At 40.2% G+C, this 55,495-nt stretch overlaps 2 protein-coding genes across 2 annotated transcripts; one reads left to right on the plus strand and one right to left on the minus strand.

Annotated features, from left to right (window-relative positions):
- Positions 1 to 5,617: 5,617 nt before the first annotated feature.
- On the plus strand, positions 5,618 to 22,275 carry cracr2aa (calcium release activated channel regulator 2Aa). The gene is made up of 18 exons (XM_051381500.1): positions 5,618 to 5,763; positions 8,924 to 9,319; positions 11,336 to 11,447; positions 11,549 to 11,738; positions 12,842 to 12,988; positions 13,319 to 13,409; positions 13,519 to 13,614; positions 14,657 to 14,844; positions 15,340 to 15,411; positions 15,983 to 16,028; positions 16,174 to 16,253; positions 16,431 to 16,773; positions 17,353 to 17,485; positions 18,551 to 18,632; positions 19,036 to 19,150; positions 19,493 to 19,594; positions 20,014 to 20,090; positions 20,861 to 22,275. Exons 2-18 carry the CDS (start codon positions 9,110 to 9,112, stop codon positions 20,946 to 20,948), a joined length of 2,172 nt encoding a protein of 723 aa, XP_051237460.1. The 5' UTR covers positions 5,618 to 5,763; positions 8,924 to 9,109; the 3' UTR covers positions 20,949 to 22,275.
- An 81-nt stretch (positions 22,276 to 22,356) lies between these two features.
- Positions 22,357 to 47,415, minus strand: LOC127352809 (protein arginine N-methyltransferase 8-B). Its single transcript, XM_051381501.1, has 10 exons — positions 46,638 to 47,415; positions 42,170 to 42,421; positions 40,568 to 40,723; positions 35,362 to 35,425; positions 34,339 to 34,481; positions 33,413 to 33,500; positions 31,996 to 32,111; positions 27,674 to 27,824; positions 24,982 to 25,103; positions 22,357 to 24,451 (listed from the first exon to the last, which is right to left on the minus strand). The coding sequence occupies exons 1-10, from the start codon at positions 46,704 to 46,706 to the stop codon at positions 24,368 to 24,370; spliced, it is 1,245 nt and encodes a 414-aa protein (XP_051237461.1). The 5' UTR covers positions 46,707 to 47,415; the 3' UTR covers positions 22,357 to 24,367.
- Positions 47,416 to 55,495: the final 8,080 nt, after the last annotated feature.

Below are 55,495 nucleotides of genomic sequence, written 5' to 3' on the forward strand. Positions count from 1 at the left end.
CCTTGCATATTGCTCTGTATAACACTGATACTGGCTAGTTTAAAACATTTAGGTATCACTGGAGAGACTTGCTATTCTAAGGTCAAAGGTTGAGGTTAGGTTGATTGGTACTGTTAGATGTTAAAATGGTGCAAGACATAGAATTCAGTTTTATTACCAGACACACATAAATTCAACAGCCAGTATACTTGTAAAATGGTGTTTAATTGCTTTATTACAACACTGTATTCAGATTATGTTATAAACTGTGGTGTGTTGCCAGCTACAGTAGTTCTACCAGAGCATGTTTCATTTCACTTACCAACCCACTGTCTGTTTTATTTTATCAGTCACTTGAACTAATAAACTGTGGGGGGACCTGTCAGATTTCCATTTTACAAAGGAAAACCTCTGTCATCCAACTGTCTGGCCCAAAACCATCACCTTTCCATTCACACCTGGTCTATGGACCAAGGATGAGGTGAAAATTGTTGGAAATATACTGGAAATAAGTGCAGATGAGTCAGTGAAGACTGGATAATTGATTTCATGAGGTGAAACCAGCTTGATGAGAGAATAAACACTACCACCAACCTTTCTTTGTTTTTCTTTACTACATTTCTACTGAAAATGTATGCTATTCTGACAATTTGGAAAAAATGTGACGCTTGGTATCCATTCTGTATGTAATATACTGTATAACCAAAAAGCATAAAGCATAACTAACAACAGAAATAGCAATCCAGCTCTTTCTCTGCGGAAAAAATCAAATGTATTATTGCTCAGGAAGGGTGTATTCCTAAACTTTGACTTTTTACTACATGACAAATTGAGATGCAGTGTTATTCTGGTCTCTTCTCTGGTCAGACAGCAAAAAAAAAAAAATTGTTTGGTCCACCTTAACAACAATTTTAAGACATTCTATCCTAAAACTGAGCTATGGCATGATTGAAATAACAGCCGCAATTCATTTCTGCATGCAGCATTTATCTTGAAGCTGTGTATGCCAGAAAATTGGCTTTTCTTCCCCCCTCTGAGTACAGAATTTGACTCCTGTGGGTTGTAAAGAGGGGACTTGTGAACGCCTGAGCCAAATAAAAGATAAAAAGATAATGTTTTCACTTGCACAGGTTATGGAAGTGGCAGAAAGTAAAGCAGCTGGGACACATGTTTCAAACACCACATTTGGTAAGTAACTGGGGAAATGATTCTGCATGGCTCAAGTGTCCTTTTATGAAATGAAATATATTATATTGTAGGTCTAAAAGTCAGTTTGCTCCTTCAGATTACAGTTCATCAGACTAGAATCAGCGTTGTTGGCTAAAAGATATTATCAACAAAGAAAAAAAAGTCAGAAGATTATGAGGTTAAATACTTTGAATATATTCACCATCTTGTTAAGAGTTAAATGAGAAGGTAAATACTACTCATATCTGTGCACTAAATATGATGTTAGTGCTAGCAGGTGGTTAGTTTAGCTTAGCATAAAGACTGGAAGGGAATAAGCCTGCCTCTGTCAAGATTTAATTATTTTTTTTAAATTTTACCAATTAATATTTGACTGTATATGTTGTTTGTTTAATTTGTACAAACAAGTATCCATTCCTTCCTCTGGCTCACAGTCTGTATGCTATGCAGATATGACTCTCTGAAGTCTAACTCTCGGAAAAAAAGCAAACAAGTATATTTCCCAAAATGTCACACTATAAGGGTTATATAAGCATTATTTTATCACTTCTTTACTTCTTTGCTTTACTGTTGAAGCTCCTTCTAGTGATGCATTCTGAAGGCGAACTGCAAAGACAGTGAGAGTCTGTCGAGGTATACAAGCGCAGTGAGTTAATTGGAAAGGCAGTGTGGTCAGTGTGAACACATAAAGGGACCCATGAAACAATGGGAAACACATGTTCCCATATTCCCTTGGGAAGGGGCCTATGGCAAGTGGTACTTACATGCAATCATGTCTAATGGCATGAATTCATTTTGTAACGGGGGGAGGGAAATCCCTGATGCAAAGGTGCTGTACAGTAAGGCTGAGCACATGTATTCAACACTGGTGACCCTAACAGCTATGCTATTCAATTTGAATTAATATGTTTATGATAATGGAGTCCACAGGGGCTGAATGGGATGGATGTGTGACACAAAAAAATGGCAGCATTGGAAGCTTTCCATTATGTCACACATCAGGCTAAATATTCTGGCCCTCACTGTATCAGCAGCCATCCTGTAAATGGAGCGTGTAATAGCTTGTCTTGCACAATAAGACTTTGTGTGATAAGAAGCGATAGCAACAGCATGCTTGCTTTGCATGCACACTACCCCATGCTTCCAGCTTGGCAACAGGCAGGGGCCAGGTTGTCATGTGAGTGCTCACCAACCACTACCACATCCTTGGAAAATAAGTCCGATTGGTCAGGTCTTTCATCACTGTAATGTAAAAATACTTAGAAACAGCAGAAGAGGGAGAACATGAGGGATGGGGTTGTTTGTGACAGAAGTATGCCACTTGTGGTATTTTACTGTAACAGCAAATTAACCATAGCTCCCAGACAACATCTTAAAAACAAATCAACATTTTCCACTTCATATTTACTCTCCCAGTAAACCAATGTAGGAAACAATTGCATTTCTTTCTAAAAATAATTTCTTTCCACGTGAGATACAATGAATCAACAGAACATTGCAGACTTTTCTTTCTTTTGCAGAAATGTGCAGATCATAGCATGGAAGAACTTAGATTATCCTTTCATAAAATAATTTCTACTACTTAGCAGAAATAAATTAACCATGACACATTCTATCTCCATATCCAGAGCTCATTAGTGGAAAGATTTGGGCTTTAAATGAAATCTGCAGGTGCTGAGCTGGATTCTTTCACAGCATTAACCTACTTTAGAGTGCCACCTAGAGGGTGAAGTGGGAAAGTGAAACCTCAGCAGAGGCTCCAGTTCAGGTATATTATAAAGTAGAGAATGCAGAAAAGGCTATTTCATTAAATTGTTGTTCCTGATGCATGTACAAATATAAGGTTATATACTAAAAAAGACATTTGAAAAAGGGACAACTATGCTTAAGTCCTCTTGAGGCTGTGGCTGAACAATTGCCAGTGAATCTTAAGAAAAGGGGCACTGAAGTGAAATGAAGCGTGAGTGCCAGTTGGGAACCTCTAGGTGAAAATAAGAGCACACACACTGTATCACAGCTGTCAGAAATGGTCTAAATTTGGAGGCCTTGTAGGTGACAACAACCCTTCAAAGTAGGTCTGACCTACATGAAAGTTTTCAATTGTTTACCCAGACTGCAGAGGCGCAATGACAAAAGATCAAGTACTATTCATAAAGTTTTACAGTCTTTCTGCTGCGGTTCAAAAATGTGAATGAGTTCTTCAGTTTTCCCTGGCACAAAATCCGACACTGAAAGCACAAAAGAGCACGTATAGACAACCGAAACCCAAAGCCACAAAGATAAACAGTGATACAGCAAAGGCCATGGCTTTGAATGGAAGAATCGTCCGCATGCATAGCCACATCCCCGGCCACTGGCATATCTCTGATCATAGCCACATAGCGTGGTATCTGAGGCACTGAAAGACCACTAAAGCAGTGCCACAGATGACTCCAACCCCCCAACCACACGCTCCCGTACTCTGAAATGCAGAGCAGAACGAACCTCTCCAAGTGTGATGTCAGTCCTTCCAAGGTCTTAAACCAGAGCAGTGTGGTGACACTGGCTGCATACCCTCTCTGTGTCTCTCCCTCTCTTCTCCGTTCTGGTTCTCCTCTCCGCTGCTTGAAACGGCTCCCAGAGGTCCCGTAGTAGTGGATCTCTGCTCGACTTTAGAGTGTGGCTGTAGTTTCCTATCCCCATGTGAGCTTCATGGATGAAGGGCTTGTAATAACTGTATCCCTCATAAGAAAACCTGAGGATACAATCAATAGAGTTCTGTAAAGCACATAATACACAGTCTTTTGTGTTTTTTATGTTGTGTACATATGATGAAAAGTGTGTAAATATCACAAGTATAGAATTTAAAACCAGTGAGATCAAATAAAGAATTATCACAACCATTTTCTTGCTTGTTGTCTGCTTTCACTCATGCAAGAAATAGATGCTGTTCCAGAGATCATTACTTAGTGTCTCCAAGTGTAAACACATCTGGCTCTGAAATCTCATCTGGAGCATTGCCTTGCGTGCATCTGTTTGCTGCAAATCAGCCTTTCAAAAACAACTTGAAGAGGAGACAGTCAAAGCTCAAGGGTCCTCATCTCCGCCACACATGTGGAACATCCATGAAGTTTCAGTCCGTGCAGTGGGAAACTGCAGTAGACGTGGCCTGGGAGAGTTTTTACACCTGCTTGGCTGCCGTGCAATGGAGAAGACATATTTTTATGGTACATTATTAGAAGTCCCCCCCTGTAGATTACACCCACTCGTTATAAGGCTGGGTCCAAGCTCATCTGTACCATTTATTAGACTGTATCCGTCCAGACCAACAGTATAAAACCTGCTACAGTATGTTGGAAGGTCAATGAGTATAATATTAACTTTAAAAGCAGCTGATGTAACTTAAGTTTTCTGGATTATAGTGGAAAAACTGGTGTTAAAATGCTATTCATTTAGTTTCAATGAATCCAAAACAGGTCCTATACTGCCCTCATCTGAGGATCACTGGTATTACAACTGCATGTCAATTTAATGTCCTCTAATGGGATGTCTTACATTATTAGGGACCAAGCAGTAACACTGCCAAGGCCCTATTGAAACTGCTTGGGCTATTATTATTATTATTATTATTATTATTATTATTATTATTATTATTATTATTCTATTATTATTATTATGATCTTAATACCAAATGGATCACATTTTTTGAGGCCTTCACATGCTCGAAAACTCAAGAAACTTTGCACAAAACTTGTTGGCAGTATTTTTATACTTCACCTGTGCACTTTTAGTTGAGTAATTGTTTTAATGCAGGGTTTGTACTTGTAGTGGAGCATTATCATTGCAGACATTTTTGTCATGTCATAGCAGAAATATCACAAATGTATGTAATGTTACTTTATCTAAGCAAACCATCTAAATACTTCTTCCACCAGTGCTTGGAAGAAGTAAGCAAACAAAGCGACTTTAAGAGAGGCTTATAAATGTTTTTGTGTGTGTGTGTGTGTGTGTGTGTGTGTGTGTGTGTGTGTTTTACCCTGCTCAGCTGGTTCTATTCTGTGTTTTGCATAACCACACTATCCCAAATAACTTTCCTACATAATGTGCCAGTATACAGTATTAGTAGAGTACAATATCACACTACAGTGTCCAATACTGTGGATCCTTCATGTGATTTCATTTAAATTAAAGTGTTTCTATGGTGAAATTATATTTGGTTATTTCCTCTCTAATAACAAAGAGAATATAGAAATATAGAAATGAATAGATAACCCGTGCTTTTGAGAAAACAGTGAACGTTACATTCAATGTGTCACTCAAATAACTCCACATGTGTCTGTATGAAAGAAAAGTGCGCGACTGACGCAGATAAAGAAAGAGAAAGGAAAGAGAGTCTCACCGCGGACGGACTTCCTTGTTAGTGTTGCTATGGTTACCGACGATGACTTCGTCGGAGTCCCTCCCTCCTTTTTCAAGTTTTGCCCCGTCAGTGCTCAGTCACATTCTTCCACTCACACCAGCTCACTTGTAAACAGTGAAGTTCACGAAAAGAAAAAAGGGCTGATACAGACCGAGTCAATGAATTCCTCCAACCTGCGTGTCACTTTTCACTCACCGGTACGTTAACTTAACTTAACGTTTGTTTCCCAGCTGTCCGTTAACTGTCCCACACCAGGACGCAATTTAGCTTAACGTTAATGACTCTGACATTGTGCTCTTTGTTGTTTGCTGTTAGTCTAAAGTTAACCACATCTTCTGGAAGGTGTGGGGGAAGTCCTCTTTTGCTAACCTATTCGTAGCTTATGTGAAAAGCTTTATTTACTACAGTGCCAAACTGTATTTTTGTGTCACAGGAAGTTTCACAATAAAAGAAAATGTTCCTATAAGGAAGGAAGTGAACGGTTTTTTTTTTATTTTTTATCTTTGTTACACGTGTTTTGTGAAACTGGAACCTGTTGTGTGTACCTTAGCTGACTACTGTGTTGCTTATCACAAGCCTCTTTTGTTGGCATTATGTTTAACTACATATTGCAAGCGTGTGTTCGCTTAGTTTTAATGTTAAAAAAGCCTACTCGACAGGTGTAACTGGTATTAACAGGTCAAATTCCAGTTCTTGAGTGACAGATGATTGATTGTTGTTAAAGGTGGAGGTGTCCTCTCTCTCCAGGAAGTGAAGGAAATTTTAATTTAGTGACTTAAAATAGTTTCAGCGCTTCAGACAGCAATACTATTTTGGGTAATCCTAAATACCCTTTTAAACACCACCTCTCACCAGATTTGATGCAATGCATTGGCTGTTTCTTACTTCTTAAACTGTTATCGCAGCCCATGAGTGATTTGAGGATAACCAGTGCAGAAGAACTTCATTTAAAAAGTGCAACAGCAGGAACACAAAACAGGGCTTTTTCATTAAAAGTTAATTCAAGACACTTGTGCCTAAGCAGCTCCCTCTTTTACTTGGTAGTTTTTATTATTATATTTCACTTTCAGGGATTAGGAAAAAAAGCAGAATGCTGTAAAACCTCCCCATGTTTCTCTTTGTCAACAGCTTTATCATCATCATTTTAACTGGGCGCATCTAAGCACAATGTCAATATTCTTGGAAATGAATCACGCAATACGGCCTCGTGAGTTATTACAGCTACATTTTGCTCATTAGTTTCAGTCATATTAGTCAGGGACATGATAAATGAACTTTATATTTAACTGCAGTGCCTCTTATAGTCCTGTGCCAGGCTACATAATGTCATAGAAGAGTTGACATAGTTGATTGTAGCTTGTTTAATTTTTGTTGTTGGTAGTGACGCAGCGAAGAGTAAAGTTTTTTTTTAAGTTCTCAAAAAGAAACAAAAGAAGCTTCTTTTACAGAAACCTGTTGCGGTCACGACCATAGACCGCAAACTAAATTAATCTCTGTAGTCCTGACCACAGCGTCAGTGTCTACTTAAAATGCAGCTTATGAGCACTGTGTGACCTTTGTATGCAGCTAGACAAGAGATACTCATGTCTATTGAACACATCTCATTTGCACTTATCCTGTTGTATGTAGTGACTATTTAGGACTGTATGTGCATTCTCATCTGTTAGCCTGATCAAAAACAGATGGGCTGTTCCATTGCTTTGTATGCTTTTTAGTTCATTTGTGTGGCTTTGCTTTTGGATTCAGGTTGAATTTATTTTGGTTGGCTTGTAGTAAGTGCCGTAGCTCTAACAGCTGTTACGTGTCAAACCCTAAAAACAGATAAGGTAACTGTATGCAAAGCGGTAAGCTCCAGCATTTAAAAGTCAGATCTTAGGAAAATGACAAATTGTTTATTTTTCAGTACAAATATCATTTTATTCCATGAACTTATAATTGATTGCATTTTAGTGAAGTTAGACCAAGAACATTTAGTGTTAAATCATGTGTCAGACGCAGTCATTGGACAAAATGTCTTTTCCGTCTGAGTGTTTTTCTTGTCTGATATCCTTCTACTGTAGGTCACCTGTCTCAACACACTTACCAAGGTTTGACAAAGGAACCATAAACTTTCCTATGTTTTTTGGCCAACAAGATAGTCTGTAAAGACAAGACAATATTATCTATGATCTTGTGCCTCACGAAAAAAAAACACTACATCATTCTTTCCAAACAGCAATTCACCTTAGTTCCTTTTCTTATTTCCTCTCTCATGCTTCAGCTCTGTCTGCTGCTCACTGTTGGTTGGTGACTTTCCTCGTGAGGTTTGTCATGCTTGCAATATGTTTCGCAATGTTAAGGCTCAAAGATATTTTATAAAGGTCAAGCCACTGTGTAGAAATTAAACACTTATTTTCACATACATCTCTGAAAACTAAATTAATAAGTCGTTTCTTTACCCATTTCATGACCGTAAATCAACTTTAGGTACATTTTATTAATGAAAAAGGCTTTAGTTAACTTTATGAACTAAAAATATAGATTATCATTGTACCAGTACTGGAGTTAGAGGGCCCTGGTGTGTGTGTGTGTGTGTGTGTGTGTAGTGCCCTGTGTATTACACCCTGTACCCTGTACTGTCCCTCTACCTGCCTACATGCATGTCTATTTTTTTCCTGTCTGTTTGTCTTATACCAGTCCCACATATATCTACATTTGCGTGGGTCAACACACACGCCGTCTGATGCTCTTGTTCACGAATCACATGAGCCAACTCATAACAGCCTGTGCAGGGCAGTCTTCCAAACCAATGCACATAGAACTGCAGTCTGCATGAAACCCACCGCTCAGCGAGTTACATCAGTCGATATTTCCAGGCAGACAAGACCCCTCCCCGTCATACCACAACTTTCTTTTCAGTTCTGGGTTTACTTGTCAGATGACATTAGTCTTAGACAGGGCCATTGTCCCTGAAGTAAAAAAAAGAGGAGCAGCCACTGTTTTAGGTGTACGGCACACAGTAGGCCATGTTTAACTTTGCGCAACTATATTTAAATCAGACTGATAATGCGTGTGAGAGAATAGCAGAAAGAAAGAGAGAGAACATTTCTGGACAAGTTTACATACATAAAAAATGAATTAAATGTAATTTGTTAATCAAATGTGTTATTGCGTTATCAATGTGCTGCAGACAACAATGATATATTCTTTATTCAAGTCTTTTTGATTTATTAGGTTCAAACAAGCCCTCCCTTTTATAGACTTTAGAACATGTTTTTGATGCAGTACATAAATTTAGTATGATATTTGTAACTATTTTCATCGGGCAATGGGCTGTACTTATTTAAACCGAAGACTCTCCTCCTGTCTCTCTCCTAGGTTTCATCGACTTATTAAAGAGGTGGTTGCTAAGAGATGACAATCGCTGACATTGGTGAGAGCCTCTGATGTAGAGCAGCCTGAAGCTCGACTTCTCCAGGATCCTCTCTCTCCACACCTCTGTCTGTACCTGGCTCATGTGAAGGACGCGGGAAACGCTCTCATATCCACAGATTCACGTATACCATGGCAGCTTTTACCACTCCTTGTGACACCACTAATACCACGACCACCATGGTGGCCCAAACCACATGGCAAAGGCAAGGGAGCACCGAAGAGGCGGGTAAACGTGAGAATGGGGACGTGGGACAAAACACCATCCTGGAGAAAACCCACGAGTTCTTCCAGATGTGTGACATCGAGAACAAGGGCTTCATCAGCCGACGTGATATGCAGGTGAGGTTGCTGATACAAGGGTGACTGCACTGACTGAGCTTTTAAAGTAGTATGAAGACTAACTCTTGTTGTGGTGCTGGGCGGTGGACCAGATGAAATGATACACCGCTTTTAATTTCCCATATGATGTGAATTTTTCATATATTGCCATAGCTGAAACAACTGCTGTAACTCATTTGTTTCTTGTGCAATAGAACGTTTTAAAAATAACTCTTTGAATACTTTGAGTATTTTATGTCAGTTTATAGTGTTCATGCAAGTATTTTAAAATATTTTGTTGTGAAAAGGAAGGAATGTTGACATTGTTAGCACATCTTTTTTATTCTCAAGTTCAGTTTTTACTGCAGTTGGAACGATAAAAATGTTTTGCATTCTGCAACTGTTTCATACTTTTGGATTATGTGGGGCCAAGGAAACCCTACAGTAATCAAAGCCTTTGGTATGTACGTCAGTAGTCCTGACAGTGGAATCAGCCATTACAAACCCATATAAAGGCTCTGCCAAGCAAAACAAAATAAATACAGTGATATACAGTAAATCTGATACAGATACAATACACATTTTTGATCATACTGCCCACCACTACTTTGTTGCATGAAAGCCATACAAGTAAAATAATTAATTTAATTTAATCTTAAAATAGAAAATGTATTCCTACTAACTACTTGTAGGTACACCTAATTGACAAAATATTAGTGCTATTTGGGCCAAATTTAATCATTCACAGTCTACAGGGCATCACATTTTCATCATTTTTAGAGATAACAACTCTTCATTCATCCAAAATTAGCCTAAAATTCAAGGACGGTCTATGGTCTCATTAACGATGCTGAATAGGACACAGATAGGACGTGTGCACCTTATTCAAAGCGGCATAAAAGAGACTGAGACACAGAGAGCCGTGCAGAAGCTTTGTCATGCAACTCCTCCACTCACATTATTGTGCAGATTCACTTGCCCCTCAGATATTCACCCCTGCCATGGCTAATCCTTTGATGAAGCACTTGTAGGGCTCTCGCCCTGAGGAGCATAAATACATAGAGTGGAAGCTTTGATCCGGTGTTTATGATAATGGATTGGAAATTAGATGGTGAGCTGTACAACGGTCCGGTCCTTCACACTTCCATTTATATGACCATCTGTGCTGAAGACAGAATCTGTGGTTAAAAGCAGCACTTGGTACTGGTAGATGTATTTATTTTAGACTTTCCATACATCTGTCGTCGGTTGTAGCTAATCTAACAAGCTAAATGAGAAGTACTGCTTACATTTATGTGCACTCTTGAGTTTTCACAGCTTAAAAGTACATTCAGTGACACCATGACCACCTACACGCTTAGCTTTACAATTCTACTGTTTGCTGACATATGGGATATGTTCTGTCCAGATAACACACTTTACAAGAACAGCTGACAATCTTACACATATGCTTTCCCTCGCCCTCCCCTGGATTGTATGGGTGGCCTCGGTCAACATTAGCAGCAGTGTAAACACAGCATAAAAACCAAGCTGGTTTCAGAGGCGTGGCTGTGTTGGCTTTTTTGTAAATGGTCCAGCAGTTACTGTCCTGGTTAGAGGTTTTTTTTTTTCAGGTTCTCACTCTGTCATGTCCCACTCTTCTTCTTCTCAAATAACATTTCAGTCTACTTGAAATATTCTGTTAAAGGGCTCTTGACAATCTTGCTTGAGCCAACATCTGTTCCAGTGGAGCTGCCCAGTGGTCAAACATTGAAGTATACAGCTGCTCTGGAAATGTTAATGTGTTTAACTGTGTGAGTGTGAAGATAATGCATGTCCATTAAACAAGAAGCTCACATTAGGGATACTTTGGTCTATTTTTGACTGGTAAAAATATCTCAGAAAGAAACGTTAATTGTTCCATTGCACATGGTAACCACTGCACAAATGACTGTCCTTTTAAGTCTAAAGTAGCAGTTGCACTAGCTACAGTACAGCTAATGTCCTTGAGGCTTTGTTCTTTGCAATTGCAGCTGTGTTTTGTGTCTTGTTAAATAGAGGCTGAATGGCGGGCTCCCTCTCAGTGCGGAGGAGTTGGAGAACGTATTTGATACCCTTGATTCCGATGGCAATGGATACCTTACCCTAGAAGAGTTCTCCTCCGGCTTCAGTACGTTTGCAGTCTGTTTCTACTCAAAACATTGCTACTACCATCACCAGTAGGTTTGCTCTGATGTCTCAGTTGTGCACTTAAGCTCTTGTTTTTTCTAGGTAAGTTTTTATTTGGCCCGGAGATTTCTGTAGAGGAAGACATGGGGGAGAAAAACTCCTGTAAAAGCCCAACAGAGGTCCTGTACCAAACCCAGTGGGAGGAGAGCCTGACAAAAAGAGATGAGGATGAAGAGGAGAAACACTTTTGCATGCTTATGGAGAGCCTGGGCGCCAAAAGTGTCTTTGAAGAGTGAGTACTTGCGTGCGCATATGTGTTTGTGCGTGTGCTTGTGATTACAGCATGTGTTGTTAGGTATGCTTCATATCATTGCACCCAACCCCTCCTTTAAGTCTACACTATATTCTCAGTAACTTGGCCTGAGACTATAATCAGCTGTGCAAACTAAACGAGAGTTGGAAGTTTCCACTTTCAAGCAAAGCCTGTGCTCCCCCTCTGAGCAGTCCTCTCAGTGCTATAGTGTGACTGCTTAGCTATTCAATAGGATTGTGTTTTAAACATAGAAATGCAGTGTGCAGATGGCTGAAAATGGGCTGTGTAATGCCAGACAGATGTTTTAAGTACACTGATTGAATGACACAGTCATAAGTACCACAACCTTTTCTTTATATGGATGCATGTATCTAGAACAACGCAGCAGTCGGTCAGAGCACAGTGGCAATTCTACAAATACAATATTCACTGGTCATTAGTAACTCTAGTTGATGTCTGTTTACACATTGCTTTGTTAGCCCGTGAGATATCTAATGACAGGATAAATGCATGACTAGACCCACCTTTAACAAACAACTCCAACTCAATAAAATTAAACAGTAGTGGAGGTGGATGCCACATTTACACGTCCTATTGGCTTCCGCCTACGTGGATATCTTGACATTTTAGATCAGATCAGTTTGTGCGGCACTAACTGATATTGATGTTGGCTGGAGTTTAAGGATATGTATTTGTAACTCGTGAAAAGTTTTACAGGGATTTGTTTGACTACCTTATCATGGAAGGCACTTTACATTGTTTCTTCTGGGAACATTTTTCCATCATCATACAGTTTTGGTTCTCTCACAACTGATTTTAATTCAAATTTCAATACTGAAAAAATTGTTTGTATTCAGTGTTTTGATTTAGCTGCCTTGTAGTAGCAGACCTTGGAACACACAAAAGTGTTCGTACAAGAAGTTATGTCAAATGTGTGTTTTTCTTCGCTCTAATAATAAGTGCATTTTTCAAGACCTTTTAAAAAGACTAGTGAATTTCTTCAGGATGAAGACCATGTCGTTAAAGACACTGACTTTGATGCTGCACTTGCTTACACCTGCTTCTCCATTCTGTCCCATCAGTCCTGCTGAGGTGCGCAGTCTGTGGGCCCAGTTGCGACGTGATGAGCCACACCTTTTATCCAATTTTGAGGACTTCCTGGCCAGAGTGACATCCCAGATCAGAGAGGCCAACCAGGAGAAGAGGGAGATGGAGAGCGCTCTCAAAAGGTCTTTGTCGTAGAAGGTTCAGGGGCTATTAAGGGTTTACTACATTTTGAGGTCTCCACTAAGGAGCATTTGGCTGAGCTGTGAAGTGGCTCCCTAATTAGTGTGTGCTCATCATTTAAAGAAGCTGTCTCTATTCAGTCTCTGTTCTGCTTTGAATGCACTGCTCTGCTCTTAATTGATGACGTTCAGAGACCTATTGTTTCTTAAGGAATATCAGCTATGCTATACTTTATATGAGTTAAAGTGTATTGATCTAGGCAGTTATTTCATATACATGGTGTGTACATACTTTGCATAGCACATGATCACATCTGAACTTTGTTCACACAGGAAAGCAGCAACACACGATGATGAGATCCAGCGTCTTTATGAAGAAATGGAGCAGCAAATAAAAAGTGAAAAAGACAGGATTGTGCTGCAGGTACAAACATATTATTGATGTCAAACACGTTTTTCTCTATGTTGCTGATTCTATCAAACAACGTACATCTTCTCCCTCATCGCCTCCCTCTTTCATCCCTGCACTAAAGGACTATGAGCGGTTTCTATCTCGCAGTCAAGACATGGAGCTGCAGCTGTCCAGTAAGGAGAAGGAGCTGGAACAGCTCTTTCAGAAACAGAGAAGGGTGAGTAAGAGGTAGCAACAAGATTTTCCCCCAGAATGCACTGCACCATTCAGAGTCTATGAGAAAGGCACTCACACCCTCACTTCACTTATCCCACTGATAAATTCAGCTGTCAGAGCAGCAACACATCTGACACATTAAACAACATGTCCGATAACAGAATGTTGTAAAAAACAGAGAGGTATGTGAAAACATACTCAGTCCCACAGTTCATCTATCTTGAAAGAGGAGATTTGCATAGCAACATTAACCTTACTTTAACACTGAGTTATATTGAGTTGTTGATTTGTTTGTTTTATCGAATTCAATCTAATCAGCACAGTTCCACACAAACAACAGCAGCTTGTGTTGATAAATGCCATTAGATGTTAATAGGTTCTGTCACACCCCCATTTACAGACTTGCACTTGGGCTTTCAAGGCTAATTAGTGAACTGAAATTAATTCTGGTCACGCCAACAAGGACTTTTCTTCCCTTCACAGCTCCTTAGCACTTCTAATTAATATGTCAGCTGTTTACCAGGTTTCCTGTCTGTGGAGTATAATCTTCATACAGTCCATATTGTTGTATACAGTCTGGCACAGCTTTAAATTAAGAACATTTAGTATGGCTGTGCTCGCTACTATAGCTGTTTGTTAGAAAATAATTCAGTCAGCTGTTTGCAGGTATTGTTTATCCACATGCATTTCTAGAGCTGAGAGCACAATTGCTGGAAAAGGTTGTGTGAATGTGTACCACTAGGCGTCACCAGAGTCAGACATTTTTTATCTTCCTACACACAGAGACTTTAAATGAATATATTAGTTAGTCGAGTGTTACAGCTTGTATTTATGTTGATGTGATCAGAGAGGGACTTTCAACATACTACATGTAAATAGCATTGGCTGGCTGATTATTAATCCAATACTACTAACTTAAAGGTCAGTACTACCTCAATAAATGGGCTCTGTGTGAAGCACCGTGACACACATTTCATCCAAACCAAAAAGATCTCTGTTCAATTCAATTCTTTTTTTATTATTATCTACGGGTCTGTCTCCAGTTGGACCGTCAGTGCAAGGACCTTCACAATGAACAACACGAGACCAAGGTGGAGAACGTGAAGCTGAAGCAGACGAATGACGAGTTAGCTCGGGAGCTGGAGCACACCAGCCAGGAGCTGATCTTGGCACAGGAGCAGCTGAGTGTGCTGCAGGAGCAGTCCACACGGCTTCATGAGGAGAAGGAGATGTGAGTTGTAGCTACTCTTACTTACTTAGGCTTCTTTATAACTCCAGCCCTGATTATTTGGCCTCTCATTTTTTATTTTTTATGGCTCATTGGTCAGGATAAGATTGCATGTTTTTGCTGCAAACAAATGGAGGCAGCGGATACTGTATACACAATTTATGTAATAATTAGGCCAATTGACTCCCACAAATTTTGATGTCCCTGTCATTAAGCTGTAAAACTATTGGGATCATTTACATGGTAATGTTGACGGACACAGAAGAGCTGCTGTAACCCACAGTTATTTTTGTGTATATTGTACCTTAAGCTGATTCCACTGTTCTCTTATATATGTTCAACTGCATTCTATTCTGAGTTTTATGTTTCAAAGAGAGTAAACAAGAAAATACAATGTATCTGTTCTATAGTTTTTAATAAAGTGTTACCACAGCACATTGTGTGTCTGTTTGGTCACAGAGTAATTTGTAATAAAGCAAGCACTGTTGTTTAACACAGGGAAATATACCGACTGACTGAGGGACTGCATCGAGAGCGAGCAAGCCTCCTCAAACAGCTGGACCTTTTGAGGTATGGATCTAGAGGTACAGCTGTACTGGCTCCACATGAGAAAGAATAACTACAATACAGAAATGTGACATGGATATTTATCTTTTGATTTTATATCACTGAGCAGAGTCAGTACTGCTAGTGTAAAAAAAAAAAAGTGTACAAATTTATAGTTTTTTTTCTCTATTTTTCTTGTTGTTGTTTCACTCAAGTGAAAATAAAATGTACCACTGCCGCTCATTGTTTTAGCGTAGGTTTGTCACAAATAACAAAACAGCCTTGCTCTGCCAAAACTAATTTACAGTAACATCTCAGTAATTCACATCTTTCTAGTGGAGTGATCACAGTGCAAAGCAAAACATATTTAGATGGAAGACTTGTTCAGCCTTTAAGCTCCTTTTCAGAAATGTTCAGCTTATCAGTCAATTAGCTGTAATGATTTCTACCTGGGAGTCACGTGTTCTCCAGCCTTCCAACACTAGGACCTCCTGGCTAATACTGACTTTGGCCGGTTGCACAATGTTGAAAAGTTCAATATGATGAAAAGAGGTTCTCTCTGTTTTTAATATTTTCGTTTCTTTGTTGTATCCAGGGAAATGAACAAACATTTACGGGATGAAAAGGACATGTGTTATCAGGTATGTCCTTTTTTTAAAAAATTACAGGAATAGAGAAAAGATGTAAGTGATCTTCACAGCCAAGAATAGCAACCCCCTAAATTCTGATTGAACTCTGGATCTCATGCTGCGATGTGAATAAAAACATCATGTTTTATTTCTGCAGAACCCAAAGAAAACACCAGGTTTGAAGCAGAGGCCTTTAATCAATGTTGTGAAACACACAAACACAAATATCTTCAAAAGGTAAAACATCCTCAAGTGATACATTAAATAAAAATGTCACCACTCTTTGTCAAGACTTAGGAGAAAGACAAGCCACAGTCTGTACACTATATGTTCTTCTTTTGTCCACAAGTGGGTTGGATCTGCATTGTTTTCATCAGCACTGTAGTAGGCTATAACGTTACTTTCTGTCTGCAGTGAGGATGAAGAGGAGCCGACCACCACTAGCTATGTGAGGCAGAGCCTTGCCAACGGGTCTTGCACAGCAGGGACAAGAGGGCACCTCCGGAGAATCATCTCCATCGAGGAAGACCACCTCCCACACTTGCTCCAGAATGACTGTCAAGCACAAGCTCCACTTCGGGAGTGTAGTGAAGGAGAGGAAGGCTCAGACAACGAGGAGAATATAGAGTTGGTGATGAGTGATATTTACCCGCATGCATCCTCTGCCCAGCAGCAAGAGTCAAAGGGAACTGTGGAAAAAAGGGAAACCCCCACATCTCCGAGGGGTCAGCCTGTTGGCAAGGAGACCAGCATAAATGTAAGCATGTGGACATCAAGTGATATATGTAAAGTGACATATATAAAGAATGCCTGACATAAACTAAACATTTATAATTTATTTATTGCAAAAAGCTCCTCTTTTACAAGCCAAGCAGGAGATATAGGGAGGAAACGTGTTAGATTTCTCACTGACAGGACTTCACAGGGCTCAAGGGTGTGACAATTTTGGTCGGTCTACACTGCTGTCTGAGCTGCGTGTCCAGAGAGCCACACACACATGCAGCACAGCAGGCAGGATGAAGCGTGGCTTTGGCGGCATTCGTTCATACAAAATCCGGCGACTTCTCACAGGGTGTTGTGGAGGTGTGGCCATGTTTGTTTGTGCTTTAGAACGTACCTGCCATGAAACAATCAGGAAATAACAAATTCACTAGTTCAAATGGCAACGATGCTCCCTCTCTCCATTCACTCTTTAGGTCTCTCTCTCTCTCTCCTGCTCCAACTTTGAATCACGTGCTTATGAACAGCCAGAAGTCAGCCACTTAACTATATTGTAGTTAAGTGAGGTTCCATACTCTTCCTTTAATCCCTGCTACCATAATCCTTGTTCCTTCAGGAGGAAGGTGGTCCCTCGCCCCCTGATCGCCTCTTCAAGATTGTCCTGGTGGGGAACTCGAGTGTAGGAAAGACCTCCCTCCTTCGACGATTTTGTGACGACTGCTTCCACCCTGGCACTTCTGCCACTGTGGGTACGTACATACTTGTCACTTCCTGTAAAAACAAAAAAGCAACAACCCACCCAGCCTTGTGGTTGACCTCAGGCTCTGTAAGTGTTTGCTTACAAAGCACTCGAATGTAGCAGTTGGTTTTAACACTGGAGAAAAAAAATCTTTTTCAGTTACACTGAGTACAGCAGCGTCAGCAGTGAAAGGAGAGAGGATAAGACTGTGTATAGACTTTTGCTGTGGCTTATCAATAGTGAGCTTAATACCATCTGTGTCACCTTGCATGACAGCCTCTCTGGTAAATGTGAAATAACGCTGTGAGTGGTCGGTAGACCAGAAAAGTGCTTTATAAATACCATTCACCATTTAGTACTAAACATTCTGATCAGCTTGTATATATTGTATGTTGTGATCTCCTTACTGTACTGTACAATATGATTCACAATAATATATGCTACATAATCGCTTAACAGCATAAGCATTAGCATAAAACTGTTATATATATATATATATTTTCTGTGTATACTATATAATATACTGTACAATGCAGGGTCATGGGGACAGTAACCAGCTGACTTTAAATTTATTGTCGCCTATCTAAAATCTAATAAAAGAGGCAAGACATTCTCTCAAGGCCAATGTGAAAAATTCATTGAAACACAAAAGCATCACAATTTGGTCCTGCAAACTTCATCATAGTAAAATATTTTGTTCAGAGCTTATACGGTTCAGCTTGTGTATACTATAAATCTTCAAACTTCATTTTTTGTGGCTCACAACTTTTGTAGGATCTCATTTTGCTGTGCAGCACAGTGATAAGAAAAGTTCTACAAGACTATTTTCAAGTTTGGAAGTAGCACAGTAGGTGTTGCATTTATCAATTAAAAGAAAGTAAAGAAAATCCAGTTTGAGTTTCCCACATTATAATGTTTAAAATGTGTCACACATTCACATGTATTTAGGTCATTATATAGATTTGCATATTGTGTATTTTCATGTTTATACAGTAATGTGTTCTGTGGTGTTGTAACAGTACATTAAACAGTAATAAAACGGAATGCGCTGACATTTTCCTCTCTATATGTGCAGGTATTGATTACAGTGTAAAGACAATAACTGTGGACAACAGCCAGGTGGCGCTGCAAATGTGGGATACAGCAGGACAGGAGAGGTGAGGCATCAATACATGAGGTGAAGGGAAAGAGATTATCACATTTGAACAGAGTCTGTAATCCACTGTAACACTACGATACTTGTGTCAGCTTATGGCACTTTGACAAGGTGACTGTGTGCCACTACTGTATTTCAAAAGAGTGTATTTAAGTTCTTGAAGTTCCAAATCGTTTCCTTGTTTCTTGTTAAAGTTAAAAGGTTTTTTTTTGGTTAAGAAAAAAAATTTACTTCAGCTCAGTTCTCATATAACTAACTTTATAACTAAAACATTATTCCTGTAATTTGTAGGTTGTGCAAAAGACAGTAAAGCCAAGGGGAAGGTTTCAGAGATTTTTTGAAGTACCAATAAAAACACAACTCTTCCTCTTTTTGTTTACTTCCTCCTCCACCTCCTCTTGCAGGTATCGAAGCATCACCAAACAGTTCTTTCGCAAGGCTGATGGTGTGGTTGTGATGTATGACATTACAGCAGAGCAGAGCTTCACGGCTGTCAGACAGTGGCTGACAAGTGTAAAGGTGAGACGGTTAACAGTCACACTGCATACCATACTCACAGAAATACCACACAAATGGTTTGTTTTACTTTGTCTCCTAGAAAGCTGCTTTTCAATATGCTGTAGGGAGTCAAAATAGAGCAACAGCTGCACAGAAACACAGAGTTCACAGTATTATAGTGTAGAAAATGTGGGACAAATATAGGTCAGGTGCTAAATTAGTTTACAGCGATGCACCTATACGTTACTGTCTGGTTTACAGCCACTAGCAACAGAGCTGGTGGCTTAGTCCTTTAACCGCAAAGGACTTTTCTTAAGATCAGTTTCTCTGAGTCTGTATTCTTTGATGTTCTTTCTTTCACAGGAGAGTGCAGGCGAGGACATTCCCATCATGCTCTTGGGAAACAAAACGGACAAGGAGATTGAGAGACAAGTTCAGAAAGGAGTGGGCGAAAGACTATCCAAGGTCTGTTCCATTTTGCCCACTAAGCTCAAGGTTCTTAGCTGACAAGTCGGTGTCAGACCACAGCAACAAAGTGGGGCTATTTTTGTGTAAATATATTAGGAACGCAGTCATAGAACAGAGAGAATGTAATGTATGATTTGAGGTTGTTTTTTTTTTTCTTTTTCTTTTTCTTTCCTTAATTTTTTATTCCTCTATTTGTCTGGTGTGTACTGTAGTTTCTATGGTGACCATGTGAGCGAATATTGGTAGATTAGATTTCTTTTTAATTTGTGCTTTTGCAACTATTAGTACAAAATGTACTTTCCTTGATAAGCCCACAATGATCAATGTGCAGAAAGTTGAAACATGTTCAGACACATCTTGTTTCAATCAGCCATCATCATTATCATCATCATCATCATCATTTGTGTCTCTTTCAGGACTGCCAAATGACTTTTTATGAGTGCAGCGCATGCTCTGGACACAATGTGGTGGAGTCCATGGTTCATTTAGCCAGGTGAGCAAAATAATGGCCTTTGTGTTTGAGTTTATGCAACAGGAAAACAAAGAAACAATAATTGTGTTGTGACTAAATATGGAGCAATTGTCTGCTTGAACAGCTTTCAAAGTGGGATTATTTCTGTACTGAAACAAGGCACATCACCAGCCAAATGTTTCATTTGTTCTCTGTTGGAAGCACAAAGGACTAATCAGCTGGTTCCAGAGAACACGACAACAAGCTTAAGTGAAAACAATGCACAGTGCATAATCAAATTGTAATGTCTTTGTGTAAACCATATTTTGTCTCCTCTGTGTGAGAATATCAATGGATTTTCTTCAATTCGAGATGTACAGTTAAATGTGCAACAATGTTTGTCTTTATTTTACATAGAAAGCTGCTCCAGTGCCTTATTTCATATATATTACTGCTGGAGCTATCAGTAATCTGCCATCACAGACATTTCTGTGTGGCATATCCGTAGGTTACTGTTGCAAATACAGATAGCATTGCAGTTTGACTCTACTCTTGGGGATGCTTCATGCTGTGACAATACAGCATTTAATGCACAGCAGCATGAAAAAACCAACAGCCAGTGTTACAACTAATCCCCCAGTGTGACATAGATACCCCAAAGGGTCCATACAGACCTGGTACACACAGAGCACAACTGAAGCATGTGCAGGTTGGATGCAGTAGCAGCAAAGCACATGTACGTTTTCAGAGCGAATTGGAGTTAAAAACTGCCACAACTCATTCATTTGTTGATGCCTCATTATGTCCCTCAGAATTCTGAAAGAGCAAGAGGACATAGACAAGGAGAAGACGGTCCAGCTGGTCAGCAGCCCCTCAGATAAGAAGAGATCCTGCTGCTAACAGCTAAACACTGAACACATAAATAGCACTACCCTTTACTAACAAACACAATGTGATAGTGTGACCACATGTGCCACAGAGGACACGTTATTCTCTCACACAGTCTTCCTTCCACTTCGTAGCACTTTGGGTAAAGCCACCACCAAAATGAAGGCCGTATATATGTCATGTGTCACGGATGTTATTGCACTATTATTAACAGTCTACCCTGTGTTTCAGCCAAGTTATTTGCAGTTTGAAAATGACCTCAAATTTTTATGAAAATGTAGTAACATAATTATAACAATAAGAAAAGTTATTATTCACACTTATTTACGTAGCGGTGTATATACAACTGAACAAATTTAAGTCAAAGTCCCTTTGACTCAAACTAAGACATTTTTTAAACGTGGATATTCCTCCAAAGTCAGGCTGTAACTCAGATATTTATTAAGCTTCCAAAGGCCCTTTATCCGTCACATGCGGGCTTTTTACTGTATGTATTAATATATTAATTCAGTGTTGTGTGTGATTTTGTTTTTAGCTGTTCAAAACTTCAACTTATGACATGGAGAAATAACATAAGGTGCTGTAAAATAGAATACAGTATCAAACAGCCTTGCAGTAAAGGCTACCTTAATGAAGCTTTTGGTGTTTTTGTTGAGACTGTCAGGGGGTGTTTAACTATTAGGGGCAGGCTTTGTTTTGGTGTTATGTGGCAGTGCAGGATATTGCACGGTGTCTTGGTTTTCTTCACCTGGTGGACAAAGTAAAAACAGCTCAGGACTGAAGAAATGTGCTTCTGTGCTTTATCTACTGAATAAACCAAAATGATTGCGTAGTTAAATCAAGAGAAACTGAACATCAATTGCTTCAAATGTAGTATTTGTTGCAAGGATATCATATTTAAAAGTATTGTATTTTACACGTTTATGCTGTTTTGTCCTCTGTACATTATATTATTGATTTGTTATTCTGTGTTGTTTTTGTTGTAACAGTGTGGAGGTTGAACTGTGTTTTCTTTTTCAAGAGCTGGAAAATAGTACAAATCATTATTTTTCCCCAATAGACCAAATGAAGTTTAGTGAAGAAAATATTTATTTTATATCTCCTTAAACTGCCACTGTGCCAAGTATTTTATGAAAATGGTGTCACAATAACATGTCATGTAACCGTGTTACAGGACGGTTAAAAGTTGACATTTTGGTAAAAAGTTCAGATTTTACTGTTTGATATTGCACTATAGTCAATAGTGCTTCACTACTGCCAGTATCTTGCACACCACTTTAATGTGTATATAAACATGTAAATAGCATGAAAGAGATAAATAAAGAATTGTTAATGGTAATATCATTTGTAAAGGACCGACTAAGTCATTTCTTCCTGGTACAATGACACTAAAATAAGTTAAACAGCGTCACTCAGTGGATGGGATTGGACATTGCTGTTTATTCCGTTTTGAAGTTGACATGACAATATGTAAAACAACACATTACATTTTTCTTTCAAAGATAGTAATACATGTGGAACATGCCAATTTATTTGAATTTGAATGACTTATAAACTATATGGCTAACTAGGTTTGTTGTTTAATTTGAGCAGCCAAATTTCATCAGAGTATATGGGTGACTGGACAGATTCCAAAGATGCTCTTTCAGTACAAGTATTATTCTAATTAAATAAGATCACTTATCATGTATGAGCATGATAAGTAAGCATTAATGACTCATAACCTTGTATTGCTTATTTGTACCATGCAGCGCCCTGTAAAACACACAGGATCTCAGACACGGTGTGCTCTGAGAAGGCAGCACTCGGTTGGATACTGAACTTGTTGATTGTTACTAGCATTAGTTGCATGCTTTATAACTTATCTAGCTTCCTCCATTATTCCCCAGTGCTCATACTGTACATTTTGGTTACAGCATTGAAATGATTCACTGGGGCCTCTGCACGATATGTAAGACAGGGGAGTTGAGGCTGGTTCTTGTCTCTGGATAAGATAATACAATTACAATCTGGGAAAGAGAATGTTTTAGCAAATGGCTTCAAAGCACAGAAAATGTTTTGTTGTCTTTTATTGAGGCTAATAGTAGAAACGCTAATATGAGGTTTTAAATAGTTTTAAGGTAATCTTTGCCTAGATCCACATCTTGAGGGAAGACAACCCTTTAGCGGGGAATCTTGGCAATGACATTAGTAAGAGCACAAGTGAAGTGGAAAGATCATTTTCATCAGCTTCAATACGCTGCAGTGTGTCCTACTGTCACTGAGTGCAATGCAGTACGTTTTAGACTGAGATACATTCTGTAAACTCCAGTATCACACGTGTGATAGTATACAAGAAACCTGTATGCATGTTACAAGAAGCAGAATAGTCAATGTCATAAGGTTCAAACCAAGATATTAGTGCCGGGATACTGCAGGTCATCAAGCATTATCATTATTTCAGCAACTCCTATAGAAAAAAATCAGATTGGAGCTAGTTGCTAGGATTTACTAAGATATGTGGGGTTAAACTGCTTGCTGTAAATCATGTCCAGATGTAGACTGAAAGAAGCTTCATGGCTTGACCCTGTGATATAACTAAAAGCTAACCTAAACAAAAGAGGTGGCTAGCATCTATATATATGAAACTATAGAAAAAAAGCGGAAAACAACTAGGTACGCTTCGGGCACTTGGTCAAGGCATTGAGGATGGGGAAGGTATGTTATTGGCATGTCAACATCCCAGCTCAGACTGACAACACATCTGGAGTCCATGCTGTGCAACAGTGTGAGCTGTGACACCTTCTATTACACACTCACAAGAAGCTACTAGTACACTGACTATGCAAACACGTGTTACCTTTCACATTTCACATTTATGCACATACGCAGATTTGTCCTTGGCTGTTAGTATTCCAACATTGCTAAATTGATACAGCTATAAATGAAAGTGTTTCTCTGATCATCATTCCCTACAGTACATTATATGACATAAGAATTACACCTTAAATTGATTGGCTACCTATAGCAGAATATGGACAGTACAGTAATTAGATGAGCTCTACTGTAATTTAAAAACTTCAACTATCCCTCCATAAGGTCCAGGTTAGTGTGGAAAACAACAAAACACACGGGTACATCACTCCATCTCACATATACACACACATCAATAATCAATAACACCCATCAAGACTAGAACGTATTCCTGGCCTGTTTCTGTCAGTGTTACATTCAGAATGGTTTAACAGTCAGCATCAGTAACTTCCTGCCTTCATCATATACTGTAGTGACAAGCTTGTGATATTGTCAGTGGGGCCACTTCTGCTTGGTCTTTGGCCTGGTCTTTTCTCTTACGCCCCTCATACATCGTCTGGGGTCATGGGAGTGTCTCTGTCTCCCTCTGGTGCTCAGGGGGTTGTACTCAATGGGGCACCAAAGTCCCCCAGTCCAAATTAGCGCATCTTGTAGTCGTGGGCTATGGCCGCTTCACACAGCTGTCCTTTGAAATCCAGCTCGAAGGTAAAGTCCAAGTCTCGCTGCAGGGCCAGAGAGTGAGAAAAGTCAGATGGTTTGTCAAAGAGAGGAGAGGTAATGATTAAGCAAATACTTTATACAAACTGAGAAAATAATGTACTAGGATCAGATTTTTCAATTTGACCCGACAGCAGAACACGGTGTTAAATAAGCACAGACTATTTGTGTTAGACAACAGGATGAAGCCAGCCCGGCTTCTCTGTCCCAGAGGGGGAGGAGAGGACACTGACAAGGTCAACAATAGAATCTGTTGTTGTTTGTATGGAAGTCACTGCAGTGCGGCTGCCTGCTTGACCGCTATCCAACACTGAGGAGAAAACAATCTGCTGCGGGCAGCCGGCGTAGGAAATGAGTCATTCCTCAGTGAGGATATAAAGATAAGAGAAACACAGTTTATAGGCCTGTTATATCTGTGTGCTATATTTTCTATGATATATTTTATAGATATAGAGATAATATATCACCACTTAACATAGCTTCACATGTAATACATCACTTCAAGGCGGTATACATTAAACAGTGCAATACTCACAGTGTTTTTCTCATTGGGCTTCATAGCAATGCTGCCGGTGATCTCCTCTCCTCTCCGTACCGTCAAGTAGTCCTCCAGGTAGAACACCGTCTGCTTCCAGTGGGTGTACGGGGCATCTGGCGCTGGGACACACACACACACACACACACACACACACACACACCCATTTTAATCTTAGAACAAAGTGGTACCGCTGTCAAATAAGGCAGCCAGTTGTAATGAATGACTTTAATAATAGTTAATAAGTCGTTTATGAGCTATAAGCCATTAATGAAAAAGCTGCTGCAAGGTTGTGAAAAACCTTTTGGTGTTAAGCCCACACTGACTGCAGGGAATCTGAAACAAAATATAGTTACAATCTCATTATCACCCTATTTACAACTGCTGATACTGAAAGAATCTTTAGTGAATGACTTAACATTTATAACTGATGACTTATTGGAATGTGAACCATTGAGTATTAATGAATGTTTTTTTTTCCACAACCTGGCAACCCTAAACTTAATAATCTCTTATAAAGCATCAGGAGACATTTTGCAAATCATTAAGAAACGATTACAATTAAACCCTTTATAAAGAGTGCCTGGTAAGAAAGTTGTACCAACAAAGTTTTTGGCAACACACCAACTAAATGTCTCAACAACGAAAAAAGCCAAAATGTTATCCCCCTGTCAATGATGCATTGATTTCTTTTTCTATCCAGTTAACCATCTTCAGTATTACCAAGGTTCTAATGTCAATGCCAGCAAACACCGGGCAGAAGGCAAGAGAGGCATCCTGGACAGGTTGTCAGTTGTCAGAGTTTACTATCTAACTGATGTGAATGTCAACTAGGGAATAAACACAAACTGGACAGAGAAACAGCAGAAACACAGATACACATCCTTCTTTCTGTAAAGCAATGGTGCAAAAAGAGCAGGTAGCTCCACTTGAGTTTAAGATTACAGCACTTACAGCAGGAAATGTGTGACTTCGCTCTTGACCTCTCCATTGTCAGTCTTCTTTCATCACCATTTCAGTTTGTATCCATTGTGCTACCTTTTGTGCATTTGTGTGTGTGTATATGTTTGTGTGTCTGTGCCTGTGTGTGTGTGTGTGTGTGTGTGTGAGAGAGACACCCTAGCCCCAAAATAAATGTGCACATTCCCCAGTGCCCTGACCATCTCTGATCGCTTGGCCGAGATTCAAAAGGTCAGTAGTGCTTAAATCGAATTTCTGCCAGCTGTCCCGGTGCAGCTCAGTAGCTCTGCCTTTATAGACGAGCTCTTTGTGAGTCCACAGATCAAAGGGCCTGCCAATCAGCATGGTTGCTGCACAGGCCTGCCTCATATTTTTTGGGGCATAGTTCAATAAAGACACTGACACGCTCGCTGTGGTGTTTATGCAAATTCAGTAGATGAGATGGCATTTCTACTGACCAGCGTGAATTGTAATCTCTGACCCCTGCTTGCCTTTTTCTCCTTGGCCAAGGCTCTGTGCCTGTCCGATACGTCTGTCTTAAGGACTGTCAGAATCAATGGGAAGTTTTTATTTGACATTGGAAAAACTTGCTTGCAAACTTGCAGAAAATCAATAGAATAGAAGTGGGTAGAGCAGAAAAGGCTGAGGGCTGTGATTTTATATCTCTTAATGGAAAAGATACAAAGCCCTGGTGTTGATCATTAAAAAAATATCAGAGGTTACACACAATTATCAGTATCAAAGGGCCAACAGATACATTCTGCTTTACATATTCTTTCAATGTACCATATTTGCCACTACCACTAGAGGTCAGTCACACACAGATTTTGACACACTTCTGTTACTTCAATCGGCAATGTTTGAATCCTGTCATTAAGCCTAAAATGAACTGCTCTAAAGTAAAGTGACAATGATGTTTACTATTGTGATGGATGCCTTCAAGCAAGCAAGTAACAACCAACCAACTCTTCTGGGGCAGGAATGAAACACAATGAGCTTGAGAAATGGATCGCTGTATAACCTGGGATGTTTTGAGCCTGTTACTCTCGTTTTACAGTAATACTGCAAGTGCCTAGTGAAGCTGTCAGTCAACTGAGAGTCTAGATTTCAAGCCCCTGGGAGCATTTGGATCCACATAAAATGTTTTTCTTGTGGATGTTTTCTGTCTGCCCAATAAAGTGAAATTTGGCTCCAGTTTATATGAAAGAAGGCCATCAGTATCCTCCCCTGTTCCCTCATCTTCATGCTACCAGCATGAAGTATACCCTACAATTTACTACAGCATAGGTCAGTGCTTTCATCCGCCCAACCTGTGGTCAATTTGTTATCACTAGTAAGGGCTGTTGGATTTCAAGTCCAGGTCATCAATTTCCCTTGTTCCCTTGCTGAAAACCAGAAGGGTCCACTTCTTCTACATTACAAATTTGAAGCTATCAAGGGAAGAAAGCATATTAATGAGGAGCAGAAAGCACCCACAGCCTCAGTAAAGTATCCGCTCTGTGAGTAGCCTCGAGGGAGATACTCAATCTGACCTCTGGGGGTTGCTGTTTTATTGCTGAAGCATTAGCCATATCTCTCTGTGGAAACTGGTAATAAAAAAGGAGATACATAATTTTTTAGATTATCATTTTCACCACAAGAATACACAGACTGTAGCTCATACACACCCACACATATGCCTCGATCGCGGCTGCACTGTATGTAAAGTGTGAGTCAGTTTGAGGCAACTTACCGGTGGAGAAACCAATCTTTTTGTGACACTTAGTGAACTCAATGTGGAAGTAGGTGACCAGTGCATGGATGTAGTCGTTCCTCTGGATCTGCAGGCAGAACGCTGAGGTAAATGAGAGGTCTTCAGCCTTCACTGTGTAGATGTCCACTTCCTAGAGGAGTAAAAAGATGGACTCTTCTCAAATATCTGAACCACATAAACGAAACTCTGACACCACAAGTCAGTGGTCAGTCTAATCTCTAAGCCCTTTTCACCCCTTTGTCCCCATATTATGGCAAATATGCTTATTTATCTACTTGCCAAGAGTTACATAGTTGAGAAGATACCACTCTCAGTCAGTTAAATATGAGGCTACCACCAGCAGCTAGCTTAGCACGATTACTGAAAATGGGGAAACTTCTAGTTGACTTAAAAACCTCACAAAAACTTAAGTGTTAAAACAATACATTGTTAATTAGCCAGCTTTAGGTGTGCTGAGCAGAGTTATAGACACATTTGATGACTTTAGACTCGACTTGACACAATCAAAAAAGACTTGCAACTCGACTTGGACTTTAACATCAATGATTTGTGACTTCACTTGGACTCGAGCCTTTTGACTTGAAAATAATGGATGTCTAGATTCATAATAATATTTTATATAAAAGATGCACCACAAATACATTTCCGAAAGAACTTGTGTTTTGTTCCTGAACACCAGTTGGAAAAAAATGATACCAAAGAATTTTGTTTCATTCGTTCCGTAATGGCATTTCATTTGGTGGTGGTCCCACCAAATGAAATTTTGCTACTTGGGCAGAGACTTGCTTGATCCCTAGGGAACAGACATGAGTGTGACATCATTCTTTTCATTTAACTTGTGGCAAAAGAGCAAATAAGCCTTATTTTTATTTATTTTGTTTATTGAGACCAATATCTTGAATGACCAATCTAAAATGCTATGGAAACAAGAAGAACATTTAATATGTAATTTCACATGCAATACATCAAGTACACCAAAAAACTAGAATTATAGGTTCTCCATGACTCCCTACGGGGACTGTGCCAACATCCTATAACTATCAAGACTGAGGCCAGTAACCCTTGTGTAAGTAGGACAAGAATCGTTGACCTGGGGTTATTAGGGAGGTCCAACTATTGTCAAGCTCCAGGTGTTATTCATGTGGAGTTTTAGCAACTGCAAATCCCAAATGTCCCCTCGTTCCAGTCAGTTTAACAGGGTATCTGATATCACATCGTCCCGCTAGGCCACGTTCAGAGAAGAACATGTTGTTCCACATCCTGGTTTACTGTTGTGTGAACGCCACTGCGCCAACATATCATGTTAGCTTTGATAGCAGAGCAGCTCACCTGAAACCTACAGTATGCTACAGGGTAAACATGTAGGCAGAGGTGTGATAATCTTGTTTCATGTACTGCTAATAAATATTCACTGCTTGCTTGCTGGCTTTGGTGCCAGATGCCACATTTGCTGTGGAGCAATGAGGCTTCTGTTTGCTGGCAATAAAAACAATGTAATATTAATGTCAGATTCCCTCTGCTGTCTTGAGAAAATAATCACTCCCATAAACACATTATTCAGATATTTACGCTGGTCATGCAGTATAAACTTCTAAAAGTCACATTTCTAAGTTTAAGACAGCAATATAATGCACTGCAATATTTACCCCTTGCAATTACTCGAAAGGAAAAATAAAACATTTAAGAGCACGTTCATGCAGGTTGTTAATGTTAAATTATTTTCTGCAGGATTATACTTGGTAATGGTCCTCACTGAGTATTGCAACCAAAGTTTCAAGCAGCAGTCTAATAACATGAGGTCCTATGTGTACTACTCCTCAGCTACACAACTTTAATGAGGTCATTCAGTAATCCATTTAAAGACAATAAAGCTTGTCAGCGGGGTATCATATTTGTAAGGCTTCTTTTTTTTTACAAGTTGCAAAGACAAGGCAGCATTCCCATTAGCTTTATAGATTTTTATTAAACTCTCATGACTGATCTCTTTGCTGGTTTTATATCTCACTGCATTTAAAATGAAAGGCTGTCTGATATCAAAGAAAACAAATGCTGGGTGCTTGACAATCAGCAACATAAAGAAAGCAGCACTGAAGTCAAGGTATGATCAAAAAGCAATATCCCACCCGCACAGAGGTGAGACAGGGCAGTGCCGTCTAATCAACTCCAGCCATAAGGTCACTATGACAAGGAGCACAATCAGGAGGACTAGACGGGCTGCTATTGACATGCATGGCACAGCAGCCTGATCACTCTAATCCACACAGTGAGAGGCACAGGCAGGGAAACAGCCACACATCAAGGTCGTACTGACACCAGCTGCAGCATGTCATACTATATGTATACCAATCAATCCATGTCACTAAGTAGTTATAGTTAATGTATGTGTGTGTGTTTTACCACTGTAATCTTGCTGACATGTCTGCATTACAGTTTATAATAGCCGCCTTATTCAGAGTTCTCTATGGGCCATCTGCTAATGTATTGACATTGTACAGTTTAATCACTCCTTATTACGTGCAGTGTGGTCAGCTCATTTACTTTTGGTGCCGGTTTTTCAGCTGACAGGTGCACTGAGATTAGAAAATGGTGCTCAGGGTGTGTCGTACCACGAATACCTTAGTAATTACCAGTAATCAAAATGCCATATTATATGATCATCAGTACTTGGTAGAGTTTGCCCCGTTGTCATGGTAATGTACATCATTTTTCATTTTTCTGAACACTTTAAAGGTGGGGTATGTCATTCTAGGTAATGTGATTCTGATCCAATATTTCCTATATAAAACAATAAAAAAACAAATTCTAATTCAGCAAAGATCTCCTCGCTTTCCACTTTGTGTGTACTCTGAAAAGAAAACCCGATGGTTGTACACAGCCCTGGCTCTGCAAATGGGAAACAAACAAAGCGGATCAGATGGAGCCACACAACACTAACTTGTTATCTCAGCCATTTCAGTCATGATTTGTGTGAAAGGTAACGTTAAATTACTTGCACATGCATTCAGCTTAATTTCTTGCTTGCCAAGAATTACTGTTGTGATGTTAGCTATAGTAGCAGAAGAGCTGTTAGTATCATTGTCTGGAGCTGGTGTGCTGGTTCTGGGAAACCGTCTCGCCCTCTCTGCATGGTAGCTTTGCAGCAGCAACTTTAGATACACACTCACAACAAAGCTTAGTCACGTCCCTTTCTATGTGGCTGTTTGCACTGTATCATGGTATTTGTCATAGTAGTGGATTGCTTACCCCAGCTTAGAGACTGTGGGGATATGACTCCAAAAAAGCTATTAAAGGTCCAGTGTGTAACATATTAGGACTATTGGCAGAAATGGAACATAGTCATAGGTTAATCACCTGAAAATAAGAATCGTTCGGTTTTTGTTACCCTAGAATGACTAATTTTTGATCGGATCAGATCCTCTGGTATGAAGTCCGCCATGCTAAATCGCTGTGTTTCTACACTAGCCCAGGACAGATTGTTTGATAGGCTGCACATGTCATCAACCACTGGCCATCAATGGCATTGAAAGAACAGAAAGTGCCAGTTAAATCCATTAACATGCCTGCAAGCTTTGTAATGCTTTTATGCCACGTAAGAGTCTACAGCCATACAAATGGCTCTGTGAGGCTATATTTAGGCAAAGTAGTGCATTGAACTAAATGGTAACATGAGCATGCTAACATACAATAATGATATGCTGATGCTAAGCAGGTGTAATCATAACCATAACAATCATCTTAGTTTAGTGTCTTAGCATGCTAACATTTGGTACCATACATAAAGTACAGCTGAGGCTGATGGGAATGCCATTAGCTTTGCAGGTATGAAGTCATAAACCAAAGTATTGGACCAGTTGAAATCTTGATCAAAAGATGCTGCTAGATGATTACAATTAAATTACAATTTTCATCCTGAGGGGGACATCAATGTGTTTACCAAACTCTGTGGAAATCCATTCAGTACTTGTCAAGAAGTTTCACTAAAAACCACAAATGTCAACCTCATCATGGTGCAAAAGGAAAAATCAGAGGTTCAGCAAAGTCAATAGGATCCATTCTCTGGGCGCCATAGTTATCCGTATCAAATTTGGTTGCAATCGATCCAATATTTGTTGAGATATTTCAGCCTGCATGCAGTGCAAGTGATGGAATGACCGCCCAACGGTCCGACACTGGCATTACCAGAAAACTGTGTACAGCAATGTAAACTCTCACTGCTCTGGGTCTACAGCTGACAATTAGTCAGGCTTTGTAATGACCCGATCATCTGCCATGAGCCAAAATATTGTCAATATTTTACTAACCTTGATGAGGCAGGAGTTTGTCACCACCTGTTTAGGGTCCACTACGTCCACCAGTGGTTCCTTCATGGCCACATTACGGATACAGGTCATGTCAAAGCCATACACGTTCTCCCACCCTGGTAAATACAGCATTGTTTGGTTACTTTTCCACCAGTTTTCTGTTAGTCTTGGTAAACTGCAAACACATGACATAGTTTTCTTCTTTCCAAGCTTTGATTCAGTTTATTAAGTTTTATAGGGTTGGAACAGGAGGAGTAAACAGTTGGGCTGCAGCTGTAGAACAACACAAGCCGGGCACTTACTCAGGGAGCGTCCTAGAATAGTGTGATATACCACCCCAGAGTTAGACCTGCTGTCATTTTGGAACAATTTTCATTTTGACAGATGAAAGTCACATTGTGTTTGGGGATGATCTGTAAACATAAGGCTCCTTTAACGCAGCCTCCCCTCTTGCTTCGGATATCCTTGCTGCTTTGGCTGAATCATTCCATACATTATTCATTAAACTCCTTAAGATAGCGTGTGAGCAAACATCTCTATCATGACCAAAAGTGAGAGAGAGCTACTTGAGTAAATCGGAGAGCTGGTGATAATGAACAGGTCACAAACCCACGGGGACTGTAATGTACTGTATTTGCATTTCTTGCTGCCTACTTAACAAAGGCAGTGTGCAGCCCAGAGTAGCATTAATGACCACAGGATGCTCTTAGAATACTAGAGAGCTTCAGAAGGCCACTTCTAACTCAGTCTGAAGGTCATCTTAGGCCATCTGCCCTGGAGAGAAATAAGTTTGTGGTCAATATGTGCACTTGTCTCACCACTTGTCACAGAATAATGGAACTGAAGTATCTAGACATCAAAGTAAAGCGTTGCAAAGCAGCGAGCCAATGTGATATGACTGTCTGGATATTAGCTGATGCAGTGTGGTTGTATAATTTCCCAGATGTACGTGGGTGTGTGAGTAGGAGGACTATTGGCTATTGTTCTGTTTGCGTGGCTTTTGTCATCTGGGTTGTGCACTAGGCTTACCACTGACTTTGGCGCTGTTTTAATGCTTTCTGTCCAGCAGCAAAACATCGCCCACAGTCCTCCTGGCGGGTTTAGAGTGGGATGATACAGAGATGGAGAGGCTTGTTGACTTATAATATCAATTATCGCCCCCAGTGTTATGCCTAAGGAAAAGTTCAAAATCATTTGCAGAGCTGGGAAAGGTTGTGTATGAGCGTGCCCACACTTGTGTGCGTACAATGCGGAGGTGTGGACGGTGTTCTACATCCACGGTTCATTTACAATGTAAGGATCCTCGTAATAGCCACCCAAGAGCCACACAGAGTACACCAGGTACAGCACAAGTAAGTGCCAGCTTCAGGTAATACACACATCCAGCCCCACATACACACTCTCACACTGAACTTACAATGTATTTTGAAGTCTTTGTACTGCCTGTCTTCTATGGCCACCACGTACAGAGAGGCACGGTCAGGAAACATCAATCCACCGGGTTTCTGTTTGACAAACGAGACAAGGAAATAACTAAGCAATTAATCTAACTAAACGCGGCACAGAAGGTCTACCTTACAGCGCTGGTGACAAATCACTGTGGTGTTATCGTGACGCTGCATGCAGACTGGAATAGCAGAGCAGTGTATATGTATAACTATGAGCCAACTATTATTTTCCAATAACCAGAGGTAATAAACAATAATATGAGATAGAAGTTAATAATGTAACAATCCTCCTTATTAATAAAACAAAATGTTGTAATCTTTGCTTGTATTTTTCAGCATTGCTTTATTGAGTTTATTATTTTAGCAATAAAGTAAACGTATCTCTGGCTTTAGCTGTAGCATCACAGCTAATAAAGAATTCATTTGAAGATGGATCATAATAATGAAATTATATTCAAATTATTATTATCTCAATAATGATAGAAACATGTTTAAGTTTTTTTTTTCAAGTGGCAGTAATGTCCTTCCAACAGCACTAGAAACTAAAGCAGAAACTAAAGCAGAAAACAACATACATTATTTATTCGGCTAAAATATTGGATAATACCTACATTTTAAGACCTTTTTAATCATAATTTAATTGGTTCTGTTATTAGATGACAGTTCAAATATATCTAGAAAAGTCATTAAAATTTTAATTGTTACCTCACAGTATTTTCTAAAAAAACTATTCATGATTTATTTCAATATTCATAATTCATAATTATTACAGTGATGGTTTATTTCATCCTTGGGAGATTTGTTACTGATGTTATTTCAGGATAAACTTACATAAAATATCAGGTCTACACACACAGCACACACACACACACACACTGCACAGCTCATACTGTACCAGCCACTTGTCCCTGGCAAAGATGACGGTGTTGAGCATGGATTCATAGAACAGGCAGTAGCCCATCCACTCGGATATTATGATGTCAACCTTCTCAACAGGAAGCTCCACCTCCTCCACCTTTCCTTTGAAGATGGTGATCACTGCAACACAAAACATTTAATTATTATTATAAATTAAATACATATCAAAATATTTGAAGTTGGATTTTTCACAGTATCACAGTACAATGAAAATGTTATTTTTCATACCATCTCTTAAGCTATTGAAAACAAGAAGGTACTGTGTTATATTAGCGTGTGCAAGAAATAAACTGATAAGAATATTTGAAAGAAAGAAAGAAAGACAGAAAAATTCCGCCCAGCTAGGGTTTACAATGGACGCATGGATCTTTGCCCTGCCTGGGATTAGCTGACTTCGGCTTTGTTTGTTCTGTCTTGGCGAGAAGTTTTTCAAGAGTTTCCCTGGTGATACAAGTGTATGAACCCTATCGCTCCAACTGCTGATTGCTTCCTGCTTATTCACTGTCTAAAACTCAGAGTGAACATAGTGTTAACTCTTTGCTCAATTACTTGTGCATACTTAATATTCATAGGTTTATAGATAGGACATTGGCTGACAGGGTGGTTTATGGACCTACCATTTGGTAGATGCACAGTCAGTAAATTTGTTTTCAAAGTTGCAGGGGCATTATGACAGAACCATATGCTTTGAAGTTACATAAGTTGGAAGAATGTTTGTGCAAATGAATACAAATGAGCCAGCCTAGCATCGTATAGAATGATAAACACAGGTTCAGAATTACACCATCCTCACAATCATTCAAAATCCTGAACGGCGGGATACCCATGACCCCCCTCATCTTCTTCTTCTTCTTCTCCTCATGCATATCCGCCAGCCTTCCCTCCCTCCTCTTCAATCACTAAGCCTGTCACGACTATAACCACGTTTGTTGCTCCCCTCACTGCAGATGAAGTGCAGTGTCATCAGAACGGAGAGAGGAGGAACAGCTGCAGCTCTTACCGCTGTCGAGGTGGTTGGACTTGATGATTCTCTCTGAGTACTCTGATATACTGGAACATTCAATCTGGAAGAGAGGGGAAAAAAATCTAATTATTTGACCATAGATGTAGGACTGTGGTGCTTTGGGAAGAAGATCTTTAATGGAATTTCTTCTGCACAATAACATGTCCTCAGTTTGCCTATAATGCAGATTCAGAAGACTTTAAATGTTACTGCTGTAATAATGTTTACTGGAAGGCCTCAGATGAACTATGTTTCTGTAGCTGATGTACCTATTTGATAAATGCATACTTTAAATTCAGTTGCAAAGACAAGGCATAAAATAACTATTAAACCCTTTAGTCCCCCTTCTATTAAGAACACTAATTCACTTCAATTCAATCCTGACATTTTAAGTCCATCCATATGTTTTGTTGGATAGAAATGTATAATGGCTAGCTATGGTTATAAAAGTTAGTCTCTGAAAACCAGTGGTGGAAGAAATATTCAGATCCTTTACTTAAAGCAGAAACAAAGAACGTTCAGTGTCTGGCAGACCCCGTCGACAAAAGCGGTGGTGTTTCTTCCACTTTGTGAATCCGATCAAATCTGATCCAGTGTCAGGCCTTAAGAATAACTATTTATAAATAGCCAGTCTTCTCAACGGTCATATAAGCATCGGTATTAAATTGAGAGTGTGAAATAAAAAACTCCTCAAAGTACTAGTAAATGTAAAAATACAATTTACATATGAGAAGTTAAAGTACAGAAGTATTAGCAGCTAAATGTATTTAGCTTTAAAGTTTAAGTACTCATTTCATCCCAGTGGTATATTATTAGGCCTATATATGACATATTCAGCTGGAACTGATACAACAGTGTGCAGCTAGTTTGACCTTTTTATATATATATACAGCTAGGTAGTTTAGTTCAGTGGTTCCCAACATAGGGGTCAAGCCCCCTCAACCTGGGGGTTCACATGATGATTAATGCTAGATAATGGATTATTTGACCCCATTAATAAAGTTTGTAGGAGAAATCACTCTGTGGTGGAACTGCTAGTTTCTCATAGATAATCCAAAATCACGCTGCTTTAATAATGAGTTTTATAAACTTAGATCTAAAAAAGCTGTCACATAAATTGAATGGAGTAGAAGTGCAGTATAATGTAGTTGAAATGAAAATACTCAAGTAAAGTCCCACCGCTGCTAAAGACAGATGATGCTTTTTTTAGAAGTTTTCTTCCCTAGAAGGTTAGAGGCAGACTGATGATAATTTATGTCCTACATGTGGTAATTACAGACAGTTGCAAATTCTCCTAATCATATTGCTCCACTCCTCTCGCACTCCAGTTCTTTGTCTGATGTGGAAAAAAAAGAATAAAGAACGTCCAGTATTGAATCTTTTTTTTGGAGTTATTGCTCCGAGCATGTTCATCTGTCCAGCACTGCAGCAACCATAACGTGCTCTCTGGGCTAGAAAACAAGGTCATCTTTGTTTAGTATCTCTCTGTGGATGGTTTCCACTCCAGTCCTGAATAAAACACTGTAGGCTTGCACCTGGCTAGCAAACCTGAAAGCGTATTTCTGTTGATGGAACTTGTCTCATCACTCCCTATCATTTTTTAAAATTAATATTGAATATAATTAAATTATTTAAATACATATTAATACAAAAGACTGCACAATGAAAAACTGGCCAGCTGGGTCTTAGCAAGTTGTAAAAGAAAGGAGAGCCAGCCAGCTTTTAGTTTGTGAAGGCATTTTGTCAGAGGAGTTCTTCCTGTCTGCAGCGTTTGATAGCAATAACGTTTTTTATCACTTACAGAATGTTTGTGACTTGTGAGCCTGACAGCAGCAGGTAACCAGCAAGGGAGAGAGTATCATCTGCATTGTGCTCTGCATTGCAATTTAGCATTAGAAGTGTCCTGGTGTCATGCTGAAAATGGCAGACGATAAAAGAATATGAAGGGATAGAAATTACAAGGTGACAGGCCTCTGTGCCAGTCCCTGAAACGTTGCCAGAGCATCTTACTTTAAGTAATTAAGGTGAAGACTAGTCACTGCTCAACTGCAACCAGCCATTTAGCTCCGATGGGACCTTCAACTTCTACTTCCATTACTCTTTTGACACTTTAAATTCTTTTAAATTATCCTTACCCCACTGCTTATTTCTTTGTCCAATTTCTTTCCTGCATCTCCATGCCCTCTATTTTATTTTCATTGTAGCTTTTCTTTTCTGTCCTCTTTCTTTCTGTGTCCTGAGCTCCTTGCTTGAGATATTTTATACTTCCTCTTCTGTCCACCAAATGCTGGATGAATTATTGAGTTGCCAGCAATAACAGAGTTATAAGATAATAAAGGTCTTTCATTCTCTGGACACTTCTTGTAAGCAGCTCCCAAACAAAATAAGAGCATAATTCAGCAGGAGGCATTGGTCAATACAATACTCTCCCAGCATCAGGCAGTCTGAGAGTATAGATTTTCACCTGAGACTGGGCACTCTGGTCCTCCTACCCTGGGATTCTGTTTGTAAGAGGTGTGCGGACTTATTCGTGCTGCAGGACATCCATCTGGTTGTAATCAAGTAGACTCTTGAATGAACTCTAGGTGCTCTGGATCGTAAAAAAAGGTAAAGCCAGGCTGGGAACCTTACGTAGAGAGCAGGGTGAAAAATAGAAGCACTCAACTATGCCTCAAGCTCTCGTGGAAGAATTAGGTGGGGGGGCTTTTATTTTAGAGGCCGAAACTGATTAGTTGTGCTCTATAAGCAACACACCAACTGTGAGAGGGACAAATTAAGAGGTATCCTCTTGTATTTTTTCTGCTTTCGAGTGAAGGTCTTCAGATTTCCTGCTGAGCATTCACACAGGATGCAGGGACTTGACATTAGCACTGCTTCCCTGGAGCAGCCCTATTCTCTGCTGCCTATTAGTGGAGGACCAGACATGAAGCTGCTGGTGGCGCCCACGGCCTGCAAACACACAACACTGATGCACCTGCCCATTAAAAACCTAGGCTGTATCAACTGCATAAACAAACAAGAATGCCTGATATTGCACCGTGTGTATGTACGCGTATGCACTTGCAGGCATATGTGTGTATTGCTGTGTGATAATATGGCCGCCAATGACAGCTCTCTAATTGGCAATGATTCCTCATCTCTTTCTGAATCTGTGTGAGAAGAGACAGCCATTAGCCACGTGTCCATCAGAGTCATGCTTCCGTGGGAGTACTGAAGCCTCGAGGGGTGTTTAGAGTCAACACACCCTCACACGGTGCCTCCTGCACCTCTCACTAGTGTCAGAAAAAGTCACTGTCACTGTAATAACTGTGGGCTCCCACTAGTCCTTCTCTCTGGAGTAACAACAAGTACAAGTTTCTAACTTGGTCCAGGTGCCATGGCACTTCTCCCCTCTGTCTGAGCTCTCAACCAGCGAGTCATACGTACATTGGAAATAAGTTAAGGAAGACAAAAGCTACGCTTGCAAATGTACTGACGATATTCGAGGGCATTCTACAACAAACTTACATGAACAAGCTTTGATATCCTATCAGCTTATCAACCAGCATCTGCAAATGCCTAACGTTACTTCCAGGAGACAGTCATCCCTGTGCACATTTGAATGACAATAAGCTCAGCACATTCTAGCCACTATTCTCATCACCTTCTATTAATAGAAAGTAGTTAAACCCTGTTTGAAATGTAGATTATGTCCCTGTCAGGAATTCTCTCTGATCTCTTGTATTCATTCAGTCCACCTGTTTTCGTCCCTGTTGTTAAATCTGCTGTCACCGCAGACCCAACAACACCCTCCTTTCCTCTCATAACTCCACTCCACTAGTTTCATCCGCTCACCTTCTCCCTATTCTTCCTGATTACTCCAGTAGTATTTATACCAGTCCACCCCCAAATGTCCCCTGCCAGGTTGTCTTTTGCACTTTGCTAAGCACTCCAGCTGCCTTTGTTTTCCCAATTACCTGAATTGATCCTTTGCATATCCCTTACCTGGTTAAGTTTACCTTCAGGTTGCCTACCTGGTTATTATTATTTGTGGCTTTCCTTTTAGCAATCATGCTACGTGTCTGTGATGTTTAACATACTCCCCCTGCTAGCCCTAGCAATATTTTCTGTGTGCCGCACCCTTTTTATGTGCAAATAAGCATATCATGTTCTGCGTTATCAGGGAGAAACCTTTTCAATCATAAGAATATGAACAAATATAACATGAACCAAGTATATGTTAAGTGTTTGTTTTAAAAGATATTTCAGTTTCATTTTAATAATTATTATTATTATTGATGGGGTAGAAATGTAGGATACATAAATGTGTGCTCATGATTATATCGCTCTGATACATATGGATTTCAGGGCCAAGAGTCTTTTATGGGAACTTAGTGGATCCAGAATACAGGTTATCGCTTTTCTTTTTTCTGTAACGAGGTTCACATGATGTTCTTTTTGGGCCAGAGCCCATTCTTTTCACATGGAGCTTTATATACTTTAGGTATGATGAAGGTGTTGGGCTTGGTGCAGAGCTCATACTAAATCAAAAATGAACAAAATCCCTTAAATCTTAGCCCCATTATGTAGAATAAATCCGGCCAGATGGACAGCAGTAACACAACTGTGAGGTAAAGCACAAACTGAAGTGATTTTTCAGTTTAAGAACAAAAAGGGGGTTAGAGGAAGTGAGTGAGACAGCAGAAGAGGGAAGGAAAACAAAACGTTCGACGTGAGGCGAAGTCACATGAACACAGAATTCCAAACACTAGCTCAGAACAAGTCTCTTAGCAATTGCAAGTTAATCATTCCCTTAAGCAAATATATGCAGTCTGGAGCCACCGTACAAAAATAAGTTCCACGTGGTTATCCCAAACTAGCGGTGTGTATCCAGCATGCATTCTCAGACGTGCCTTGACTAGCAATTACTTCTGCGCCAGTACACGATAACAGAAAGAGCTCTCAGATCGCTACGACTCAGCCTGTCAACCTGCCTGAGAGGCCACACACTTTTATCACCCGCCTGTCACACAAGATATTCCTCTAAGATTATAGGGAGTCTTGGCGAAACATGGATCAAATGTATGTGCAGATCCACAGAGAGCCAGTCGGACACATACAGTACATACACACAGTGTGAGCAGCTTGTCAGACTGGGATCCAGAGTGATTAGACCCTAATGGTTCAGCAGGATAACAGTCCACTGAAAGGGAACACTTCTTACCCCATACACGTGCTTTGCCCCTGCTTTGGCCGCGAACATGGACAGGATCCCAGTCCCGCTTCCAACATCCAGCACTATTTTGTCCTTGAAGACGTGCTTGTTGTGGTACATGGAGTTTCTGTAGGTGAGCGTCCTCACTTCGTCCTTCAGCATCTCCTGGTTTAGCATATGACAAATGATATCAGGAAGATGTTGACACAGCTCACCCATGTGGAGAGCGACAATTTGTTTTGCTGAATTAAAAACATCGGCTGGACAATGGGGGTCTGGATTTGCTGTGGTATCTGCAGTGGAGGGCTGACAAATAACACACAGCCTTCACCTAATCTTACTCTATTACGTCTCAGCCGTATGGTTCTATATTCAAATCCATAGTTGGGGTTTCTGAATAAGCCACATGAGCCTGCAGGCTCAGTCTGTCTGCATCTCTTTTCTGACTCTCTCTCTCTCCAACAGAGTCTCTCTTACCGAGTGCATGCATGTGTGCGTGTGAAGAATATTCAGAAATGACAAAAATATATACCTGACCTACATTCCAGAAATATAAAAAAAAACATTTCACAGGTCACACTAGGAACATGCTCTTTTTACACAACCTCTAATACTTTCTCTCTCCTATATTTACAATTCTGCTAAACTCTGATAAAAAAAGATGAAAATATAATCTTCACTAGTGGAAATATGAAACACATAAAGAAAGTTAGAGCGCAAGATTGAAAAAGTTTCATAGGTTTTGAAGTATATCTTAATCAAAATTGCCCCAGTCCTCCACCATTCCCCGTCAAGTCCAAACTGTATGTACAGCTTTAGCAGAGCATCAGTATCCCAGGCAGAAATTTCTCTCAGGCTGGGTTCACATCTCATGTCCTTTGATGGGATTGGCTGACCATAACCTCGACCATGGTTCTAAACATCTATGACATATAGCATTTGGTTTTTGTAGGCTGTTGGAGCAGTACACAGCAGGAGGATAAGCTACCTGGGAGGTTAAGTTCAGGAAAAATGTCACACACAATCATCATAAAAGTGCCGTACCAACACACAATAGAGGAGTCTGAAACAATTAGGTGAAAATGTGGGGGTCAATTATAGTAGGTATAGAAGCCTGCCAAATCTGCAGGTGTCCATGTCCATTTTGGAGTATGATAACGGCTTTAGTGTAGGCTTTTAAAGTTGGAATGCTCTATTTGAGTTACTTTTGCCAGGTATTTTTTGCCAGTTTTGTTCAATTTTCAGACTAAAGTAAAACAACTACTTTAACAACTTGGGACTTGGGACATTTGTAATTTAGCCTCCTATTCTCCTATTGGTTGTAATGACAATTTATCCACAGACTTCAATGCTGAGATCCAAGGGAAACTGCCAGGGAAACTCAACATTATCTGATGTCAAATGTTTGAAGGAAGATGCATATTCCACAGGGTGAAATAGTAACTGCAGGCAGTGCACAATTTAGCGTTTTCTTGGAACTTCCATAAAGAATGTGTCAGAAATGCAAATAGGAATGTGAAAACTGAGAACAAGGATGAACACAGGAATAGGAAAACAGAAAATAAATGTGTTTGTGAGTGATTCTCATTTTGATAGGACATACAGGCGTACCTCATGTATACCAAAGTGCGCATATGAGTCAAAGTAGTAGTCTCGTGAGGTCATCTCCTCCGGGCTGAGGAATTTGGACATCTTGCCCCGCCCAGGACAGCTAGAAAGGCTGGCGGCATGGGGTGTATGTGGCGGCAAAGGAGGTCTCGTGGCATGCTGGATGGAAGGCACCGGCTTGGGCAATGAGGTGGGCTGTGCCGACTGGGATGGAATTATGCGGATTGGCTGTGGCTGTGGCTGTGGCTGTGGTTGCTATAAAGAGAGAGATAAAGAAGAAAGAGGCTCATTGAGACTGAGGACTCTTTTGTTAGTCAAATCACTTTTGGAGTAAGAAGCCAAACAAGGATGTAATGCCAACTTGGCTTCAACAATATGACAGGCTTCCATTTGCATTAGCGGATAGTGATTGGCTTTGACTTCTCCGCCATTTCCCTTAACATTTTCATCTGCTGTCATGCCTCTCAGCTCATCTGTCAGTCTACAGATTCATGAAGCAGTCTGGTGAGTTCACAGAGTCCAGAGAGTCCAAGTGTGCAGCGGATACTCTGATCCCTGACACCAAGTCTGTCTACAGAAGGCGGAGATGGCGAGAAAGCTCTGTTCTGCACAGAAGGTACACCCATAATGCCCTGATTATCACCTCTGAGGCCAGCTGGGAAGGTCTAGCCATGATGTCTGTGTGTGTGTGTGTGTGTGTGTGTGTGTGTGTGTGTGTGTGTGTGTGTGTGTGTGTGTGTGTGTGTGTGTGTCTGTGTGTCTGTGTGTGTGTGTGTGTGTGTGTGTGTGTGTGTGTGTGTGTGTTGGATTGTGAGTAAGTAAGATGGAGAAACGGACTCCCAGCATCTCAGTTCTGAGCCAGTAAGCCGTTCTGGTGTTTATTCTCATTCCAACTTTCAGGCTTCTAAATATAAATGATAAATTGGCACAGTGGACAAAAATAGGTGGTGTTTTCAGACGACTGACAGCGATGCTTTAGTATTACAACAGTATATTTCATTTTGAATCTGGAAATAGGAAGGAAGAAAATACAGGAAAGCTAATGAAGGCACAGCATAAGGTTATTCATTTTCTCGTGCACATTCTCTATTACTTTGAAAATAAAGTATTTTTTACTACTAGTCCTGCCTTTTCATGCATTTGCATAAAAATACAGTTTTGCAGCACACCCTCCTTGAGCCACAGCCATGGCATATAGAGTCCATCTGGTGAATAACCTTAGAAACCTTAGTCTTACTGTTGAGACTTACTGTGTCAGTGAAGTCTCTGCGACACATAGATCTAACAGACTTAGAGTAGGATTTCTGTCATTGACACTGATTCTTCCTTGTTTGAGAGAGTCCATTCTCCCCCTCTTTCTCTTCTTCCTTCGCCTACCTGTATCTATCTCTTTAAAACGGCCATCATTAGTCATCTTTGTCCTCTGTATTCCTGCTGGGCTTAAATGCCACAGACTGGGACATATGACCAGAAGAATAATGCGTAAAAATAACTGGTCACAACATGGTGCATTCACACTGACCTGTTACATATGAGGTGTTCATTAATGATGCATCATAGAAGTATTTTAAGCCATGCTGCGTGGCTCTGGGGATGGTAATGTCAGCCAGTCAGCCATCATTCACCACTTTGGTCCAGACTGAAATATCTCCACAGCTATTTGATGGATTGTCGTGAAATGTTGTTCAGACATTCATGGTTCCCTGGTGGATGAAGCCTACTGACTCGAGTCATCCTCTAACTATATGCACCATCAAGATGTTGATTTGTACACTGCTTTGATTTATGAGCAAAAGTAAACTAATCAGTCTCAGCTGTTCCAATTAGCAAACATTAGCATGCTAAAACATTAAACTAAGATGGTGAACATGATAAAAAAAAAAAAACATGCTTGCTAATCATCCATTGTTATTGTCAGCATGTTAGCTGAGGTTAGCATTTTGCTCAAAGCACCACTCTGCCTATTTTCAGAGCTGCTAGCATGGCTGTACTCATTTATACCTACCCAGTTAGCCTTCTGCTACTACACATGCCAAGTCTCCTAACAACAACTGCAACATCCAAATATGAATAACCCAATAAATGAATCATTAAATCATGCAAAATTAACGTATTTTAACAGTTAAGTAATAATTTGAGTGCTGCCTTCTCCTTGCCTTTAATGGATTTGCAGCTGATCAGTACAAATAATAATGGTAATAAAGCCTCTGTACATAAAAACTGTCTTTTTTTGATTCCTTATATAAAAGATTAGATGCACTGAGACTTGTTATTATAAAGGAAAGACCAACTGTTGAACTTCTCTTAATCCTTTAAGCCATGATGTTGATCTGAAGAGGCAGCACTTCAGTACAGTGCAGCATATTAACCCACTATTTCTCACAACTGTTAACTGAGATTTTACAGTAACTGACTGATAATATATTTTATTGGTGTATTACTTATCCCTTGTTACAAACAAATGTTTCCATTTAGCAACTGACCTCAAGTTACACTAAGCGGACTTACGAGATGCGTACAGTCAGTACATGTGTAAAGACTGCAGATGAAATCTTTGCCATCTTCTAAAAACAATTTATAGCAGAAAAAGCAAAGAAGCAGGATTTGATACACAGCTGGCACCAAGCCAACAGTCAATAATTACAAGACAGGGCCACAGAAGAGGTGATTAAGGCTGCCAAGTTTAATACATAATCAATAAGAACTTTAAAAAAGTTGCAATGCAGAAAAACAAAATCGCTAAGGGATAGATTAAAGGAGACTTGGGGTGCAGCAGGTGCAGAGGAGAGCAGCTGCACTGAGTGTAACTGAGATGCCTTGACACAGGAAAGACAGGGTGGCATGTCCTTTCCTTTGACCCCTGAGACAGATAAAAACATTTGGGGTTCTATTTCAGACTGGATCCTTACCTCCACATGGAGGTGAGAATAATAGGTGTGTTAATAACAGTTATTTGAGAAGGACATTCAATTGGTAGCCTACTTATGTTACAGTGATAATGTCAGTAGGTGGATTTGTAGGGGAAATGATATGCCAGTTGAATGGGAAATTGGTGTTTCAATGCATATCTGGAAAAATGTACCAGATAGATGACTTAAAGGCTATAATGGCCCGAGGGCTTTTTACTGTGGTAAGGTCAGAGGAAATCATCATCTTAAATGATACTTTCATGGAAAAATTTCTCAGGAAAGAGATACACTTTGGTCTTTTGCCATTACGGCACTTAAGCGCCTCTGAGGACACAAATATTCCAAAAGAGCAGAGAGCAGCGGAAGGCAGAGCTCATCCATCCAGGCTGTATCCTTTCATTATAATGTATCAGGTGCCTGCTGCCCTCAGACGTGCAAAAATGTTGAGAGTTTGATAAGGGAGGCTCCTCCCGTGAATAAACTTGCTTTGAGGGAACTTTATCTGATGAATAATGTTTAATAAAGCAACACGAGGCTGTCTTCAACTCCACAGGGTGTTTGAATCTTTTAAGAATCACTTGCAGATGAATCAGCACTGCTCCTTCAGCAGCCAGTCACATTGTGAATACAGATGTGGCACAGGGCTCAATAAAACATTGGGCTCACGTTGTGCTGTACTCAATTTATAGCTCAAAAACAAGACAAAATAGATTAGCTCTTCAGTAAATGTGTCAGATAATGTGCACTGTGGGAAAATGCATTTTTTAGTGGGGCTGTAAGAGGTAGACTCAAACTATTTCTTGCATCCTGGGGATCCCCATTCTGGCCCTATGGGAAGCTAATAATGTACACTCTTGCTGACACATCACGTCTTCAGCTCATCCTACTTTCCTCAGAACTGCTCCACACACTAAGTCCCAGCGATTGGTCTGCATGGCGCTGCAGTACCTTGGACAGCGAAAGTAATCCCGATCACAGCGCAGCGTGAAGCAGCAACACACTCCGTCCCTCTCAACATCACCACGCACTATTCTTCATTAAAACCGGCTCTCCTTCTGTGCACAGATGCAAATGCATTTACATTGCTTAAAGACCCTGTCAGAGGCGTCCCTATCCGAGAACTGTGAGAGAAAGAGAACAGATCCTCCTGGAACATCCTGTCGCTGCCCTGTCATCTAGTAACATAAAAGTGAAACCTCTGCAGAACACCATAACCTTGGGAGCTACACGGTTCAAAATCTATATACCAGTGAGACGGTGAATGAAGTGCACTCGATGTTGGGAATACTAACTTGCCTGCTCTGCAAAAAATGCCTGGTTTTTTTTTGGGGGGGGGGTTAACATCCTTCCTCCAGAGATGGAGCCTATCACTCTGACTGCTGTCTCTTTTATCCGGACAGCCAGCATTCTGCATTCTGCCCGAGGTGCAACTTCTACTAAAATGCAGGAACACATGCTGCAGGACGCATTAAGGACTCAGGACAGAGAGTCCGGAAAAAAACAACAAAAAAAAAACTGAGCACTCTCATTTTGGAAAATCAAAAGGTGTCTCTCACACTTACCTCACTGCTCTCAGACTCCGCCATTTTTCTCCTGAGGAGCATGCAGCGGGACGAGTGCTTAATTCCCATAAGAGCCAGCAAAAAATGTGCTCACACTTAGAAGTAAAGAGGATGAGAAAACAGTGTGCCCCCCCCCCCCCCTCCCGATTTCCAGGCTCCTCAGATCTTTATCATTCAACAATTCTCATTCACATCCCAAACTGCAGTGTTCTTTAGAAATTCTAAGACTGTGAAAAGACACAAAACTACATGAGGTCCCAAAAGCATTGCAGCCACTGTTGCCATGAAGTGTAGTGGATTGCATGGTGCAAAAGTTTGCAGTCCACCGGTGTGCTTTCCTGGAGAGCATCAGAGGAAAATGCATCATGTTGCAGCAGCTGAGAAGAGATAGATATAAATGCTACGTCCTATCCCATGACCCGGCGAGCGTAGATGGGGATCTCAGAAGATTGCAGCACTAAAAGCAGCAGATTGCCATGAACACACTGTTTTAGTCCCAGTTTGATTGATTCCTCTACCGCAACATTGTTTCTAAAAATAGTACCGCATCCGCTGCTACCACACAGAGTGGAGAGACCTGACGCTGAGTGCATGCACAGAAATGTGATGACTCTCAAAACGTGCCCACGAATTTCTTATTAACACATGCCACCATTAGTGTCCCCCTGCCCATCATCTTTAATGCAACTGCTCTGTGCTCCATTTATTCGCTCTCCAGCCTCACAAAGTGCTGAACGCCGCCCGCCCAGAGAAAGTTGGAGTTGGTTCACTCTGCTGAAAAAGCCAGGACGTGTGTGTGCTCAGGTTGCGCGCACACACACACATACACAGAGAGAGAGAGAGAGAGGAGGGAGGGAGGGAGGAAGTGACCACCCCTGCCTCATTGGCCGGAGGGGCAATATCAGGGCTGGCTGCTGTTTGCATGCCTGTTATATGCTTCACCTCGCCTGTTCACTCCAGAGATGAACCAAGAAAACCTCAGCACACACACACACACACACACACACACACACACACACACACACACACACACACACACACACACACCATTTTCCTTGAAGCCTTTTTCTTCTCTTAGCTGTTAGACATCATACCTTTCTAATGAAAATGACACTCTCCCTGTTATCCAATGTGCTGCTGAGGCTGCGTTATTCTGTTTTCATTTGACCCAGGATGGTTCCTCCAGAAGTGACACCTACAGTGTGACTCTGTCCAAACTGCAGTGGTTTTGGCTTTGTAAATTTACTGCAGATGGCCATTTGCTGTCGGAACTGTTTCATAACTAAGCGTGTGCCACTGTATCTTGTCTCTGCTTTTGCACTGGAGTCTATTTTGAGGAGAGGCCATCCCTCTCCACCACCCACACCACTCACCACTTGTTACATTATTCAGCAGGGAGGGTAGGCAGGCGCTCACCGAGCAGTAAGCAGGCACAAACATAGAAGCCTGCCCAAATGTTCTTTTTACTGTCCATGTCTCGTGCCATAAATACACCTGTTACGCACGTGCATTTTCCATGAGAACATGGATGCATTCATTACAGATATATATGGCAGCTAAACAGGAAAGTACAAACGCTGCATGCAAATAAACAGGGCTAAGGGTGCCCGGTTAGCTCAGTGGGTAGAGCTGGCGACCCATGTACCAAGTCTGAGTCCAGCGGCCCAGGGCTTCGAATCCGACCTGTGGCCCTTTGCTGTGTGTCATCCCCTCTCTCTGCCCCCCTTTTCTGTCTGTTTTCAGCTGTCACTATCATAAAGGCACTAAAAGCCCAAAATAAACAGGGCTAAGGGTCCACAGCCATGCAAGCAGCTCTGTAAGCCGAGCTATTATAACCTTAGCATGCTAAAATGGTCACAATGACAATGCTAGTTTAGTGTGTTAGATAGATAACATTTGCTAATTAGCACTTAATACAAAGTAAACTAGAGACTGAAGGGTATTGCAGCCATAAACCTGAATACTGGACATATGACCTGAAAGGTCAGAAGATCAAAATGATCTCAATTCAATCAGTTTATCAAACATTTGTGTTGAACAAGCAGAACACAAGCTTTTTATGCTTAAGAGCCGTTATCCTCCAAAGCAGAGGGAACACAACGTCGATTGTATGGAAGTGGTTTGGATATCTCAGAAACTACAATGCTCAGATTAATACGGTCTGCCATCAGTCCAAGTCAACAAACAGAGGAAGCCTCAAATCCTTTCCATCACCTGAAGGTAGTACCATCTCAGTGACCACACCATCATTTTATTAAGTTACAAGGCAAGCACGTTTGCAGTGTTAAAGGTTTACATTATGTTATATTTTTATGTTAATAAACTATATTCTAAAGTGTATATAACTAATGGACCCTCTGCTGCTTTCTTCAAGCTACAGTCTCTTTAAAATGGCAACAAAATTAAATTATATATTGTGATAAATATCGATATATAATAATAAAAAATATTTGTTTGCCATATCACCCAGGCTAATCTGTGCTGCATGCAGAATTTTTGTATTTAGTGGTATTTTCTGTATTTGCAGCAAATTTCTGTATTTGGTTGTGTTTTATCACTTTGCTGCATGTCTTCTAGTATTGTGCATCTGTCCACTTGGTGAAGACATTTTGTTAATTTACTTGTGGTTTGTCAATTTGTATGTGATTTCTGAAGTTGTAGCGTGTTGGGCTCTCAGAGCCACTGCACGAAGGTCTGCACAAAATTCTATGGCAGTCCATCTGATAGTTTCAGTCAGTCTGGACTAAAGTGGAGGACTGACTGACATTGCAATCCCTACTGCCCTAAAATCACCTGACAAGCCCATAATTCTGTGTCTTGCCAGAGCATGAGGATCAATATTTCACCACACAGACAATTGATCATGCATTCAAGCAGATTACCGTTAAAATGCTCTTTGATCTCAGTCTAATTACTCTCCTATAATGTGCAGTATCATTTGGCACTGACAATGGCAGAAGATGACTTTGCTTTCTCACTGGGTTGTCGCTCCTCCTCAGTCTCACAGTGAGAGGATCAGAATCTGAGATGTACTGAAATCACTTCAATTACCTCATTTTGCCTCCCTCTGATGTGTATCTACTGGTCTTTTATCATCGCACGGCTGATTGCCGCCTTAAATACCTTGTCATGTTTTTTTTCTGATAAAAGAGCAAAGCTAAGATCAATGGTAATAGTCCATTGTCCTGAGTTACCATAATTGCTTCTTCTCCTCTGATGTAGTGAGGGGATGTGTTCTGATTCTTTCTCTGTGTGTGTGTGTGTGTGTGTGTGTGTGTGTGTGTGTGTGTGTGTGTGTGTGTGTGTGTGTGTGTGCGTGTGTATAAGGAGCTACAGCCTTGTGAAGCCTAATTAGGCAACAGTGCCGCTTTCATTCTAACATGAACTTTCTGAATTGAACTTAGAAACACGCAGAAGTAACAGAAACAGCAAATGGCTTCGACTTCATTAACTTCAGTGTACAGTGAGAGCTACAGGAACGACTGTCAGATGCTGTTTAATTATGTGCTTACAGTTTATTATTCAGCTTGGGCAGCTGTTAAAATATTAGCAATGTTGTATTTGCTGCTTTACCTAATCATTCAGTGGAAGTAAGATTTAATAGATATTCAAACTATATTTTATTTGCCCAACCACCCTCTCGCCTGTGCCCTTGTGGGATTTTGCCTCAGCATTTGTTCTTTCCATGTCTGTTTACTCAGAGTTCAGTGTCGGTTCATCTTTAGCAGCTGACTGAAGGAACTGTTCCCGCTGTTTCATATAAGTCAGCTCACTGAGAGCAAATACGACCTTTCATACATGAAGTGTGCCGCATGAATTGTGGAGCAGATGTTCTCTACAAGCTTACATTACTAGTGTGACAAAGGAGCTTTGATAGAGAACAAGAAAGCTTATGTTTGCCTACCTGTGCAGAAAAACCTGAATATGCAAAGTTTGACTGGCTGGATTTTGTTTGGTATTCAATTGGAAGATTTCACGTCTGACCTTAACATCTCTTTCCAAACTGGAGTCTGATTGAAATATAAAAAAGCACCAGCTATTGATGTCCTAGCAATGCTTAAGCACAAAATTAATTTCGAGCAAGAACATTTTTTTCATTTTGCATGGATTTCAAATCATTTGTTGAAATTCCCCTATCTTGCTGCAAAGCATGAACATCTTTTCTGTAACAAACTGGCTCTTAATGACAACAGTAAAATGTTACTGATTATCTAGTTAAAAAGCTAAGGAACATGATGTCATTCAAGGATAAATGTCCCGTGTAATCAATCAGGGAAGAGAATAAAGCAAGAGTCTTATTATGTTTCATGCCAGGTTGCATGTTAGGATCATAGACTGTATATTTAAAAATGGACATAGTGTCTGTGACATCACCCATATAGGTTTCTGAAGAGCGGTTGTGAAGCACAGAGTTTGGCTCTGGCCGTCGCCAATCCGGATGATTAAGCTCCCGGTTTATAAAATGAGCAAATAAGTGGAGCGTGGGTGAGCCAAATGAAGCATAGTTACCAGTGACGGCATCCAACTATCATTCAAAGCGGCCATGTCCGTAATTGCTTGATTTTAAACCTTGATATAATTTAAACAGGTGAGTTATATAACAATTCACCCCACTTACAGATGTCATTAACAGAGTATTTAGCTATAGAAACCAAAACCGTTCTTGTACCAGACTGTAAACATGTTTATTTCTGCTGTAAAGTTGGGCATTTAAATATGGGGCCTTATGGAGATTACTCACTACTGTAGACAGCCCCAAGAGGCCATTCAAGGAACTGCAGTTATCGTTACTTCCGTGTTGGTTTCATTTGCCAGCCACAGAGATCGTTGCTTGGTTAGCATCTCGTCTGACTTTTTATAAAAGAGTGAACATAATAGAAAGGAACAGGATTAAACTCTTTCTGTGGCAACATAATGCTGCATTCATGTCATATCACAATCAGTGTTTCAGACTTGTAAATAGTGTTCATGTCAACATCCAAGTCGTAATTATGAAACTCAAACATTTTCTGAAAGCTTAGAAATATTTAACTTGGTTATAATTAATACATAAACCCCCGAAACCAAGCAAACATGAAAGCCTCACGATAGCCAAAGTCTTCACAAATACTGTATGTCCCATAGAGTGAGGGAGACACTGTGCTCCCTATTCTTCTCACACTTAAAATTAATATCGGTCAACCTATTCATTTTCTGTGATAAAGAGAATCATAGTCATTAAACTGCTGAAATCAGTACCTCTTTTACAGACCGGGATTATTCACTGCTGGTTTGAATTATACTAAAACCATTTCCTGGAAATACGACTTCATGACAAATGTGAGGTTTTAGATTAGAAACTAGCTGATTTCATAATAAAACATTGGTGGAGATGGTTGACTTTGATCTGCCAATGACAAACAGCTGTATCATGTATTCCTATGTTACAGAATCAGGTCTCTGGCCACACTTTAGGCTCACCTGAATTAGTAATGCCAACATCAAACGATAGAGCAGCAGAAGAAAAGCACCTTTTATTAGCTATCTCAAAAGTTGACCATGACTGCCATTCATTTATGACTGACTGTGTGTGTCCACAAGGCTGCCATAATAATTCTTCAGCAGTTGCAGTGAAGTGGGTTTTAGATCTCCACCTACAGCATGTCACAACAGTTTATGTGGAAAATCTCTCCTTTTCCTCTCATTTACCCTCAATGTAATTATTTTCACTGTGACTGACAGACACCTTACCTGCCCAGAAAAAAACATGAGATGCACTGTTGATGTATTTGCTTGTATATTCTGATGTAATTTACTGAGGGAAAACAAGTTCAATGAAGAAACTCTCCGTACTACGTTAAGCCTTTATCAACAGCTCAGTCATTATCATACTATATGCCATCCAATTATGTTTACCATGCCATGGCTTTCTTCCCACCGTATACAGCTGATTTGATTAGGTTTGGGAATTAGATGCAAATGGCTTCCACTGCACGTTTACCATACTGCCTATAGAAATTCTTTCAGAGGAAGGTACCTTGTTTCCCATGTAAAGCGCTTAAGTAGTCTTCATCCAAACCGTTGAAATATTTGGAGTATATTATTTGTTATGTTCAACAGGCTGCTTTTAAAACTGCAGATGTATTTTGTCTGCCACAGTGGTGCATGTGAAGTTGTAAGGATTGATCATAACTCACAGTAGCCCATAAAGGAAATACCGTTTTGACTTGATATGTTTAAAGCAGAAATTCGTCATTCAGGAAACTACGCTCATTCCCTTCTGTTCCGTTTTAAGACCTCAGAGGATTGTGATGCTGTGGGGGAAAAAATGATAGTTGTGAGATTGGGTTATAAGCTCAAAGAAACTGCTTGACACCAGTCTCATGTTTGTCTGGTAAATATAAAGCTACAGTCAAGAGATGGTTAGCTTAGCTTAGCTAAAGACTAAAAATTAAGAAAAACAGTCAGCCTGGCTCTAGCCTGACCAGTGCCTCTAAATCTAATTAATTAACACATATATCTCACTTGCTTCATATCAGGAGCAGTAAACTTCTGATGTCTTGTCATCACCTCAAGGTTGCCAAGCAACCAGCAGAGACTTCAGGAAGTTACTGCTCCTGGCCAAGAAATAGTCCAGCCCCCCTGTAAATGCGCCACTTGTGGTTTTTAAACTTCAGTTTTTGTACGCTTTACACAAACTACTGAGCTGCTGGCAAAGGGACAAAACTGATAATTAGGCACCTTCTGGTGGTTTTCAAGAGGGGCAAAACAAAAATTCACACACACTGATAACGGCCACACAGTACCTACTGTCTTTGTATCCAGTCAAAGTCAGACCTTGTCAGCAGGCTCACAGTCAGAGAGGTACCCAGGTGGATTATTGGCCTTAGTCAGGCAGGTAAACCTGGGATCTCTACTGCTAGTGCTAGTCATCAGTGTGTCGTTTTTCCAACATGAGGTCTAAAAACAGATTCTGTCTCTGTTGCTGATAGCTTTGTTTCCACTATTCATCAATATCTCCCTTAGAGTAAAACCAGCCTTATTTAGTCCCCCTTGCTTTCCCCTCAAACGCACTGATAAGATACAAAAACAACAGCTCGACCTGATAGCTCTGCTTCCCTTGAAGACCGGCGCAGCGACCATCTGCAGTGTTTGCTGTCAGTTATGGCAGATGATCAGTGGTGAGCCCACAAGACACACACTACGGTTAAATGCTGTTGCTGTTTTTAGCACAGTGGCTGTGTTGTTTGGCTCTTTTTTGTTCCGTGTTGATTAGACCTCAGTGTTGTGAAATGAGGCTGAGGATAAGAACGGATGCAGCCACCATTCACGCCTACTGCAACACACTGTGTGATGGGATGACTGACAGATCAAAAGGTTGACTGGGAACCTTGTTAAGTTATTTCTGTATGTTGTGGTTAAATGTTGCTTGATTGTATGAGGTTGTTTTTAGCTGGTTTGTATTATACCCTGCAGTCACGGATTGGTGACAGTGATTGGCTTCTGATGATAAACTGTGTTTACACTAGCATATAAATGACTCATGGTGATGTTTGAGGTTTTCAGCAGCTGATTTAGACTTTGCCATTGGAGGCCAAAACATTGTATTCTCTTAAAGGAATGGTCTATGTTGGTGTTAGGCTGGATGAAGCTATGTATAATTATTATATTTGGTACCATGATGGAAGTGAATCCAACCTCCAGGTTAACTCTCACAACCTATACAAGACAGGGATTAAATCACTGTGAGGAACTATAAGAAAGTGATACACCATCACATCAATCATTCCTTACAGAATTCATTGATCATTGCTGGAGGCATTGTGAGTACAAGCTGCATGCTGGTGTATTTTTACATTGCCGAGACAGAAAACTTGGCAAATTTTGTGTATCATACTTTCACAGACTTTTGCTCACATTAGAAGTGTTGTTTCAAAGACAAAGCCCTGTGTTTCCGACTCATTATCAGCCGCTCCACTGAGCACTCTGTGGGATAGGTCTCTGCATTGGAAAAGCATCAAATGGAGCCGGCTGAATTAACTGACTGTCATGTGTGTTTCAACTTTGATGAGGCAAGGTGGTAGTTTGAGTCGACTCACATGGGAGCAACAGGAAAGCCAGGCACGTACAGTCCATGTATTCACGCCAGTAGACAGGCTCAAATACTCCTCATTACTCCACGCTCACATCTCCCACACACACAACAACGCAGCGCACATATGGCTTTTGTCTTTCCAGTATCTTTTTGATATCCTTTGTTGTCACCTTTTGATAGGACTGGGAGATACATGGCAAATCGACAGTTTCTTTTGTTCCATCCGGCTCTGAAGATTAAACAAACAAACCTGCTGCTGTCAAATAATTGACAGTATGTGAAAATATAATTAATGCAGAGACAGTGAAGCAGATTTGACAAATATTGCATAACAATGTGGGTGTTCTCTAATACAGTATTGTTTATCTTTTGATGCTTTAAACAGGGTTATTGGCCTAAAAGTAAAGCTGAAAATGGGACAGAAACATAGACACATAATCAGTACTGTAAACACATTCAGAAATTTGGATTCATGTCACAATTGTACACATTGGGAACTACAAAGCATCAGAGCAGTTTTCAGGCCTAGACCTCCTGTCTTTGTGCTGAGCTATAGGGCCCATCATGGACATATGGATTGAAAGCACAGATATGAAATAAGTATAGATTTTCTCATCTATATAAGAATTTTTCTATATCAGATATTTTCCTGGAATGCTGCTGCAAAATACTATTATGTGGCCAGCAATGTATTGGTCAAGATACTTGACATTGAAAAAAATAATTGCATTACTTAACTCAAAAGCAAAAGTAATTTGTCACAATGCTGACAACAGCTCCGTCA

The sequence above is a fragment of the Dicentrarchus labrax genome, unplaced genomic scaffold, assembly GCF_905237075.1.
Source record: "Dicentrarchus labrax unplaced genomic scaffold, dlabrax2021, whole genome shotgun sequence".
Lineage (NCBI taxonomy): Eukaryota > Metazoa > Chordata > Actinopteri > Moronidae > Dicentrarchus > Dicentrarchus labrax.

Coding starts and splice junctions, on each gene's coding strand:
- cracr2aa (XM_051381500.1), top strand. CDS start 9,110: ATGGCAGCTTTTACCACTCCTTGTGACACCACTAATACCACGACCACC. Junction 15,412..15,982: donor AAACAGCTGGACCTTTTGAG/GTATGGATCTAG, acceptor TGTTGTATCCAG/GGAAATGAACAAACATTTAC. Junction 19,595..20,013: donor TGGGCGAAAGACTATCCAAG/GTCTGTTCCATT, acceptor TGTCTCTTTCAG/GACTGCCAAATGACTTTTTA.
- LOC127352809 (XM_051381501.1), bottom strand. CDS start 46,706: ATGGGAATTAAGCACTCGTCCCGCTGCATGCTCCTCAGGAGAAAAATG. Junction 40,724..42,169: donor CGCACTTTGGTATACATGAG/GTACGCCTGTAT, acceptor ATGCTAAACCAG/GAGATGCTGAAGGACGAAGT. Junction 25,104..27,673: donor AAAGATTGGTTTCTCCACCG/GTAAGTTGCCTC, acceptor TGTGTGTCCCAG/CGCCAGATGCCCCGTACACC.